Source organism: Sminthopsis crassicaudata, chromosome 5 (genome assembly GCF_048593235.1).
Source record: "Sminthopsis crassicaudata isolate SCR6 chromosome 5, ASM4859323v1, whole genome shotgun sequence".
Taxonomy (NCBI): Eukaryota; Metazoa; Chordata; class Mammalia; order Dasyuromorphia; family Dasyuridae; genus Sminthopsis; species Sminthopsis crassicaudata.
Genome location: NC_133621.1, coordinates 28,294,765 through 28,366,853, shown reverse-complemented (window position 1 = coordinate 28,366,853; position 72,089 = coordinate 28,294,765).

Genomic DNA, 72,089 nt, shown 5'->3' with positions numbered 1-72,089 from the left:
GTACTTTATTAGTTTGCCCAACTCTAATCACTATTTTCTATACCCCAAGCTGCCAAAACTTTCAGGTCAAAGATTATTCCCTTCTGAATTCTCAGCACCAAATGAATGCAAATCCAATAGGTCCTTGGAGATGAAAGGCTGTGATTAAAGCTGGCCACTCCTAGGAGCCATATGGAAGCACCTCGGCATTAAAGCCATCTGTCTGCAATACCATGTACATGCTTGCTCTTTGCCATTGCAACATAGTTGTGTTTTTATTATTATTAAAAATGTATCAGTCTGAGGTGCAATTACAACCACAGAGTAACATAATAAAAGGGAAGGAGAAACAGAAATCCCAATGCAATATAAACACAGTGCTGCTGTTTAAATGTACACACTGAATAATACATAATAAAAGGTTTGGGTTTTCTAAGTAAGGGCTTCAATCTTTTGTATTTTATATGATGGGTAGGGAAAAGAAAAACAAAGGTAGCAAAAAACTGCACATATTATACCACAGGGAAAAAGAATAAGAAAACCAACACCAAAACCCAGAATTTCATATGATGAAAATTGAAATAAATGAAGGAACAAATAAAAATGAATGGCAAACTAGATGAATGGATAGATAAATAATGGGTGGATAGCTAGATGAATGAATAAATAAATGTATGGATAGAAAGATGTGAGATAAATAAAATAAAACAAAACCCTAAGTGCTTGCACATATCAAGTAAGTATTTAAATGCTTGCTGGTTTGGATTTGAGGTTGATAGATACCATAACATCTATAGCCCATAATTCCTAGAGATCAAAAGACTATTCATTAAAACAAAATACATACATAAACATGACTCTTTTGCTTATAAATACTACAAAGATCTTTAATGAATTCAATTGAAAGCAATAAAAATTGATGGTGATTTCTCATAATAGCTCAATTTCATAGTTACACATTTTAGATACTGATTAAGTGATAAAATATGTTAGGAATAATTAGTCATTCTAGGATCCCCTGTTATTAGATTACATTAAGAAATGGTGGTTTTTAGGTGGATTTCTCCCCATCTCTTGAGGTTTCTGACACTTCCTTCTCTAGTTCTTCCTTCCCAAGTTCTGGCTTCTCAAAGTTCTATACAAAAAGAGCGTTATTATTGGTGAGTACTTAGTACATGGCTTATATAGGTATCTAGTCAAGAATCACTAGATTCATAAAGACTCATCCTCCAAAAGTTTCCATTCTATCGAAACCAGCTATACCTGGAAATATAGTCCATCTCCATGCCTTTGCTTAGGCTACAACCCATGCTTGGAATGCTCTCCCTCCTCACTTCTACTTCTTAGAATCTATAACTACCTTTAAAGAAAAAAATCTCGTACACCTCCTATATAAGGGGTTTTCCTGACCCCCATTACTTTAAAACTAATTTTTGTTTCCTTTTTCCCTACACTTAGGAGACTACATCATAAAAAATTAATTTTTCAGGGATAGCATAACATGGTGGATAAAGAGCTGGTGTTGAAGCCAAAAATTATACAAATTTCAGTTCTTCTCATTGACATATCCTGGTTGGATTACTAAGCAAGTCATTTACTCTTCTCATACCCTAGGCAGCTCCATAAGACTCCAAATTTTAGCAAATGTATTAACCTTCTTTGGTTGAGGGAATGTCTTTATTCAAAGGATTCCCATCAGCAGTGAAATCACAGGTCCAGTCTCCATCTCTTATGGCCTTTGTATAAGAAAAGTGACAGGTGGATAAAAAGGTACTTATGGTACATAAGAAGAGAAGAAGATAGATAAGGAAAAAATACAGTGGATAAAGAGTACAGAACACCTGAGTTCTAGTCCTCTCACTGACATTATAGTAGTGTGGATAATCTTTTCAATTCTCAGAGTACCACAAAACTCTCTGAATTTAAGATACAGAAGAGTTGCCGGACAACATAGAGAGATGGAGTTTCCAAAGTAAAAATTCCCTATGCTAATAAAATCACAAATCTGGGCTAAAAGAAATTATTTTCTTTATTTACTTACATATATTCATACTACATCTCCTCCTTTCCTATCTCTCCAAATCACGTATAAAGAATTCCAATAAAAATGATCAAAATTGGGAAATGGAGCATTTTGTTCATGACACAGCAAGATCAGTGTTACCAGATGTCAGATTTCCTACGCAGTAGAGTAGGGAAAGAGAAGTGAAGTTGTAAGTTGATAAATTTAAAAGTTCTTTTGAAAATATTTCTCTTTTATCCATTCATTACATTCTCATTTACTCATTCTTGAGTCCAAATAAATAAGACATTTTCTACGCCACCATCTTCTATTTGAAACCTCAATAATACTTCCCTGTATGGTATTTAAGCATGAATTATTTTGTCTTCTTGAGGTGATCTCTCAAAAACGTGCTGGTGGGAAATGGACAAGTCCTGGGTGGTGGAGCAGAGATGAGGTTCAGGGGTCCAATGTCATAGCCATGCAAGAATAAATCAAAACTAAGGTGAAGTTTCTTTGAATTACCAAAATCTAAAGGATAAAATAAATGGAAAGCCAATTGCAAAAATGGAGATTTGGGTCTAGAATAAATAGCTGATGAATAAAATATTTTTATGATTCACCCAATTTCCCCCATGATTTTATTAAAACTACTTGTGCTCCATGCTTTTCTCCAAGTCCTGTGCTTATTGTCCCTCTCTGCTCTCATCCCCCAAGCATCAAAAGGACCCAGCCAGGTAGGTAGTACCCTTTCCTCATTCAGCTTCTAGACCCTGAGCTAAAACAATGAATTCTATTGCAGATTGGCTTAAAAAATTGGTCTTTGCAAAATGCCAAGCCACTTTCACAAAGGATTTGATATGATTGGATGAGTGCCCAAAGCAAACGTTTTGAACTCACTTTCACTAAGTCTTCCCCTTCCCAGTTCCCCTCCTTGTTTTTGTGCCTCCTTCGATTCTTCACTCCTTCTTGTTGACTTCTTACTTTCATAAAACTATGCATCCATACGTATGTGTAAAAGCAGCACTGACACCATAGACATCCTAGCTCTCTCCCCATATATATAAATAAATATATATATGTATATATATATATGTATATATATATATATACATATATATATACATATATATGTATATATATATATATATATGTATATACTAGTCCATAAAAATTAAGCCAACTGTATCAAGCCATCCTGACTAGGAGGAACCAATTATTTACCCAAGAAATCACTAAGGCTTGCAACCATTCAATCTAAGATCCTCTAGCAGCTTCAATAATTTCTCATCAACTGTTTCATAAGCACAGACTGAAACTTGTCACTAAAACTAAGCCAGCTCAGTAATGTCACCCCTCAATCCAGATCAGTGGAAGGAATTAATGGAGCTCTCCGTGTGGGGGCTCTTCCTCTTCAGCAGCTGAGAATGTCAAAGCCCTTTCCAAATGTCAATCACATATTATGGTAGTCAGAAGTAATCTCAACAGGCCTTGACCCAGGAAGTGCCTCTTCCTTTATATTCAAAGATGCTGCCACCGTTGCAATTCAGTGGACTCATAACCTGAGGCTTCAAGCTCGAGTTCTTTAAAATAGTGATGGCCCTTGTACCTATTTATCCATGCTCCATTCCTAGATGGCCCTGGGAGATACAGAATATTGGCAAGCCAATAGCTTCAACTGTTGTAGGGTAACATCTACTTTTAATTTAAAAGGTCATCATCACTTATTTAGTACTTTCCAATTGAGAAAGAAATTGTTGGCTGGGATCATCATATGTTTTTCTTATTTATTGGTGATTGGAGAGTTTGGGGACGTATCCCTATATTACCAACATTACTGGGTGTGAATCCTACCTCTGCCCCTTTTTATTGGGTGATCTAAATAAATCATTTCATCTCTTTGACCTCCATTTCATCCATAAAATTTGAGGTTGGGTCCAGCTAGCTTCAAACATAACTTCTAATTCCAACTTTATAATCCTTGGATTATATCATAAGACCAAAGAAGTAGAAATGCATAAAGGGTAAAATATTATTCATTTATCAATTCCAATATTGTTTCAGCAGAACACATGTAGAGATAAATCTTATAATAGTGGCAGATAGTCAGCCCAAAGAGCCAGCTGCTCCAATGGGAACAATGAAGAAAGTTTTCTGTCACCATCATAATTCTCAACATAAGTTCTAGGCAGGCAAAATATTTAAATAGCCTAGCTCAATAGATGTTGTTCCATTTTATAGCATTGTTTTTATCAAGTATGTATTTGTCTTTAAGATTCAAGAAAATAAATAAATTGAGCAGTCAAGTCACCGTAAGCACTTCAGACCCCCAGAACTACAGCGATATGGTGGAAAGCTTATTAGGCATGGACCCAAGACATGTGGGTTCTAATCACCCTTGAGCCTCAGTTTCCTCATCTATAAGGTGTAAGTAGTAATAACATAAGAGAAAGACAACATGTTCTTGTGTATAATTAGTTGGTCTTGAAGCCAAATAAAGTTGGATTTAAGTTCTGTTCATCCCAGCTTGGTAACCCCAGGCAAATCACGTTAACTTCTGCGTACCACAGACAACTCTCTAGGGAAAGAAACTGCAGAGAAAATGCCCATCTACAATGGTGGAAAGGATTGTTTACTGGAGGTCTCCTGACCAGGGCATCAAACCTGAATGGGCCAACAATGCTTCCAAGTATGGTTTAAAACAGATTAAAACAGAATTGGGGAATATTTAAGAAAATAAATAACAATGCAATAAAATATAAACAATATTATATTTTAAAGCTAAGTCAAGATGTGTCAAATAAGGATCCTTATGTATACAAACTTGTACATGATATGTATAAATGTCCCTTTGAGACAGCTAAATGACCCAGTGGTTAGAATACTGGACCAGAAGTCAGGAGGAACTGAGTTCAAAGCTGGTCTTAAGATATTTAACATTTATTAGCTGTGTGATTCCAGGCTGATCACTTAACCCCAACTACCTCACCAAAAAGAAAAATTAGTGGGCCCCTTTTATTTAAGTTTGACATTAGTGCCCTAGATCAATGACACACAGACCTAATTAAAAAGGGAAAAAAAAAAAACATGAAAAATATTAGGTGTCAACTATATGCAAGGCCTGATATTAGGAAATGTTGTTAGCGGGAAGATATAAAATTAAATGACAGCCCTTAATTATCTTTGTGCAAAGCAAGAAAAATAAGACAGGGTTTCTGACCTTGAAGTGTTTACTTGTCTTATTTAGGCAGTAAGTAATGTGCCATTTTTATTGTCAACATTTAATGAACACAGTTAAAAAATCCCAAATTCTATCTTGTCTGATCCCGTTAGATTGGAAGCTTCTTGACTACAGAAACTGTCTTTTTTGCTCTTTTTGTACCCCCTAGAGCTTCGCACAGTGCCTGGCACAGAGCAAGCTCTTAATAAATGTTGATTGATTGATTGGCTCTGTCACTTAAGCCTAGAATAAGAAGATGTATTTTCTTGAAAATTAGCTTGAAGGACATATTTTGAAATCCCGGCTGCAAATGACCATGAAGAAAATCACAAGAAGTGAGAATCCCCACTTCCTGAGGCAGGATTCTCCAAAAAGCAGTTCATACTGAAATTTTCATTCAAATAGATTTGTTACAGATGTATTATGTAACTGCATGATGAATCTCCATGTTGAACCTCCATGATGCATGTTTGATGCATAAACCACAGCTCATCAGATCTGGCTGAAATTATAAGAACATTACAACTCGAAGACTTTGACAGCCAATTCTGTTGTTGCCCCTAAGTGAAACGGTGCAGCCTTCGACAGCGTTCTCGTACCTGTTCAAACGAGACACTTTTCACCAGCCATCAGAGGGAACGAGAATCCTCTCTGGAAATCTCTGAACATCTACAGAAGTGAGACCTGGTGATGAAACACATTTTAAGCATACCGAAACAAAATCCCGTAAGACAATAAGAGAGAAAATGAGCAAATAAAGTACAGGGAAATGTGTAAAGAATAGATAAAGTTATTTCCAGTGGCAAAGATATTAAATTAACAACCACCAAAATCAGGCTTAGGGGAAAGAGTGCTGTTAGAGAAAGATATAAAATGTAATTTACCACTCAGCTCCAGTAGTGAATAAAACCAAACGCTGGACCATATATGAAACCCCAGGCCTGCCCAAAATGTCTTATGTTGAAGAAATAAAAAGGAACAAAAAAATCACATCCATGCTATCCTGACAAAGAACCATTTAATTGTAATAAATTAAGCCATTTACTGAAGAGGGCAGAAAATACTAAAGAGAAATATGAATTTTAAAAATAAGCAGCAGAAACTTCAGAGAATATATCTATTTAAAAATTCAGGAATATATTAATAACAAAAATTATATTGTACAGCACTTAAGAATTTGAAAAGACTCTGGGGAAAAGCACTTTCTTTGGAGGCAAAAGATCTGAGTTCAAATCCTATCTGTGACACTTCCTATATAACATGAGCCAAATCACTGATCTCCCCCTCTCCGGGTATGAGTTTTTTAACCTGTCATATGAGACAGTTTTCTTAGCTAAACTTTTTGATGTTTTAAAGAATTATGTCTCAATCTCATTTCTTCCTTAAAACATCGGACTAAGGTAAAGAGGACAAGTGTTATTGCAGATGAGGAAACTGAGGCTTGGAGAGCTTTGGATCAGTTATCTAATGGGTTTATGATAGGGCCAGCCTTACCTCTGGAGGAATAGGGTTTTGGGAGCCAAATTTTGAGTCCAGAAGATCTGTATTAAAATTCTATTTCAGGTTGAGTAGTTGGGTGACTAGTAACTTAACTTTTGCAGATCTTTTTTTTTTCCCTCACCTGTCAATTATGTACAATAAGGCTAACCAAGATAATGGAAATAAAATATTTTGCAAAGCTTACAGTGCAGAAGATTGGTTGGCTAATTATCATGATTGAGAGGTGATGGGATATGGCAAATGGAGGGCTAGCTTCAGAACCAAAGACATTTATATGACAGGATTGTCTTGGATGTGTATTATTACAAGCTATAGGAGCTGAAATAAGTTGTGAAATGTTGCCTAGTTCTCAGCAAACTGTAAGTAGTGGAGAAGGTACTGAACCTGATTTAGTGATGGGAATTATCTCACCAAGGAGCATCCTATGCCAGTAAGATCACAGGGTCACTTCTTAAGCCAAATGATAATTATTTACTTTATAGCAAAAAAAAAAATCTATGTATTATTATTATTACTAATTGTTTATTATTCATAGCTATCCTTTATATAGCACTTTAAATTTTGCTAAGTAGGAAGCTAAGTGGATAGAGCACTGGGGCTGAAGTTAAAAAGACCTGAGATCAAATCCAGTCTCAGGCACTTACTAATTTTGTGACCTTGGACAAGTCACTTAACTCAGTTTTCTCATCTGTAAAATGATCGGGAGAAGGAAATGTCAGACCATACCAATTTTTTTGCCAAAAAAACTACAAAGGGGGTCACAAAGAGTTGGACACAACTGAAAAACTACTGAAAAATGAAGTGCTTTTCAAATATGATGTCATCTTACCCTCACAACAACCCAGGGAGATAGATGTTATTATTATTCCAATTTTACAGATGAAGAACTGAGGCCCAGAGAGGTTAAGCAATTTGTCTATGAAATGGGTCATAAATAGAAAAACTAGTAGTGAAATCCAGGTCTTCTGATTCCATGCTTCCTAATACAAAAAAAAAAAAAAATGGTCAAAATGACTGCATTTGAAGCAGTCACTGACATTGATATGCTGAAAAAATCACTTTCTTAGCAGCCCATCCAACGCTGGGCTCCCATTTGTACCTCCTCTAATTACATCATCATCAGCTATGTTGGTGCAATTCCAGTCTAAATAACAGTAATTGCAGACAGAATTGGAGACCAAGAAGAGGGAGCATCAATAGTTCCTAGAGGAAAACAGCAGAAACCAATTGACTAGTAAGCAGTTATTTAGCACTAGCTACATGCCAGGCACTCTGCTAGAGGAAAAAAAGATAATGAACCAGGGCAGCTAGATGGTGCAGTGGACAGAGCATCAGCCATGAAGCCAGGAAGCTCTGAGTTCAAATCCAGCCTCAGACACTTAACATTTGCTAGCTGTGTGACTCTAGGCAAGTCACTTAACCCCAATTGCCTTAAAAAAAAAATGAAAGAATTCCAAACTTCAGCAAACTTACATCTTAGAGGAGAGGCAATAGACATATAAATAGAATATATACCAAATAAATATATGTTGTGTGTATATATATATACATATATATATATATGTGTGTGTGTGTGTGTATATATATAATACAGAAAATGGAATTTGTGTATATGTTTATCTATATGAGGTAACTGTATGCATATGTATATTTAATATGTGTAAATATCTATATATAGGTATATATCCATACCTACACCTATATGTGTATATTAATATACATGCATGCATGTGTGTGTATATATATATGTATATCTGTCTCTATCTCTTTATATATATGTATATATACATATATATGTATATATACATATATATGTATATATACATATATATGTATACACACACACATGTACATACAAAGTAATCTTGGAGGGGAGGAAGGGAATTAGATTAGAAATGAGGAGGAATTGTTTTTAAATAATAAAATAATTAGAAATGAGCCATTCTAAACTGATAGAAGGAATTCCTTACAAGAGAGTTCCCTGTACCCATCTCATGGGCATTTCCTATCCCTGCCACATATTCAGGCTCACAGCTAAATTCAATTTTTTTTTCTTTTCTTTTTCTTTGATACAAATCCCTAAAGTTTTCCTTCTATGTCATTCCCTTATTTTTCTCTTATGCCTCCTCTATTTTTTGCAAGCCTGTGATGTGTTTGTTTTGCTCATCTCCATTAAAGTCACACACTCATCTCCAATTTCTGAGCCCAGGAGTCATTATTCTGTGAAATTTCCTCACTGAGGGATATGGGCCATGCTCACAACTTGACGGGCATCCTGCTGTGTCAATAAACAAGCCACGGACAAACAGACCTTCAACATGACTGAGCTTTATTGCAACGAATCTTCACTAGAAATAACTGCAGCATAAAAGACTGAGGACTAAAGACAAGTTTGGTCCTCTCTTCTCTCATAATCATTTTTGTTTCCATTAACAAACCAATCTGTTAGATTTTGGAGGTCCATGACTTGAAAGGTTAAAGAGGTTGGTAGCTGCCTGTGATTTACAAATAGTCTCAGTCTTTAAAATTGTCAAAAGGAAGGTCTTGATGCCGGTAGTCCACTATTTAGCAGGATGGTATGAAATAAAGCCCAACCTTAATATATAGATATACACTATGGAATAGAGGGAGAAGGGAACATGGATAAAGAATAAGTACACGCTTTTGAATGATTGAGTTGCTCCAGAAAATATTGGGGTAGAGAAAGAAGAATAAGAGAAGTTTGGGGAGTGAATAGGAATATGTAAGAGTTCTCTTTTCTCCCGTTTTGTTGTTGTTTTAGTTTGGGGTTTGTTTCTTTTATTTTTTTAACATCTAATTGGCGACCAAGTCCCAGTCATGTACTTGCCATCAGAACGCCATAACAGCCTCCTTTCAACCATGCAACCAAAAGTGTCATGGAAGAACAAAAGCCATTCAGCATTGGAACTCGGCCTTGGAGCAATGTTATCTGGATTGTTGGGAGCCTATGGTAACTTGTTCATCACGTCCAACTCCATGTGATCCCATGGACATTGTCCGTTGGGCTTTTCTTGGCAAATATAATGGAGTGGCTTGCCATTTCCTTTTCCACTGTGTCCCATTGGGTTTAAGTGATATGCCTAGGGTCACACAGATAAAGCTAGTAAGTGTCTAAAGGTAGATTTGAACTCAGTTGTTTTTGACCTCACGGCAAGTGCACTATCCACTACACTCCCCAGTGTTCTATAATAGCTAACCACCTTTAGACACAACCCCCATTAGCTATCTTCTTCTTCTTTCCATGATCTGCAAATAGTAATAACATCTACCTTCCTATTGCTTCCTTCACTATCGCTATGACTTCCCAGAAGCAAACAGCCGTCCCTTCATGTATACCACTCTCCTACAGATGTTGTCTCCCACTGTTTGCAGATAAATTTCCTTTAAGGCAAGGACTGTCTTTGCTTTTTTATTCACATCCAAACTCTTTGCACAGTGTCAGATATGTTATAAATATTTGGCAAAACACTCTTTCATTCACTCATTCATTCATCCAAACTGATTCTTTCAACCTCCTGATAAAAGCATTTTTATCTGATATCTAGTTCTTGCTCTTATCCATTACCACCTCAGTTTTCCAACTTATCTGACACTGCTTCCCCTTCTCACACTCTATATTCTAACCACAACAGAGTGTCCCTTTGTTATGTGACCAGTTTAGCTGATGAATCTGGAAGGGAAGCCAGGGCAGTTTTGAGATAAACACCGATAAGACAACTATATATAACTGGCCTGAGGACTTGGAACGTAATGGCTGGAAAACTCACTCCAAGAATTCTTTGGTGATCAAAGGACAAGTATATATTATCTAGCTATGGTACTGATGATGAAAGTGTAAATTTGAGTTGATATTCATGAAATTGAGAGGTCACACCTTTGAAGAGACCCTGCTTTTGATCACTAAGGTAAAGCTGAGCTAAGCTAGGTTTAGAACAAATAGAATTGGTCAGACCTGAAAGCTCATCTCAAAATACAAGTGTCTGAGTCTGGGAAGAGACCACACTATCATCTGCTGGTAAGGAAATGAAAAATGCTTTCCTTTTCTACTGAAATGGAAACCTCCCAGAGCCCAGATTTAGCATTTCTGCTTTTGACAAAAGATGGCTAAAAAGGCCCCAGAGGAAAAGGTCAAGTAGAGTAGGAAAAAGAGAAGTGACTCCTCTTAACCAAAGAGCAGAAAGGCCTCAGAGAGAGGTTCAGGTGGCAGAGCCAGAAGCAGCTTCATAAACCAGGAAATTGTATGATTTGTTCCTCAGACCGATGAAGAATAAAAGGTGGGCAGTCCATAGGCATGAGTTCCCCCATGAATATGTGGTCACTACACATTTGCTCCTTTCTGTTATGGTTCATTCTCTAAGTTTGGGTGTGTATGTATTTTTATATGTTTATATATATATACATATATATATATGTAACATACATATGTATACACACATAGCTATATATGTGTGTGCTTCATATATGTGTGTCTAAGCATGTATCTTGTTTATTGTATTTATGCTTTCTCACTCAGAATTTCCACAGAAATTCCCCTTCAGAACCTAGCTCAGGGACTGGTACATAGTAGGTACTTAATAAATGCTTTTCGAATAATGAGACATATCCCATTATTCAACCAAAAGCCATGAAAGAAGCAATCAAGACTTAGTTAAATTGTGTCCCAACCAGAAACTATTACAGTGTTCTGTATCCAGTAGGTATTTAATAAATCTATATTGTTTTAAATAAAATGGAAGACCTCTCGGAGAAAAGGAGAGCTTTTTAGAATTGGGCCAATTATTTTTCTTCAGAAAACTCCAAAACAACATGGCTGCCTCAAATTTCTAGTAAATATCCCAGCTGACACTACCAAGTATGGAACACTTGCTTACAGTGGCCCCCCTTATGTGTCAATCTGTCTATCTGCCTGTCTTTCTCTCCATATCTCTCTCCCATAAATAACTACTTACACACACAAAAGTGCTTTCATCTACAGTCTCATTTGATCCTGATAATTTTTCTATAATTTTAAGTAAGTATTTTGCCTCCTTTATATAAATAAGGAAACAGAGAGCTTAAAATACTTACCCAAAGACATCCAATGAGACAATATCAGTCTTACTGGGACAAGTAAGGACACAAGTTCAGAGTGGAATAGAGGAATATTCATGTGCTGCATTCAACTCTGGGATAGCACCCAGAACCCACAGAATTCACTGGGACCAAACCCAGGCTAATAACTTTCTGGTGAACTGAGTAGAAACTTCTTCCTTTCCTAATTCAGGAATGAGTGTATGTGTGTGTGTGAGATTTTACGAGTTTGTTAATAAAACTGGAGAAATCATCCAAAGTAATTTAAATGAAAAGCCACAGTTGATAGGACTATAAAGTTAGGTTTAGCCTTTCTCCCCTAAATAATGACTGATATCAAGCTCCTTCCTGACACACAGGACAATGTGCTATTTTCTTATAAGGTTTACAGCCCAGTAAAAACTCCTGTGGCTGGCTCTTTTTTTAAAGGGGTCATTTATCTTTTAATTACTATCAGTTCTGAGTTAATTAACCTCTCCAGGTATCTAGCTTTGGTTAGAATGCTTCAGAGGCCCTACAAGCCATGATTCTTTTGTAAAAATAGAAATACAAAGTTCTCAGAGCCTTTACAAAATCACTGCTCTACAGAAAATGAGGAAGGGGAAATGTTTTCTTTTATCCACAACTGATGAATGTCATTTCCCGGGATTCAAGGAGAAATTTTCCTGCCCATCTTCCTAGGTAGATAGGTAGTACAAAAGAAATTGCACTGGATTTGAGGTCAGGAAGACCTAAATTCAAATTCTGTTTCAGATACTTACTAAATATATGATCCTTGGAAAGTCAATAAATCTCTGTTTCCCTAAGTTCTTTCAAATGCAAAATGGGAATAATGAGTGCACCAATCTCCTAGGATCATTGTCAGGATAAAATAATATTTGTAAAGATTTTGTGAACCTTAGAGTGCTACATAAATTCTATTATTATTATATCCATTAATGGAGTATAAAAGTAGACTGAGTTGTTTATGGAAATAGTGAATTGCTTCTTGTAAGGCAATGTTAAAGTTAAATGTTAAATGATGACTTATTTAGTATATTCTAGGGGAAATTTTGACCAAGTATGGATTAGACTGATCTTGGTTAATAAAGTCTCTTCAAACTTGTGAATTTTGATAAAAGACAATTAAATATCTCACTTAAAAAGAGAGAGAGAGAGAGAGAGAGAAAGCAAACTTGACTTGACACATCAGTCAGTCCATCAACAAGCATTTATTAAGAACTCACTAGGACACTGTTCTAATCTATGACTTCCATCCCAGTCAAGCCTATTTATATTAAACTCAACAATATTAATTGTTGAGCAGAATATTAATCTAGGATTGTGGGACAGACATAAAAAGTCAACCTGTTTTCTGTTGAACAGACAAATTTTACACACATAAAATGATTATCTTAGAATGAAATTTTCTCATCAAATTAAAAAAATGTATATAACAAGGGCTGTAAAAGATCTAAGAATGTCCTTAATTATGAAAAGTTTGATGGATAAAGTGAACTATTTAATCTAATATTTTATTATAGGGATAAAAATTTTATTGGTGTCGAGAATAGTTAGGTGGCACTGAGCATACAATGCCAGGCCTAATGTCAGGAAGACCTGAGTTCAAATCCAGATTCAGTCATTTATTAATTATGTGACTCTGGGCCAGTCAGTTATTCCTGTTTTACTTCAGTGTCCTCATCTGTAAAATGAGCTGGAGACTAGTCCTATATCACCATCAAGAAAATCCCAAATGAGGTCATAAGGAGTTTCATGCAATTAAAATGACTAACAAAGGATTTTACAACCATAGAGATCTTCTTAAGAAAAGAACTCTCTCCACCAAATGTAGGTCAGAACCATCTCTAAAACTCCTAGTCCTAGAGCATTGCCTAGAACACTGGGTTGTGAGATGCTTTCCCCATCATCACTTGTGAATTAGTTTTTCCATTGAAGGAAAAAAAAAAAAATATATATATATATATATATATGTATATGTATATATATATATATGTATATATATATAGATATATAGATATAGATATAGATATATATAGATGACTACAACAGATAGTAGAATTAGATATGGAAGGGACCTTAGATATCATTTAGCCCAAACCCTTCATTTTATAGATAAGGAAATCTTCCCAGAGAAGAAATGTCATTTGTTCAAGAACACACACCTCAGAGAAACCAAGTGGCTTGATCAAGATAAAAGAAGTGGTTAGAATTCCAGTCCATATATGGGCTTTGACTCCAAATGCGACTGTTTTTTCACCTTAAATGTTCAGCTGAATAGAAAAAAAAGTGTCAGATTCTGCATAAACTCTTTATTAAAAGAGCTTGCCTTTGTATCAAATCAGTAGCCTCCAAATGAATTCCTTTCCCAATCTGAAAATAGCTGCTTTTAATTCACCATACCTCATTAAACTTCATTCCCCACAAATGTTCTGTTGGCTCCAGGATGAAGCACCTTTTCTATTTGCCATGATGTCTTTCCTATAAAATAATCAGTGGAAGATATTCTTTTGGTGAGTTCCTTGAGAGCAAGGACTATCCAGAATACCTAGTATAGTTCCTGACAAATAGTAGGTGCTTAATAAATGTTTAATTATTGAATTTTGCCTTTCTTTGTATCTCCAATGCTTAGCACAGTGCCTAATGCATAAAAGGTGCTTTTTAAAAAGTTTTTTGACTGACTGACTGACTGCAGTGAGTTATCCTAACATCCATGTAATGTTATAGAGATTGGGCAGAAATGATTAGCCCAAAAATATAAGTGAATAATCAGATTAATACCATTTTCTAATGTAAAAGCAATGAACATTGAAATCATTATTTCTATTCATCATTTCACTGGGGAGGCATTAGAATAAAATGGAAAAAAAAATAGAGTAGAATTAGAGGGAAAGGGAAGGCAATACACCCCTGGGTTTTAATCCTGAATACCATTTACTAACTTCTTCACCTTGATAAAAATCATTTTAACCTCCTTGCACTTCTATCTCCTGACACAAAGAATTACTTTAAAAATAACTGCAGTTTCTTATATATTTCTCTGTGTGTATGTGTATGTATGAAAGAGAGAAAAAAAGAGAGATAAGAGAGAAAGGGAGAAACAGAAAGATAAAGAGATACACAGAAAAAGACAGAGACAGAGAGACAGAGATAGAAGAAATTGCTTTCTAAAGTTTAACCTACTATATAGTTTGAGTTATTGAAACATGGAATCAAATCCCATATCTAACTTTGACTACCTATGTGACCTAGAACAAGTCATGTAACTTTCCCAGGCCCAGTTTCCTCATTTGTGAAATCAAGGCGTTAGACTACATGGCCTCTGAGGTCTCTTTTAGCTCTGATTCTATGATCTACTATTTGTAAGTTGATTAAACATTGTCTGCTCCCACTGCCAAGCAAGATCCTTCCCTTTGGATCTACAGCTTTTTTGGATTTCAATCACAGTAAGTGGGGACAACCATTTCCCACAATGTTTTTGAAAAAGCCACAAACATGTTCTACCACCATATTTTCATTTAAGTTTGTGGCTACACAAATAAACCGAGCTGGAGCTTTGTAGGATTTTTTTCTCACTATTCTGTCACTTGTATTGGCACCTTCCATGTGAACAGATTTTGTCACTCAATAAAAAGGAATTAATTATTGGGGCATGAGCTATTCCTTTTGGCAGATTACTTCTGTACTTCTCTTGTGTTCTCTGAACTAAAAGAATTTTATAGCTTTTTCCATGAACCAAAAAAAAAAAAAAGCAAAAACGAAAATGAAAACAAAAAAAAATTGTCATTTTCCCCTATTCCTCTGTTCATCTCTATATCCCTGATTTCTTTTTGTTTATGTTAATTGCTACTGAATTTTGATCGATCACAAATTGTATACCAATAGCATATCTCTGTTACAGAAACCATGTCATTTCAGAGGTAAAGAGAACCTAGTGGTAAACCCATATATAATACAGGATTCTCTTCTGAAACGTATCCAAGAATTGGTCCTTCAGCATTTGCTCAAAGAAGAAATATCACCCCCTCTCTAGTTTTCCATCCAACATTTGGACAGCTCTAATTGCTGTAAGTTTTTGTTTGTTGGTTTGTTTTGATCTTTTTAACTTTATCAAAAGAATTTTTTTGTAAAAAAATACATAAATAAAAATAAAAACAAATAAAAACATTTAATATAATGCTTGGCACAAAGTAGGCACTATAAATTTGTCCTTTTTGTACCGTCCACCCAACTGCTCCTAATTCTGCCCTCCTGGGTAATCAGAACATAACTAAGTCCTCTTGTGTCTTCAGATTTGAAGATAAAGCATTAACCCTAATGCTTCTCTTCCATTTCTTTCATCCTCTTCTTGTGTATCATAAATAGAAGGTCATTCACCATCGAAGTTGCCTTCCTCTTCCAACCCTTTATCAATACCCCTTCTAAAATGTGATACTCAGAAATGGCCCCAATAACTTAATGTTTGACATGACCATGGCAGAGTACAGTTGGACCATCATCTCTTTAATCCCAGAAATTTTGACTTTCTTACTGCTGCCCAAAATGGCTTTTTTGGCTCCATTCTTACAAATTGTGGGAAAGAGGATTGAGCCAACCTTTAAAATGATTCAAATTGATCTTATGCTTTTATAAACTATGAGCACCACCTTTTTCAAAAGGATTGCTATCTACAGCCTGAATTTGTAAAGCTGATTTTTTTCTCAAGTTTGAGATATTACTTTCACCTCTATTAAATTTCATCTTATTTGATATGGCTTAATTTTCTAGCTTCTCAAGGATCTTTTTGGATCCTTGGCTCAGTGTTGGCTATTGCATTATTTAGCTCTGTCATCTGCAAATTTGATAAGGAAGCCATTTATAACTTTATCCAAGTCATTGAATTGAATATTAAATGGTTATAAGGTACTACTGATGCAACATTTATAGTAAAGCAATTTTAATCTGTAGGTACAATGTGGTGGGGAAAATTAACTTCTGATCACTGTTCTTTCAAATAATTAAAAAAATAGAGGTTTATAATATCAGGAAATGCTTTTCAAGGATATAGATAGTATAAAAGAACCTCATAATTTACTCTCAGATTATTGGCAGCCTCACTGCTCTGGAACGGTTGAAATGAAGGAAGGGCATCTGAGCATGAGTAATGATAAAGATAGCCTAAGGGATATGAAGAATCTAGAAACACTATGGGACTGGTCAGCTCACCAATCAGAAGAAAGGAGCCAATAATAAGCACAATAACCAATCTTGCTGATGTCAAAGATAAGATGTATAAGGAAATCAACAACAACAACAAAAAGAATAAAGAAGATAAAAGGGAACAAAAGGTAGGGGATAGTTGGGGAAAGAGAGAGAACTAACAGAATAAACAAGGTACAATGGCAGAAATTCAAAACAGCAGCAAAAATGATGAGAAACATAAAATATAGAGGGTCATTAGAAAACCAAAGAAAACATAAACCAGAGCATATGATTGATGAATTTGTCTCATCTATTTTCAGAGTCTGCAAAATGCAATCACATTCTAATTATAGGGCAAGAGGAAAAGCTTTGATTGTATAAGATATCTTGTTCCTTTTGGCGGAGGAAGAAATTTATTGAATCAGGGAAGTGATGAAGTAGCAATGTACACAGAAGACCCAAAGCTGACCAGCAACCAGAACACTTTGTGATTGACAGAGTGAAAGTAGCTGAAGAATGTTAAAATGAGGTTGATTAGGTGTTTTCAGTAGGAAAGCTAACAATGGCATGGGGGCATTGTGGGGGAGAAATGTCATTCCTTTCTGGGATCAGGGGCAACCAGATATTCCTAAATTTTAAAAATAAGTCGCTAAACCCAGGAAACTTTCCTTAAAGATCAGGGTATAAAGTGTGGGTACCATCCAACTTGTGTTTTGATGTTTTGTTTTGTTTTTTTTGTTCACCTACCCTCTCTGAATACATTTTTCCCTTAACAAATCAACAGTGGGAAAATCACCCTTTGGTGTGGAGTACATAGAAGCAAGATTTAAAAAAAAATAGCAAATGGCATCCAGTTACAGCATCTTAAGGAGGAAAAGCCATTAGGGATCAGATATGCCAAATCTCCAAATCTAGGAAACTGAGCAGGCATGGGGAGCAAAATAATCCAGAACAATGGCCTGCATAATTGTTTGATTATGCTCTTCTATCATTAAAAAGAAATTAGGAATATATCCTCAAAATGGGTATGTTGACTTATTTCTGAATTATATTCATGTAATATGCTAATAATTATCTGTATAAATTGTTAAATATAAGCTATAGTCCAGCTTATTTGTGCTTCATTGATTAAAGTTTCGAAATCAGTGAAAGGAGAAATCTTTAAGGATGATAAAATAAGATCACTAGAGCAATTCTAAGGAGGAACTTGGTTCCCTTTTATTGTGGCAAGAAAATTCACTTAATGCTTCAATGACAAATGCAAATTAGTACAATTTTATTTTGTATATTAAGCTACAGGGTTGGATAATGAATATATCTTTGGCAAATAAAAAAAATTGTCTCTGGATCAAATGGACTTCTGAAAGAGCCATTTTCCTCAGGCATCTGTATAGAAAAAAACAATCATTCTGAATTCCTACAAAGTCTGTCACTGACCATAGGGGCACTTTGTTGTTTTTCAGAGGAAAGGAGATAGGCACCTTTTAATCTGCTATTTTGTTACTGACCCAGAGTCAGTCTGTCAAAACAGTAGATTCTGTCTTTTGGTTGGTTTTATATAAGAATTAAAATTTTAAAATGCAAACCATGGAGTTTGGATGTGACCATTCTTCTGAACACTAAAATGAAGACTGTGCAAAAATTATAAAACACTCTATCCTACAGAACCACAAAAGCTTAGCCTGTTGAATTATAGAATTCTAGACCTTAAAATGGAGTTTCTCATTTTAAAGGTGAAACAATTAACTTGTCAAGATCAAACAGCTATTAAGTAAAGTCATTTGATGCTGGATTCAAATCCTACTTGGGCTGCTCAATATACCAGTATTACCTTGGTTAAGAATTGGTCCTTTAGTCTTTTCATAATCTCTGCAAGTCAGTTTCCTCATCTGGAAAATGAGGGATTAGAAAGAGATCAATTCTGAGATACATTCTAGCTTCAACACTTAAAGTTAAGATAAGAATCTGTCTGACCATTTCACAGCTCATGGCCTATGATCCTATATCTGGACACTGATGAAAATCTATGTCTCTCTGAAGAGGATAGTGTCAGAGAAGCTTGGAAAAACTTAGAATTGCTGTAAAATAAAGTGAACAGAAGCAAAAACATAATTTACATTATAACAATAATGTTATAAAGGAGAACCACTTGGAAAGTTGTAAGAACTCTGATGAAAAATTCCAGAAAACTCATAAAGAATGCTAACCAGCTCCTGACTAAGAGTGACTAAGAGTGCCCAACTCAAAATGGGCAACAAGACATCCATTTTTTGTTATAGCCAATGGGGAATCTATTTTGCTTGACAACCTCTACTTGTCACAAGAACTTTTTAATTTATGTGGGAAATGAGTGAAGGAAAAGACAAAGAAAAAGAAGAGAAGATGAAAGGAGACAGAAAATGTATTAGTTGGGAGAAAAATTAAAGATGAACTTCTCAGAGATGGAGGAAAGATGTTTTGATTGTTTATAGACCAATGTGAATCTTTTAAGTTTGGGGAATTTTCTGAAGGATAAAATAAAAATCATACTATGTGGTATTGAAAAATAGATGTTACAATATTATGATGCTTTGAACAATATTGTGCTACTTCTCTGATACCCTGCTGCCTGTGAGTGTAAAAGCTAATGAGTCTGATAATCACCCCTAATAACCAAAAAAAAAATTCAACTATGCCCTGTGGATCTTCTTACTAAAGAATGTTCGTTGTTATACACTTCAGAAATATTTTCAGCAAGAAGAAAAAAATCCTAATTTGGAAAAGTCATAGCTAAAGAATTATTTATTAGCTGTGTAGAAGATTCATTATTTAGAAAAACCTAGACATTTTGAAAAATGTCTAAACATTTCCCAGACATTTTGAAAAAATCAGAAAGTTGAAGATTTTTAAGTCTTTAAGATAGACAAATTTACTCTTCTTTAGTTTTTGTTTTGTTTTGTTTTGTTATTTCTATGCCTCTCCTACTCTTCCCTGAAACACATCACTAACTGCATAGGGAAATGTCAACTTCTCAGGTCATCGCTTTCAATTTCCTTTGTCACTCTTTGATTGAGTCAATGATTTGGAAAGCCCCAGACTTGAGCAAGCAGTATTAAGTACCTTGGGTTTTGCTGACATCATCCCATTTTATGGCCAGTCTAGGAGAGGATGTTTTCCATGGGAACATTATCAAAGGAAAGAGAAGATGGGATGCATTTTAAAGTTGTTGACCTATGCTCCATTCCTAATGTACTGCTGATGGCACCTTTCCATGAACCTATGCTATCAATAGTGAGATTGATCAAGTCGCAATTTACATTTCCCAAACTTCAGAGTTCTTCAAGGCCTTTCCTCATTCCTTCAAAAGTAATAGAAATTAGACAAGACCCTGGATATCTAGAAATTGACCCTGGATATCTAGAAATAAGCAGCACTGATCTCCCTTTGGAATCAATCAATGTTCTTTAATTAGCTCAAGGAATCAGTTCTGTGTGACTTTAATTTTTAAACTTAGAGATTTGGTTCTAATTTTCTTCATGGTATTCACTTGCCTATTTCATCCCAAAGAAACAATACTACTTTAAAATGTTTTAATTTATTTCTATTCTCTTGGCCTTCTAAATGCTTTCTATCAGAGAATAATTTAATATTTGGAGGGTCTTATTTAGTAGAGAAGAGAGACACAGCGATAGATACAGAGAGAGACAGGCAAAAGGGTAAAGAGAGAGACAGAGACAGAAACAAAGACAGAGACAAAGAGAGACAGAGAGAGGAGATTTTAATTTCACTTGCTTCACCAAGCATCTGAGCTCACATTGTCATTCTCAATGTGGACATTGCTGCCTGCTTGTACTGCTCTACTGAATTAAGTAATAATGACAGTTGCTATTTTGAGTACTGTGTGATTACAGTAACAAAGGGAATGTGGAAGAGGAATATAATATTTCCAGTGTAATTCAAAAAATATGCAAAATAAAAAAAAATCTAATTTGTGCAAGAAATGATGACTTAAATGATTACTTTTGCCCTAAGACTGGAAGGGTTGCTAACCTAGCTTGAAAGAATAGTTTATAAAGCTTTTTACTAGGTCTCTGACTTGAAGAATAAAAGTTCCTGCCTCCTAGCTGCCTTGACATAAATTATTTCTGTGTATGGCATGCAAATCCACATTATTCTGGAAATAAACAATAAAAATCCTAGCAGACAAATGTATTTTTCTTTGTAGTTATATAAAATAGCTATATAATTAGGCAAAGCAACACATAATAACACTTTTCAATGTAAGGAGGCAAGATAGCCCATTTAATCTGGGTAATATGGCATATTTTTCAAGTGGCTAGCTCTACTTTGTATAATGAGGTATGTACCCACTTAAGTCAGTCAGAAGTCATGAGAAATCAAGGGGTGCTGTAAGATGCTGTCTCAATAATCCAGTTTATCTGTGACACATTCAACATGGGTTTTCCTTCTAAGCCCATCTTCTCATCCATGTTTTCATGAGCCTAAATGACTCTTACCCATCTTCCCCCTTTTTTAGTCTCTCAGTAGAGTCTGAATAATCTATATTGGAATTTTTACAGCAGATATTCCTTTCATGGATACATTGGAATAGATAACTACCCGGGTGTCTTTCAACTCTAGAAAATTATGTGATTCCACGCATAAATACATCACAAGGAGATCATCCACTATTTTAATGTCTTCTTGGAATTCTTTGACATCATTTGGATACTTAGGTGCATGGATTAAGTATTTTCATATGCCAAAAAAATTGGTTATGAAGCTTGATTTGAGGAAAAATAACAGTATTCAAAGGTTAAATAGTTAATGTTAGTCCAGTCCATTGCTTAGTATTCCCTTCCCCTGAAATGTGCTTATTTTGTGATTTAAAAATTTTAAAAGAACAAGATACTAATGGCTAATTGTATAATCACTGGCAACTTCCTACTTCATCTTCCAAGTGGTCTTGGAGGTGGTCTATTTCCTTTTCTTCAACATAATATTAGCTCCTTAAAGGAGCCCTATCTGCTGTACCATTTGTCATGAAACCTTCAAGCTGAACTGAATTTTGTAAAATTATTTAGTATCTTCCTTTTTAAAGGAATAGAATGCCTTACCCTAGATTAAACTGATAATTCTAGTAGAAAATGATTGACATTCTCCATAGTCACTTAAAGTACAATGCATACTCCACACAAATGTGTTCTCTCCCTATAAAAAACCAGTGACTTTATCTTTAATAAGTAAAAAAAATAAATAAATAATGATTATCAAAGGAAAAGTGAAAAGAAAAAAAAAAAGAAAAAAGAAAAGTAATGGTCTTGTCTAAACCCATATCAGTGTGGGTTTAGAAATAAACATGAAACATAGACCAGAGACAATCATTGGATTGTATTGATAATTTGATTGTCAAATAACAAAATCAGATCATTGACCCAGTTGATCCATTTTGGTCAGGAAGATAAATGAAGTCAACACACAAATGGTTAACCAACTTTCTTTAGTATTGATTGATATTTAGATTGATTAGTGGTGATGTTAAGAATAAGGGAATAAAAATGGTGTGAGACCAATATTATAATCAATCTACAAGTTATGAAACTATGAGCCAGGCACTGCATCAAGTGTGGGGAGCAAAAGTAGAAAGAATAAAACAAATCCTACTTGCAAAGATCTTATGTCACTTTATGTCAGCTTTTTTTTTTCTTCTTTAGCACTCCTAAATGGCCCTGTGGAGATGCTGATGGCATCCACAAAGTAATATAATGGGAAAATCATTTGTCTTAGTGTCTGGAGAATCTGAATTCAAATTCAACCTCAGTTATTTAATACCCATATATTATATTTATGTACGGCAAATCCCCTAGATTCCGGCTCCATTTCCTCATCTGTAAAATAGGGATATAATAGCACTTATCAACTCAGAGTGTTTCTGTACATCAGGTGAGATAATCTATGTAAAGCACTTTGCTCATCTTAAAGCCCAAATTCTGGCTATTATTACCATTGTTATTATTATTGTTAACCCACAGCTCATTTAATTTTTGACTAACTTTAATTTTTAGTAAATTCATCTTGAAATAAAATTTGAATTTGTTTCTCTTTACTTTCTACCCTTCAGTGAATGGTTCTGGCCTCTGGGGCCTAATAGAACATGTCTAATCCCTCTTCTGTATGACAGCCCTTCAAATTCTTGAAGACAGCCATCATTTCCCCCCTGAGTTTACGGTCACTGGAAATGTTCATGCAGAGTCTGGTTGACCATCTGTCAGGAATTTAGTCAAAGAGATTCCTGCATGAGGTAAGAGACTGGATGATAGGGCATCTGAAGTCCCACCCAGTTCATTTTCCTCCTTCCTTCCCTTTCCCCCTTTCTCCCTCTCATTAGCCACAATTCCCTGACACTGCACTAAAAATAGAAATGTGGGCACTATAAATGTGTAGGTATCTTATTCAAGATCTGTTTAGAGAATAATAGTCATACTTGACTTTAGTCTCTCAGGCTAAATATTGATTCTCTTTGTTTACTGATTTTTCACAATTCAAGAGAGTAACTGTTTCTTAGGCAGTATACTTTCTAAAGTAGCAGGATCTGAGACCCAGATAACCTTCTTTGCTGGAGCATCAGCTGGAAAGTTGAACAAAAAAAAAAAAAAAATCACAAAATGCAAGACTTAAAAAGCATCTCCATTAATGCTCTAATTCAAGGATTCTTAATCTGAGGTCCACACACTCTTTAAAGGTCTGTGATTTTAGTGGGAAAAAATTTGACTATTCTTTAAATTATGATTTTTTAAAATCATTATTTTAAGAAAGTTTAGTCATAGGTTTCACTAGGCTACCAAAGGAACCCGAATATTTTAAAAAGGCTAACAACTCCTGCTCTACTCCAGACACATAGGAAAGGATCCCTGCTGTTAACATCTGCAACATGTCTATGGAATTAAATGAACTATTCTACATATATTCTCCCAGAAGAGAAAGTCAGTTAACAAAGTGGTAATTTATGCATTCATTACAACATATCTCATCCCTAGATTTTTGCATGATGCAAACAATAACTAAAATTGTTTTGTCCTCCTCCTTAGGCCCTAAATAAAGATTTTGACCTCAGGTGTTTGCTTATTCAACTTAATATAGTTGCAAGTTTTTTAATCAAACAATGACTGCATTAATGTATTAATGTATTCTAGTCAGAGCATGTCCATTGATCAAGTTTAAATATTTAAAATATTTTTCCCATTAATACAATTTCTCCTTTACAAAATCTGTAGCTAATTACATTTTCAGATGGCCAAATTTTCAAATGTTATAGTGATTAAATTCTCATCCATACGAAATTTGTTGAAGAGCAAATCAAAATCTCATTGACAGCTAAAGAATGACAGCTAGCAGAGAATCAAGCATGTCCTGCTCAAACTACTAGAGATCATGACTTCTAATAAATATAAGAAAATTCTTTCCCTCATGTGAAAGTGAGGGAGACTCCTTATTTATGGGCCTCAGAATTCATATTATTCTTTAAGTTGGATACCATTCATTAAATTACCAAATCTTGAATTACCAGACCTACTCTCTATAGAACACTGTATGAGACAAGAAATAGACCAAAGTACATCTCTAATTCTGGTATAGAAAAGTCATGTGAAATCCAATAATCCCTGATATTACTAAGCATTATTATGAGTTATCAATTGATACTTAAATGTCTTCTAGAGTTTTATTTTATTTGGGGTTTTTTTTTAGAATGAAAGGAAATAATATTTTGCTTTTCCTCAAATTGGTTTCAGCAAAATTTAGATTTTCTCAATAATACATCCTATTTACCAGCTTGAGGGAACGGCTTTCTTTATGTTAACAAGGTAGGACAGCTTTTAAAAGAAAATTGTGGCTTGGAAAAGGTTGGGGTAAAAGGGTAAGGGTACCCTTCACTGGCAGATCTGGAAAAGCTCAAAAAGCAGAAGTAATGATTATCTATCTAATTTTCAGGAGGATAGAGTTGAGAAGTTTTGAATCCTAGCATATAATCTGGCCATTTTAGAAGTTAGCTTTGAAGACAAAGGTTCGATCTCTTTTCTCTTCCTCCTCCTTTTCTTTTCCTTCTCCTTCTCGATATTCTTCTCCTCGCCTCTGTTTCCCCATATCATGATACTTCGATTCAATTTGAAGAGAAGCTTTTTTGTTCACCTATGCAACAGTTCATGGAACATTAAATATAAATGACTAATAAGGATAGTGGCTTGGCACAGAACCATTTCTATCTCAAAATTTCAAAAATGGGAGAAAATAAGATCTGAGCTTTATAAAAGATTTTAAAACTTGCAAATTGTTTACATAAATTATCTCACTTGAGTCTCATGAAAATCTTGTAAGGAAAGATACTATTATCCTCATTTTACAAATGAGGAAAGAGGATGAAAAAGGTTAAGTGATTTGCCTACCAAAAAGAAAAAACAAACAAACAAAACAAAAAGAAAAACACAATATATGACATTGGAATAAATTCAGATTTAACTTACTCCAAATGCAGCATTCTCTTTATTTTACAAATTTGATTACCTCAACAAATCTATTTTGTAACCTTCCAGGGTAGAGATTATTTAAAGGAGAATATATAAATCATATGGACTAATTCAGATAGTTTTTCAAGAACAAGGATTTTAGGGGGAAATGGTGAGGAGGATGGTAAGAATTTTTAGTTAAAATTATTCTCTGAGTAAAATAAATTCTTCGAGTAATCCTGAAATGAATGATGCTATTCAAAGCTGCCAGTGAGTTGTGTGATGAGTTATATCATTCTAATATTACTGAATATTATCATTCTATATTGGCAAGGAAATAAGAAGTTTTCCTAGCCACAATGACTTTAGGAAAAAGATAGGGAAGAAAGGAGTTATTCAGGATATGTGGAAACTGGAAAAACCTAGTGTCTCTATCCTGAATATGATAGAATAGATTATCTTTTAAATCTTCCATCATTTTTAAGGGGAAATGGGATATTTTAAAATCTGGTACATTTGTTTACTTTAGTTAAGTCATATCACAGTATGATGTGTGATATCCTATAAATGGCTGGAGGTGATATATCAGTTCTCAGAGAAAAAGCTCTGGCAGCTTGGTAGAAAGAAGTTAGTTGAGTTCTCGTGTGGGCCTGCTCTAGATGTCCCCAGAGGGTTTTCATGAGAGGGTTGGGCATGTGACAAAGTGTGTTTTGGGTCATAATACCTTTTTAAATCATTTATCCAAATAGAAAGGATTTGTAAACTACACCAGAGGAAAAATACTACTACTACTACTACTACTACTACTACTACTACTACTACTACTATTACTATTTACTACCACTAATATTAATAATATGCCAATCACCATGATAAGAGCTTTACAAATATTATTTTATTTGATGTCCATAACAATTCTGGGAGGTAGATGCTAAATAGTATTTTCATTTGACAGTTAAGGAAACTGAAGCATAAAGAGGTTAAGTGATTTTTCCACATCATAATCTAATAAATATCTAAGGCCAGATTTGAATTCAGGTTTTCCTGATTTCAGGCACAGAACTCTGATTGCTTAACTTTCCAAGTAGCTACATAGATAAAATTATAGATCTTTGAAGTATGTTATTCTGTGATAATCAGCATGCTCCATAGGATCAAATAGCAGAAATAGAACAACAGACTCCACAGAGATGTCACACTCAGGGGGAAGCTGGCCCACGTTAAAAAGTGTAATGAAATCAACAGAAGATATCAGTGGTCTTTAAGAAAAATCAATCAGAAGTATGAATTGTTTTTCTACAAATCTTCTTTCCCAATCTCCTTAGGTATACACTTATCGTGAATGATTCTGTACCCACTCTCCCCTCAAATCACATGTGTATTCATTAAAGAGCATGAGTCAGGTTTTGGGATGAATATTTGATTGCATTTTTTTCTTATTGTGATATTTCATTAAATATATTTTCTTTAAACTAAACATATTCTCTAGTTAGAGTAAAAATAAACACACCAATGGGGGCTAACGAGTTATGTTGGGTTTTCTGTTGTTGTTCTTTTATTTTGTTTCAATCCCATATAGAACCAGCAACTTGAATCTAGAGGATGTTGTCTGGATGTGTCTTGGGTGCTACAATTGTGTCCTCTGTGTTGGTGAATTAGAGAAAATAATCAATTAGCAACCATTTATTATTGCCTCAGGCACCTAAGAAACCCCTTAATTTTAAAGACCAGCATCTTCCACTGCATCCAGGGCCATTTCCAGTCATCCTGAGTTATATCTTGCCACCAAATCAGATGGTTCCAGAGGACAGAGTGAGGTTGCTGAATCTGCACTCGCTAAACTCCAATTCACTTAAAAGTCACGGCATCCTCTCCCTGATGTCATGAATGAAGGACAAACAGCAACAACTTCTCAGGCACTGTGCAAAGCATGAGGGATCTGAATACAAAGAACGAAGTAAACTTTACTCTCCAGAAACTTACATTCTACCTACCTAATGGATTCAATTCCTTCCCACACAGCCACCTCAACCACTGTATGACAACAACTATTTTGTACAAGGTTCGGTGTTAGACACTGGGGGTGGGGAGGTACATTTCTTAAAATGCCTTCAAGGAATTTGCATTTTAGAGGAGAATTAGGAGTAATAGTAAAGTGGTAATGGAAGCAGTAATAAGCCCTGGTCCTCTCTTCTAAAAGAAAAATGAGAAAAAGAGGTGGTGTCTGTGGCACAGAACCATTTTCTTTCATTTTTTAAATTGTTTTAGAGGTTAAGATAGAAATAACATTTTTATTTGTTTTGTTTCACGGTGTTGTTGGCTCACTTGTCCCTGGAGATACTTTATTTATTTCTTTATTTTTTTGCAGCTTCTCACTGGGCTTGGACACTTGACAATCATAATAATGACTATAGCCATCAGAATTCTAAAGTAATAAACTTTTCAAAATCCAGCCCTTCCTCCTAATCTATGTTGAATGGATAACAGCACACCAGCAACCAGGGCTATGAAATCCATAACTCTATTTATAGCTCATTATAGAGATTTCAATTATTAAAATTAAAATGATTGGTAAACCATGAAAGGTGTTTAGGGAGCACCCAAAAGGCTGCCCAGTAATTATCCCAATAATTGGAGCCCTGTACCTTTCAAGGCTTAGCCAAAACCTTACTAACTAAACACTTCATGTTTCTTGTTTCTAAGTAGGAATGTTTGTTGTTCTTTACTGATCCTTCTGTCATTTATTTATAATATACACAAATTTACATTCCATCCTTACATAGTCAAACGATAATAATATTTTCCTGAATAATAGAAAATAATAAGCCAATTTTACAATTACCTCTCATGAAATGTATCTCCTTAAATTCCCTTTCCTGTTTTCTGTGTTTGAATTTTAGTTTGCTGTTTCAAATGTGATAACTGGTTTTTATTTGTTTCTTTACTCTATTTATAAATCCATAATCAATCTGGCATCTTCTGCCAAAAATGGCTTCCTTGGGTCTTCATGACCTGCCAAGTTAATAAGAGGGAAAGACTTTAAATGTCAGTATTCAGATATGTTTAGCGTCTTCCAGGCCTGAAGCCCCCGTTCATCACCAGCTGATTCCTGAAGTGATCCAAAAAGGCTTTGGCACCTCCTTCCGGGTGCCATAAACCAAGAAAGCCAACAGGACTGCTCACCTGGGGGCCGTGCTTTTGTGGATCCCACACAAGTAGCATAAACCATTTTAATTCCAAATATTATAGATCAAAACCTCAGGTTGTCACACAGACTTAACCTTACTATGAATATAGGACCTACCTGGTCACGGAACCCTGTCTCAGTTTGCTATGGATATGGTTTGCCCCCATGATATTCCTACTAGATTTCCTAAAATGGAGGCAAACTGAAGATTGAAAATCTCACCGAGAGCTATAATTCTCTGTTTAAAAACTACTGCTATGCCTTTATATAATCCTTGTAAATCTATAAGATTCTCAAAATGCTTTGTATTATCTCATTGGATCCAAATAGTGAGTTAAGTGTTATTTTATCCCCATTTAAAGGATGAAGAAACTAAAGCTAAATAAGGTCACAAAATTGGCAAGTTTGAGGCAAGATTTAAATCCAGTTCTTTTTCACTGAAACTTCAGTGTCCTAGTGGCCATAGTATCTTGTTGTTGTTGAGTCATTTCAGTTGTGTCTGACTCTTCATGACTCCATTTTCGTGTTTTCTTAGAAAAGATACTGGAGTATCTTTGCCATTTCCTTCTCTGGCTCATTTTACAGATGAGGAAACTGAGGCAAACAAGGTTAAGTGACTTGCCCAAGAACACAACTAGTCTGAATCTGAGGCTAGATTTGAACTCAGGAAGATGACTGACTTTTGGCTTAGCACTCTATCCACTATGGAACCACCTAGCTGCCCACTGCATTATCTACCTGCCATCTTGGTAGATGGCTTTTTTGGGGGGAGTATTAGAAAACTTTAGGTCGGTGGAAGTGGCTGAATAATTATAACGACTGTATCTGACTTTGGTGGTTCCATATCCTAGTCTGTGTCAGAGTAAACGCATGAGTTTCTTTCTACTGTTAACAAATTCATATCAATTTTAAAATCCAATCCATCTTGCTTCCTACAGTTCCTGTAGCTTCCTATGGTTGTGGAAGAGAAGTGACTGTAAAGATCAGCTTACAGGACAGAAAGACTTCATGGAAGTCTTATTATAAATATCAAACATGGTGACTCCTTTGTTCCCTGGCTGCATCAGGAAACACTTGTAAGACAACTTGAACTCAAGTCTCTTCCTCTCTCTTACCTGACTTTTTACATCTCAAAAATGAAGGGTTTGTACACAGAACCATAAGTAAGAGGGGGTTATTGGGCATTTTCACCAGGGTACCATTATTGGGAGATTTCTTTTTCAGCCTTCTATCACCTCCTTCTTGAGCCTCTTGTCTTGTCTCCCTAAAAGTTCCTGACTCTCACCAGCTCTATTAAAATTCTCTTCTCTTTTTCACTGATTTCAGGAGTCGTCTATAATAACAGCATCCAAAGAGTACAGACTCTCCTTTGTGCCATCTCCCCCAACTTAATTTGCTCCAGTCGCTACAGTTCCCACATGACTCAGGTGAGATCAAACCAAACGATCTCTAAAGATCATTCCAGCTCAAAATCAAAAGTGATCCCACTGGGAAAAAGAGCAAGCCCAATGTTTATTTTAACCATTATTCAATTTAAGTCCTGACTATTAGTTATACCTTAGCACCACTCAGCTGCCCCCTCTGAGATATATACTCTTTATATTAGCTGGAAATGCTCACCCAGAGGGACCAAAAGAAATACCAAGAGTGTTCATTAGGACAGGTAGACAGTTTAGACAAAGCTGAAGTCCCAAAACAGGGAGTAGAAGGTAATAAAACAGACCCTGAGCACTCCCCAGCCTCATACTCTCAACCCAAAAAAAAACCAAAAGCAAAGTAAACTTAAAAAAATAAAAATAAAAAAAGTCTTTAAAAAGTAGCAGACTCTAGTTTACACAACTTTAGCACTTATTTCCAGAAAAATAAAAATCTATATCTATAATAGATAGCCTGACTTAGTGGAGCAATTGTTAAACTTGGATTCAGAAAAACATGAGTTAAAATCTCAGCTTTGGCATTAGCAGATATAATCAGTCTGAGAGGGCAATACAAATTTTGAAGCAGTCAGAGTTTCGCATGCCTCAGTTTCCTCATCTTGAAAGTGGAGATAAAAACACTTATAGACCTTCCCTCAGAGGACTACAAAGAGGTTTAAATGAAATAATTGTTTATAAACTTTAAAACATTCTCTAAATTCCACCAGAATAAAATAGTTTAGAATAAGAAGTTTCATTTTTTTACTTTATATCCCTCATAGCTAGCGAATTGTTTGACATGCAAGAGGTGCTTAATAAATGCTTATTGAATTAAATTAAATATGAATCATTGTTATTATGTAATATATTTCTTAGGGAAGCTAGTTGGAACTTGGTGCTATATACAAGGAAGAAAGGAGGGAAGGATGAACAACAGAAGCATCAGGTATAATACCAATTTTTAGACCAATGCCAATATCATCCACTTTCTTTAATTTTTATTCTTTTCCTTTCTTTGTATCAGCAGTATTTAATATAGTACCTCCTATGTGGCAGATATTTCACAAATACTTGCAGACTTGACCTTCTTAGAAATAGTACATGTTTTGCTTTCTTTGAGAACTGCCTGCATAGTGGAGGAAGTCCTGGAAGATTTTCACCAGCCAGCCATCCATTGTGTTCATCATCATTTCCAATTCTGTTCCAAGTTCTGCTCCAAGTAATGGCAATACTTCTGCCAACTGTTGAATCAGTTCCCAATTATCCTGATTGATGTCTCCAGAATCATCCTCATGCTTGTTGTTTTTCTCAAAAGCAGAACCAAGAATATTCTTACAACAGTTAATTTTCCAGAATTGCTCTCTATTCAATGATCAGAAATCCTGATCTTGATTTGTTTGTTATTCCCTTTTCCAGATCCTTTTTTACTATGGGAAGGAAGATTTCTACGTAGAAAGATAATTTTTGTAACATCTTATGCTTCTATGGAAATTCTAAACATTGCCTTAGAATCTCTGAATTTGAAAAGTTCCTAAAGATTTCATGGTCCAGCTTCCCATACGTAGAATAGTGAAATCAAAATGAAATTCTTATCAATCACCACCAGTGTTTGGAACTCCTGTTTTATCTTTGTAGACATGGAGGGCTTGTGTTGCTTTCTTCAAGCTAATTAATCCTAAATCAGAACACATTAGACTAGGATCTTTGTGACCTCACGCAGCAAGATTTCTCCTCTCCTCAGGAATTTCATTTACAGCTTGGACTATAAGTGAGTTCTTGTCAATGACTCTAGACGTAAAGCAATAGAAACATAGAACATATTACCCAAGAGTGTATGGAAGCTGGAGCAAGGAGTGTAGATCAGAAATCAAAGTAGCTCTTTGAGTGTAAGTGTTATTCCATCTTTGTCTTTGTGTGCCCAGTACATAGCATTATTTTTTCCTGTAGTAGTTACTTAATAGCTGTTTATTGAATTGATGTATACAAGTACTTATTTGGACTGGGAATTCTCAAGTGAAAAGGAAAGGAGATACAGGATAACACTGGAGGATGGCAGATAATCAGACTTTGATAGTTTAAGTTATTTAGGCCTGGACTCACAGGATCTGTTCTCCTGTGTCTCTGACAACTCCTTAGGCTTCCTTGTGGAATCATCACTTTACATACTCTTAAGTCTATCTATCTATTAGAGCTATCCCTATCAAAGATGTTCTCTTTTCTTTATCTTGAAAAACTCATCAGCGTCCATCGATTAAATGATAACATTTATACAGATGAGACCTAAATCTACAGATCTAATCAAAATCTCTTTCCTGAGCTCCACTTCTATGTTATCAAATGGTGAGGTTGATTGACTTTTACTCAATCATGTCACCCTACTTCTTTTAAAATGAATGAGAAAATGCATAATCAATTATTGGCTTTAGAATAAATGAGAAAGTCCTACAAATTACAATGGTGTTACACAAGAAACTTAATAACACCATGGCATTGTCTGTTAATTATCAAGCAGGTAAAAACTGGTTCATCAGAGAGGTTGGAGCAAGCTTTCTAATGAAATCACTGAGGTGGAACCATTTGGAAATGGGGCAAGGGGAGGGGAGAGACCTACACTTGCCAAGTCTTTTTCTCCTTCCTCAACTCTGCTCCCCAAAAAAGGATCTTCCAAGCATCAGAGAGTCTGGAGGATTTGGAACTTCCCATCTTCTCATCAGCATCATAATGTTGTCCTCTATCCTTACCCTCCAAGACATCATTTACTGCCATTATTATCTGGATTGGAAGTGAAGAAGAGAAATTCACCATGCACAAGGGGAACTTCTTAAGCACCTCATGAATGGGGAGATCGAAGCAAAATCTAGCATCTCTAACATAAGTGTCCTCGACATGATGAAGTTAAGAAAATCCCAGCTACATGTAGGGAGCCAAGAGAGCTGGAATATGAAAGTTTTTTTTTTTTTTTTTTAAGCAGTGAAGGTCCCACAAAATCATTCAAAGCAATTCGTGTCTCTAGTTATCTGTCAAGAGTTGCTGTCTCACCTCAAGAAAACATGTCTTTCCACAAGGGGCTAAACAACATGTCCAGAGCTTCACTGTATGGGAGATGTTCCACTAATTCAACAGACAATGAGATTCTTCTGATTACTCTTATTACATCATCAAATGAGGTTATATTTCTGCTTTAAATTGGGTTCTGCTTTCATTTCTCTTGGATGTCGCCAGTGGATAAAGTTTAGAGTTCAAGATTTCTGTGACCCAACTAAGAATATAAGCCATTCAAAAAGCCAATAGACATTCAAAGTGCAATTCAAGACCATTCAGCCTATTCACAGAGTAAATGAAGAACTTTTGGAACAAACATTAACTCTTTAAAGTCACTGGCATACTCAATATCTCATCTACTGGCATCCTAACTTAATTGAAGAAAGTCATTTTATTACTAAATTTATCATTGTCATTTAGCTCCTGGGCCTTTCTTTGTAAATATACACATTTTACTATTTAATAGCTTTCATAACAGTCAGGATATTCAAATGTATTCAAATGAGTGAGACCAAAAAAAGAAAAGGAAGGGGGGGATTTTGTTGAATCATCCAATTTGCCATTACAGAGCAAATATCAACAGAGACCACATAGAGCAAAATATTTTTATTAGTTATTTTTTGAAATAGTGCCTTTCTTTAAGGTACAGTACTCACTTTAGAGTTCACAGTTCCCTAACCCTAACCCTAACCCTAACCCCATTTCCAAAAATTCTCTTTCTTCTTACCAAATAAATAGCAAGTGAACTGATTTCATTTGAGTGAAATTTTCAATAGCCTTAAGTGGTCAAAACAGCTAGGATGTTATCAGGAAGTCTTTTTCAGATGACTCAGCTATATGTAAAAAAGGCAGAAAGTGAATGAAGTAACAGAGTGTGTATGAGCAAATCATTGAGCAAACCTTCCCACTTCCATTTTCTGCTTCTTTTTATGAGTTATATCCCATTTGACTATAAGTTCCTGGAAGCCAAGAACTGTCCTTGGTCTTTCTTGGTATCCCAGGCATTGGAGTATAGTGCCTCACACGTAACAGATGCTTAATAAATGTTTATTGACTGACTAACTGGCAGCAAATGAGAACACTGCTATTTTGGTTACATTGAAATCCTCCTATGGGACATCCCCAGCAAAATACAAACAAAAAGCCCTCTGACTGTACAATACAGATATCAAGGATTTTAATTGTATTCATAGAGCCCCTACAAGCCAAATGCTAACATGTTAGCTATCACCACCCAACTGTGTTAAACAAAGGAAGCTTTTAAATTCATTGAATGTCAGAGTTAGATTCTGCTTCAGAGCTGGAATGGATATCCAGTCCAACCTATATCCAATTAAGGAACTCTGCTACACCAGTCCTGGACAATGGTCGAGCAGGATCTGCTTGTATACATCTGATGAAGAGGAAGTCATTTCCTCTAAAAGCAGCCCTTTCACTTTGGAGTATACCTCTAATTTTTAGGAAGCTTTAATTCATTTCAAGCTAAAATCTCTATGTCTACAACATGATCATTCTATCCACAAGGATCAAGCAGAAAAAAACTCATCATAATGCATATACAAGGTGTCCCAAAAATCTGAATACAGTTTTAAGCTTTAATGTCCCTGGAATACTATCCCAGCTTATTGAGATACATTTAGATAATGGCAAGAGATAAGCCTAACAATCCAACCAAACAGGTGAAAAATGACACTTATCAGGTATTTGGCTTGCACTTAGACAGGCAGGCAGTCCATCAAAGTCACTGGACCAGCACCTGAGACGATCAGTGGGTCAGGGATCAGAACTTACTAACAGAATGAATATTTCAAAATATACATGCTGTTTTCAGTGATTCCAAAGTTCTCTTGGCAAACCCAAACACAAATAGACACAAAGACACACACAAATTTTATATTAGAAATTAATTTTTGAAATTTAGCATTTCATTCCAATATGTAAAACATGATTAGAAGAAAGAGGTTCATCCATTTTACCAGACCAACACAAAGACTATGAAAGGAAACAATGCTAAGAATTGGTATAAGGGATACCTCCTGGTAAGGAGAAGGAAGAAGGATATAGAGGAGAAATTATGTGATATTAAAAATATATACCAATACAATTATTTTTGGTTTTGAAATATATATACTTTGGTATAATTCACTGAGGTCCTCCTAGGTTACTCACTAGTTACCTAATCTGATTAAGGTGAAATAATATGGTAATGGGGACAGCAAAGGGAGTTAATAGATAGAGTAGCTTGCCTAGAGTCAGAAACATCTGAGTTCAAATATACACTTATTAAGCTACATGACTTAGGGCAAGTCGCTTTAAGTCAGTTTCTTTATCTGTCAAATAAACTGGAGAAGGAAATAACAAACCACTCTAGTATTTTTGCCAAAAACAAAACAAACAGACAAAAAAAAAACCAAAACACCTAAATGAGGGTGATGAAGAATCGAATGCTACTAAAAACCATCAAATTGCAATGTGGTAATGATTAAGGATGTTTTATTGTGCTCCTCCCCCAAAAAATAAAGGCACTATTTTCATTTGGATGAAAGTTTTCAATGTTTTGACCTCAAAGAATAAATAATATGTCATGTCACCAAAAAAAGAATAAATCATATTTATGTCAAAAAAGCAAATCTATATCTCAGAATAAGAGAAACCTTTGGAATATCTCATATCATATCACAAAAGTAGTTCTGCCTGATCCTCTATGGGCAAAATCATCCCTAAAGCTGGAAATCACTGGAGTGGATAGACTTTTCTATTAACAGATCAAAGGTTGAAAAAATTCTAGAGTAGTCAAGCTAGAAAATGACCCACTTGATTTTATCATTGTGACAAAAATACACGATAAAAGCAAATGATAAATTCATTGTCAAATATTTGAAAAAAAAAAAAGTCAGTCTATCAAACATGAATCCAATCTGTGTCCAAATTGTCATCTGCTTGCCAAAAAGCAAGCCATGGAGGTCAAGCAAAGTCTAGCCTTTAGCCCTTCCCTTCAGCCAGCGGCTACTCTCCCTCAACTTTTCATTTGCTTCATACCTTGTCATAGGGCCAAAATTCCCTTTCATTCTCACCATGCCTTGTTCTCATCCTCCCCAAACACACTGGTTCTGCCACATTTTCAGACACTTATCTCTTCCACACAGCTGTTTGTTGCATGTTCAGTGTCTGACCCTGACTTATCCAGCTTGAATTTCTCTGGAATAAATTCCTCAGGCAAGGGCCACATCGTCATACACGTTACCAATGGTTGTGTGCCTCACTGGCAATCCATAAACAGCAGGTGAAGAAAGGAAATAAAATAGCAGAGGCTCAGAAATATCCAAGTTTTGTAGCTATATCATTGTTTGGTACTTGGTTCACTCTTTGTGAACCCATTTGGGGTTTTCTTGACAAAGATACTGGAGTGGTTTGCCATTTCTTTCTATTCATTTTACAGATGTAGAAACTGAGGCAAACAAGGTTAAATGCCTTAACTGGTACATGTCTGAGAGTACATTTGAAGTCAGGAAGACCTGATTGCACTCTCTCCTGCATCACCTGACTGACCCATATAACTGTAGCACTGATGCACAATTACAGAGACTGACATTTGGACATCCCATAAGAGACATATGTCAGCTCCCAACTTCATCTTTCTTCAGAGAAGGGAGAATAATACTAAAAGACACCAAGATTCCACCACAACGTGACTTTAATATCCAGCATGGCCAGGCGCTGTGGGGTAATACCTCCTCTCTCCTTTCATGTACTCCTCCAACCTCAAAAAGCTCCAAGACTACAGGAGAGAAAGAGCATCGCAAAGTCCCTCCCTGCCACCAACCTATGTGAAGGACAGGAGGAAGAAGTTTGGCATCCTTTTCCAACTTTTCCAACTTTTTTCCTGGTTTCATGGAAGTTTCTTTACTGAAAAATAGACAATGAGGGCAATGGCTGTCCTGTGGCCAGTTTGTGCTCTGTCACCCAAACTCTTCAGTAATATAGCCCCTGCTGGTATAGATAGAATCACTGATCAATAAGTGGGGATAATAAGTAAATCTATAATATACCACTTTCTTATTTATTCAACCAAGATCCTAAAAAGGTTAAATGCCATAGGCAGATATTAAATTTAACTCTACAATTGTTTATTAATCATTTATCAGACATAGAGCACTGAGCTTGGTCCTGGGGGAGATATAAAGTTAAGGTAAGACATGACCTCTTAAGTCATGATATCTAGATATTCTATCCCATTATGGGTATTTTTCTTCTGATGTGGCTATGATATTTTTCAAGGAAGAGAGAATTACACTCAGTTGACATTAATTATGATTCTTATTTAATAGGAAATAACTTTTTCCTAGTAGACGGAGAATATTAAGGAAACTCATTGACACTTAGGGCTGAAAACTGGTTGTAGTTCAGAAAGATGAACCCAATAAACAGTCCCAGGAAAGCAACCCTGCCCCAAACTTGGCAGGCTGATTTAACACAGCCTGGAGGAGTTAGGCTTCATGAAGTTTTATAGTAAAGTAGGGAACAAAAAAGGCTGGGGGGTAGAGATTGAAGGGGAAAGTAAAGAGAAGCAGAATAAGAATATACAAAATGATTATAGCAATGTAAATGGAAAGAACAAAAGAAAGATGATGAAAACTATAATTATAATAATCAAACACTGCCTGGAAAAGAAAAAGGAGAGAATAGGGAGGGAGGGAAGGAAAAAAGAAAAGGAAGAAGAGACCAAGAAAAGAAGATTTATTAAGTACTTACTATATAGAAAGGTCTATATTAAAAATGAGGGATACAAATATAAAATCTAAATAATCCCCCGTCTCAAAGACCTTACATTCTTATAGGAACAGAAAACACAGACAATGGTGTCCAAGGAGAAGTGTTTTGGTTTGGGAAGTTCCAGGGCTAATGGTAGTCATTGCAGGGTTGGCTTGATTATTGTTAAAGAGCTAGAAAGTGGCTGGGAGCTGGGGGAAGGGTGGTTTTTCATGTGGTAACAAGGAAGATGGCAAATAGATTGGGTGAAAGGTGAAGCATTGGCTGATTTCAATCTGATGTTCTTGGTCAAAGGACACACAGATACCATCATGGAAGCTCCAGAGCTGAAGGAATTACTTTAAGACTTCAAAGATTAGAAACTGTTCTGAAAGTGGCTGATTAATGCCAAAGAACCTTCTCACCATCTCTCACCTTCATCAAACCCTTATATCATTGAACTTCTCTAATTGTATCATTTCTATGACTCTGAATTAAAGGAGTCAACCCCTCCAGTGATGTGGTTAAAAGGCCATGGATATCCTCTCTCCTTATTGTGATTATCTTCCAGTCCCACCCTCAGATGTCTCTAAATTTCATTCTTTGATTGAAGAATCTCATTCACTGACTCATTCATTCATTCCCCTAAGAGTTAAATGTACCCCCAATAGAACCCTGTTACTTTAAGCACTTATTGCCCTGTTTTAAAACTTCCTTTTGTAATGCCTGTAATGCTGGAGAAACTGAGCAAAATAGAGATTAGAGAGTATTTAATAATTTATTAAATGGGAGAAATTTACTGGGACCAAATGGATCCATGGTTTGGTCCCAGGGATGAATGAGACTATGGTCTCAAAGAACTCAGCAGTGAATGTCAGATACAAGATTTTTTTATAGCGTAATAAAAACAATGACATAATGGGGGAGAGGTACCTGGATGGGGATGACCTAATGGGAGGAGGCTCCTAGGATGACATAATGGGAGGTACTGGAGAGGCTCCTGATATCCTAATGATGTCTAAAATGGATAAAGACCTTTATCACATCAAACATTAAGAGGGAATGATCATAGCCTGAGGCAGAATAACTGAATAGGACAATCTGGGAAACTGGGTCAGGGCATTAAAAGGGAATTGTGGCATAACACAAAGTGACTTGAATTCAGTCAGGCACCCTCTCATTTTACTTTAGAGAAAATTAAAGACAAAAAAGAAATGACTGAGGACAACAAATCTAGACTTGAAAGGGACACCAGTGTCCGTCTGGCCCAACTCTCCCATTTTACAGATTCAGAAAATGAGATACAGAGATACTAAAGGATTTATCCAAAGTTATTGGTTGTAAGTATCTAAGGTGGAATTGAAGTCATATGCCCTGAGTCCAGACCAAGTATTCTTTCCACTGTAATCACACTGTCTAGATGGCAGATTTGGCTGGGATGCAAACTCAGTTCTTTGCCTCCAAATCCCTGATTCATACTGTTATACCATACTGCCTCTTGCCAGGCTTGAAAGAAAAGAGAATGCTTTCCTTTTCTAAATAAGATTTTCAAGGTTTATTCCCTATTTTGAAACTTGAAAAGAATAAAGATTCAAATTCTCTCTTAGAGAGCCAAAGTATATGATTGCTTAGCTAAGGAGTAATTGTGTAAGTAAGCCTATTGTTTAACTGATTGAGATCAGAGAGAGCTGAAGGTGTATTTCAGGAGGTACAAAAATCACAAGGGCAGCAACACAACAGGACACAAGTAGAATGAGAGTTTTGAAAACCAGAGAGAACACTAGTCCAGACCAGGTTAAAAATCAGGCCCCCTGAGTTTCTGAAAGCGTTTGTCCAGAGGCAGATGGCCAAATGGATTACCAGCAAGAATGTACAGAGAGAAGCTTCCAAAGTCCAGCTGGCCAAGAAGTCCTATTGGTATTCACTTCAGAGACAACTGCGTACCTGCCAATCCAGGAAAAACCAAGAGAATTAAACTGAATTGTTGAGCAAACTGTTTTTCCATTCCTTCTGGACCTGTCATTATCCCTCAGGCTGGAGCGAGCTTTGCCAGCAGACAATGTTAAATTGGATTACTCTGTTGACTGAGGTTCTTACAACATCCGTGCCTCAGGTGTCATTACCTTCTGGCTGGCAGATGAAAATCTAAGCAGGCAAAGTAGGAATATTAAATGCCTCTTTTTTTTAACTTAAAGCTAAAAAGGAGGTGGGGAAGAAAGAAAGGAAAGGTAGCATGTCAGTGTTCTAAAAACCAGAAATCCTCTTCTATCTATAGTGGCTGACCCTACTTTAAAGCAGGTGTTTTTAACTTGGAGTTTATAAACTTCATTTTGAAAATATTTGGATAACAACTATATAATAATTGATTATAATATCACTGGTTTTCCTTGTAATTCTACATATTTGATTGTATGCATTTAAAAACACTATTCTGATCTTCCTGCTGCAGGAGTCAATGACACAAAAAGGTTGAAGAGCTCTAGCATTAAGAAATTGTACTCAGCCTATAGGGGTGGGGAGGGAGCATGGCATAATAGACAGCAGCTGCTGGACACAATAACAAGGGTGTTCAAGTCCTACCTCTGTGATCTTGGGCAAGTCCTTTAATGTCTCAGTTCTCTAGGCAAAACTTTCTAACTAAACAACTTCTTTTCTCCCTCCCTTCCTTCTTCCTTTTTATTCCTTTCTCCCTTCTTTCTTCCTCCTTCCCTTCCTTTCTTCTTTCCTTTTTTCCTTTCTTGCCTTCCTTCCTTTCTTCTTTCTTTCCATCCTCCTTCTCTTCCCTCTTTCTTTCCTTCCTTCTCTTTTCTCACTTTCTTCCCCTCAGAACCATACTTCCCTAGGAAAAAAACATAACAATTGCTCTCAAGAAGCTCACATTCTAATGAGAAACATGTAGGTAATTATATACCTGTATGATCTTTAACATAATGCAAATGGATGGTAATCTAAGAGAGAAGGCCCTAGTAACTGAGGAAATAGGGAAATCATGTAGAAGATGGATTTTGAGTTGAATCTTTGAGAAAATTAAGGAAGCTAGCAGAGGAAGGAGAGAATTCCAAATCCAGGGAACATGTTAAAAATGGTGACAGGAGATATAAAGGAATGGCCAGTGTAGCCAGATCATAGAGTTCAAGGAGGGGAGTAATGTTTAAGAAGACTAGGAAGTGGGGAAGAGATCAGGTTGTGAAGGGTTTTACAAGCCATGCACAGGATTCCAGATTTGTTGCTGGTATCAATCACAGAGTCAGGATTCTGAAGGGAGGAAAGTGAAATGAGACTAGAGGAAAATTGATGTGTTATGGAAGGACTAGGAGTCACAATGAGAAGGAAGACTAATTTCAGGAAGAGTAAGATGGTGGGAAGTATGAAATGATAGAAATGACATGCGCTCTTGAAATGCTGATGTACCATACATACTTATATATGGTCTCTGTAAAATCCTCGAAGGCAAGGACTATTCCACTTCTTCTTTGGATCCTTGGATTCTTTGGATCCCCAGCATCTAGAACACTGCTTGACATGCAGAAAGTACTCAGTAAATGTTGGATTGATTAACCGATTGATTTAATGAATTAATGAATAAATGAACACAAAAACATGCAACTTTTATGCTGTGCCAAGCCTGGAAATACAAATATAATAGAGAAGCAAACCAGTCTCTGTTCTTCAAAGGCCCATATTCTATTAATGTGAAATATTGAATATAAACAAATTTAGCGGTGGGTTGTTAAGGCTTAGTGGTCCTCAGGGGGCAGCAGGATAGTGAAAGCTAATACATTTCATGTTCTTTCCATTTCCTGGGAGTTCTGGGAGAAGAGAGAAGGTAAAGACCCTGGAGATAGTTTGACCTTCTTGACAAATGTCATTTTCTGTTTCTATCTCAGGCGGCTTAGGCTACTCTGGATGGATGATTGTAGCCGCAGAAAACCAGTGATTAATGTTGTTTTGGGGGGATGATATCCCTTGAATGATAGTTCAGGGCCAGAATAGATGTAATAGTTTATGTGACAACATTTTGGCCCACCTGATACACGTCCCCTCCTATCTCATCTTCAAAGTACCTTTCTACTTTGACTAGATTGCCTCATAGGGATGGCACAGTTGTGAGTAATGGTGCAATCCAAGCTGTGATCATCCTGAAGAGTACATGAGGTAGAAGAAGGTCACAACAGTAGAACTAAAGGGCCAAGTTTTTTAAGAGTTATTGTCATATATATTTTATTTCCCTGAAGATAAAACCAGGTTGGGGAAGGTTCTGAGACAGACACATAACTCCTTGAGAAAGGAGGGACTTGTCTTTGACAAGTGTTTGTAACTAATGATATAAACAGAAAAAGTGAATTTCAAAGAAGGCTATCTCATAGGAGCTATTGCTTAGAAGTGGTTGAGAGGGGCCAGCTCCTCCTATTAGCCTGAGGGAGTTACTGATATTGGGTCATCTGAAAGAAGCCAGAGCTCTGTAAGCACAAGGACAGAAGATCATGAAGTGAAGAGATCTGAGGAGAAGGATAATTTATTAACAATAGCAAGGAAGTTCCAGGAGACAGAATAAAAGGTTAAAGGTGGTTATGGACTATGAATACTTACTCCCTGTGTGACCTTGGGCAAGTCATTTAACCCTGTTTGTCTCAGTTTCCTCCTCTGTAAAATGAACTGGAGAAGGAAATGGCCAACCACATCAGTTTCTCTGCTAAGAAAACTTCAAATGGGGTCATGAAAAGAGAATCTGATGCTGAAAACAGCCAAACAACAACAAAATAGGCTGTGGAGGGCCAAGATCAAATGTAGTAGACATGACCAAGACAAAAGATTTTTTACCTCACTAGATGATGACTGAATGCCCAGGATAATGACAATGGGAGGTAGGAGTTTGCCACCCATAGAGTAGAAGAAAAATTAACCACTCTATGTTGATATTTACATATTAATAAGTATAGACATTTAGCCAATTCAACTACTTGTACTAGGATCTTTAATCAGAGTGCACTGGAACCATCTTGAAACTGGCTCCAAAGAACCAATTATTACAATTTCAATGTGAGCATTTACATCTTGGAAATCATTGTAAATCAAGGTTTGATTTATAATATGATGAAGAATGTTTAAAAAAGAAAATCAGCAAAACTAATCAAAACATTAAAACCAATCAGATAACATATGCAATATTCCATATTCCTTGAGTATTTCTGCAGAGGAGTGAAAGGAAGAATCTTCTTAACCAAATCTCTTCTCAAATCTTCCTTTCTCTTCTAAAGCCTCTACCACTATTTGGCAGAAGTGATGAAAAGATCTGTACTTTCATGATCTAAAATTTCTTCCTCAAGTTATTATTGTTCCCAGCAATTCTTTCTAGGTTCCATCTGTCCTTAAGTATCATTTCAAAGGTACATGTTGGCCCTCTGATTTAACATATTTTGGGCAGTTCTCCATCATGTTCCAGACAATGCAACAGAAAAATAGCAGACTATCTGACTGTTTACAACTCATCTAAATATTGCCGTGTAGGTGCCTCTTACTAGCTACTACTGCTGGACTCATCTTCCTTAGACCAGTCAACCAAAGAACCATGTGAATGGTCCCTCAATGGGTGGCCCCCATGGGGGCTCATCATTACTCTCTATGGCAGGGGTTCTCAAATTATGGCCCGTGGGCCAGATGTAGCCCGCTGAAGACATTTATGTGGCCCACTAGGTTATGGCAAATGGGCTGAGGGGCGGAGACAGAGTGTGAGCTTTTGTTTTTACTATAGTCTGGCCTCCCACAGTCTGAGGGACAGAGAACTGGCCCCTTATTTAACAAGTTTGAGGACCACTACTCTATGGCATAAAAAGTTGCTTATTCATTGACTCTGCTAGCCATAGCTTCTAGAGGAAGAGCTGCATCTTTATTCCAGAGTCCCCCTGCTGGTTCTGTAGCCATTCTTCCCTTCCTTCTCTGTGGAACTATCCAAGTTTTTAACACTAGATGTAATTCCCCATTTATTTCCCTTCTTAATTTTCTCTCCAAAGCATTTCCTTCTGTCTTAGAGTATGTCTTTTTTCCCTATTCTGGAATGTACAGATGCTTTCTTGCAGTCATTTCACTTTCTCTTCTTTAGAAGATGCAACCTTGAATTTTGTGCATATCTAGGTTTTCCATGGCACTGGAAGAAACACAACATAACACTTTCTCCCTCAGGTGACTGTGAACATTCACAGATCATATTTCCTGAAATTCTCACATCTCTGAAACTCTTGTTATTAGCTCTTATGGATGACTTGTGGCTAACTCACACCAACCTGCCTGTTTGTTAAAAGCACTTTAGTCCCCCGGCAGCTCAGTCACTGGAAGATCCCAAGTAAGGGTTGATCTGTATGGAACATTCTCATTCTTTTCTTGGGGATCCCCCACATTTTCTCATGAAGGGGTCCTCTATCCTCTTTGCTAAGATACATTGAAATTATAACAATGGATTCCATTCAAGTTCCTAAAACTCTAAGGTTTTACCTATAAAATCATATGTAGAAATAGTTTTCCACCAGCATCTTAACTTTGTTTTTTCTTCTCCTCTTCCCACTGATCAGACCACAGATATTTCCCTTCTCTTTCCTTTCTTACACTGATGAGGGGCAATGTAGCAAATGGATAGATGTTAATGGAACCTATGATATCTCACTGGGTTCTCACAAAAGTCTTGGAAAGTGTTATTATCATTCCCATTTTACCGAGAAGGAAAATGCATTGGAAAATAGTTAAAGGATTTGCCCAGAGTTAACACAGCTAGTCAATGACTGAAGCAAGATTTTCTAATTCCAAGCCCAATGTTCTCCATTATCCACATATCTTTAGAACATTAAAGTTAGGGGCAGCTAGGGGGCGCAGTGGATAGAGCACCAGCCCTGAATTCAGGAGGACCCGAGTTCAAGTCTGGTCTCAGACACTTAACACTTCCTAGCTGTGTGACCCTGGACAAGTCACTTAATCCCAGCCTCAAAAAAAAAAAAAAAAAGAACATTAAAGTTAGCAGTCAGTAAGACAAGAGTTCAAATCTTTCCCCCACTTTAACAAGCTGTGTGATTCTGAGAAAGTCCTAGTTATTCTGTGCCTTAGTTATCCAATCTGTAAAGTATGAGTGTCTGAGTGCCAACTTTAAGCTTTAAATCTATGATTCTATGAACTTTTCTGGATGACACAGCTACCAAGAGTCATAATCAAGACTCAGTCAAAGCCTTCTAACTTCAAATCTGATGTGTAGTTAAATAAAACCAATCAATATATCAACTGAGTCGAACAGTATATAGTGTTCCATACTCACAGACCCTCGATCTCTACAAAGGAGAAAGAGAAATACATTAATACCAAGGCTTCTTTGAGTCCAAATTCAAATCATTTTCAAAACTCTTAATACCCTCAACCTGGTCCCACTTCCCCAGAATAATGGGCAAAGAGTTAGAGGGTAAATGCTAGCCCAAGGCCAAGGAATTCATGCATAGTAACTCTAAGGTTCAGTATCACTATTTCTATTTTCCCAATAATCCACTGCTTTTTCTACTAGAAAATTTAATATGGTTTACTTTACATTTTAATCCAGGTTTAAATAAAAGTCAAGAAAATTCAGAATGATAGTCATGCTTTTTACTTCTTAGGGATATCTTAGCACCATTTTTTGAGTCACAGGGATTTTTTTCCAATATGCTAAACGGAAAAGGTCTTTCAAGTCAGTAAGAATGAGATTAGTAGGTCTAAAAGGGTTGGGTGACTCAGGAAGCATTATTTCATAAGTAGATTGTGCATTCTAGTCCTGTCCTCCAGAGCCAGTCAGGCTGTATCACTCTTCAAGGGGATAATCCTGAGGTGTTCTTTAATACTATCAGAGCAAACTCTCACCGACTGGGTTTGCTATCTTGTTAGGTGTCAGTGACTATCATCCCAATTCCATTGAACCATTTAATATTAATTAATTTTTGAAAAAGAACCTCTTTTTGTTCTCAGTTTGTTTTTAAGATATAGCAAGAACAAAATGCACACATTTGACCATCAGAGAACATATTGTACCTTATGCCCCTCAATCTCTTGAGGAGAGAAGGCTCAATTTAGCTCAGTTCCCACAAAGTACTGGTATAAAGGGCTAGAACTGAGCAAATGCACTTGGATAATGAAGCACGTGAGACTAATTGCCAATTGGACAGTTCCCTATTAACTGGTTTGAAGGTCGACCCTCCCCAGCTGTTCTGTGCTGACTTGAGTGGTGGGACAAAGAGGGGGAAATGACGTGTGTGGGGAGAGTAGGAGGAGGAAATTGAAGCTTTCTCTCATGGTGGTTGAGAGAGGAAGGTGGTGTGGACATTACTAGATCTAATCCCCTGAAGGCGACCTCAAGAGACCAAGAATAAAGACTTTTGGTGATCCTGACTCCGGCTGATTTCTGGGAAGACAGAGTTCCAGCACACTGGTCCTACCAGTCTCATGTTCCAATATGGCATGCCAGTTAGATTTACTCTTATTTCATCTTCCTCTGCACTGAGGACACTCCCACAATCCACTCCCAAGGATCACTCTCAAAGATCTCTCTTTGCTTCTTTTGATGCGTTGATACTATATCTACTGTTCAGCCAGAATTTGATAGGTACCTCTGATGTGAAGGCTGCTTTCTACCACCTTTGGTGTGCACCTGATCCATGTAACTCTCACCTGTGGCTCCAAGAAGCTGTAGCATGTCCTAGCAAACTCTTTAGGCAGATGGGCTGATTCAGGATGAGGGCAACTAAAAGGTCTCAAACTTTCAGTGAGTTGGTACAGGGGGACATGCTCTACTCCAAGCATGTGAAGACTTCTCCTGGTGGAATGGACAGTTGAGAACAGTTTTGTCCAAGGGTCATCAAGGCAGCTGAAGCAGGTGTTGTGGAGAGCTTAGAGCTTGGTTAGACATCCAAGATATCAGGATCATCCACAATATCTTGAGCCATCACCAATTATCTTGACTCAGTTCTGCCAATGGACAATGATGGCTCTGAAAGAGAAAGTGAGGTCAAAGACTTCATGCAACTCTGACTCTCTTAAATCCAATTACACATGAATAAAAATCCATGACCCATATTATTTCACTACTTTTACTTATCTCAAGGTTCTGTTGTGACAGGCAAGCAGATGGCAAAGCAGCAGGTGCAGATATACTGGAAGCTGTAGTCACGACCCTAGATATGTTGTGTCTGGACTAGCTCTCTGGAGGGCTTTGGTACCAGCCCAAGTCCTTGGTCTTAGAAGAAGAATGATGAGGCAGGACTCACGTGGATAGTCAAACATAGAGTCCTTTTATTCCAAATTCTCTCAGCCTTATATACCCCAATATCCTTATATAACTATAGCAACACTGTGCATGCACTAACTATATACTGTGCATGTGGAACCACATAAACAACTTGCTATTGTATGTAGATATCTCTTTGCCACTTAGTATAACTCTGCTTTAATTACAACATAGGTTGTCTCTGTCCCTTGACTTCTCAGGAAGGCTGAGAACCCTTAGGGAAGATGTCAGACATTGTCAGCAGGTTCCCTCTGGGCTGAAGGGTCTTATAGCTTACCCAGAGTTCCCCCACTATCTGCGGCCCTCTACATAGATACAAATGATCCAGGTCATCAAGTCATCTCACTGGAAGCAGCAGTGGGATTCAGCAGCTCCCTGAATGTCTAAACAGTCTTTTAAGGATCACACTGCTTACCTCCAGGTATGAGGAAGGGGTCAGAAAAAGTTACTCTAAAAATTGTTTGCCCAACCCCAGCCTGATTACTTCAGCAGGCAGTGATGCTATTCTTCAATCAATCCCCCGCCCCCTAAAAAATGTACAAAGACGGTTCTGCAAAGATGATACCAATCACCATTGGTACATGGAACACATAGAACACACTTAGAGGCGACACAAAACCCAGTAGACCTGAAAGACAAACAACTCTCACTGCAAGAAAACACAGCAGGTATTGCATACAAATAGCAGTCCTGAGTGAAACAAGGCTGGCAAAGGAAGGCCAGGTACTGAAGTGAGTGCTGGATACACATTTTTTCCTCAAGTGGCTATAATGAAGAGGAACACCCATGAAGCTTGTGTAGGTTTTGCAATCAAAACTAATCTAGTCAAAAAGCTTGTAGAGCTACCAAAAGGAGTGAACATCAGTTTTATGATAATGCAATTGCCAGTTGCAGAAAAATGTCTTGCCACTATCTTTAGTGCCTATGCTCCCATCACGATAAATCCTGATGAGGTTAAAGAAAATATTTGTGAAGATCTAAAGCCCCTTACCATTAATGCACCAAAAAAAAAAAAAAAAAAGAATTTTAATGCTAGGATAGGTTCACACTACAAGACATGGCAGGGAATCCTGGGGAGAAATGAAGTTAGAAACAGCAACAGCAATGGTCATTCACTACTGTACTATTCTTGTATATTGCATGACCTCATCACCAATACTGTCTTCCATTTACCTAAACATAATAAAATTACACTTGCACCTCCATAGTAAACATTGGCATTAAATACATTGTGTGACTGTAAGGAAAAGAAACAGACTGGATGTGAAAATGATGAAGGCAATATGGGGTGCAGAGTGCTGAACTGATCACGGACTTATCCTCTTCAAGCAAAATATTCACATTCAACAAATATGGTGGCCCCAAGGCAAAATGACTAATAAAAGGCAATGTCAACAGACTAAAGTGCTTCTCTGAACAAAAAGAGTTTGTTGCTAACTTGGAGGGAAAGCTGAGTCCACACAGTTGGCCACAGTGGAATAGAAAATAAGCAAGCAGCTTTCATAGATAGGGTGTATGTACAGCACGGAATTTGCTCTGGGTCAGAACATTCTCAAACATCAAAACAGATTTGATGAAAATGATGGGAATATCCAGAAGCATCTAAATAAAAAAGAGAACTCGGGATTTAACAGCAGGATAGTTCATCTCCAAGAAGGCAACATTCAACTGCATCAAAAATAAATTACAAGCTTAGAGACATTCAGGATTCTTGGCTCAGTAAGAAGGTTGACGAAATTCAGTGTTATGCTGATAGTAACAATACAAAGCATTTTTATAATGCCCTGAAGGCTATTTATGGGCTAACGACAGATGAAGAATCTCAAACAATCAATTCTGATGGAACCATATTGATTGGTAATTAGGACGTGACTCTGAAAAGATGGACTGAACAATTCCATAATATTCTCAACAGACCAACATCAATCAATGCTGAAGTCATTGACCATTCACCACAGGTTGAAGTCAATTCCTCCCTAGATGAAATTCCAACCAGAAAAAGAGGTTTTGAATGTCATCAAGTTCCTATCCTGTGACAAAGAATTGCTGCTGATTCTGTTTCAGCTGAGATTTATAAGATGGGGCATAATTTCCTCTTGCACATAAAAAAAAATAATAACTAAAATTTTCTGGGTTATAAAGCAAGAGGAAATTATGCCCCAGCAGTTCAAAGACACCTCTATTGTCCATATCCATAAAGGTGAAGGGAACAGGTTGTCTTGTGAAAAATCACATAGGGTTCTCTCTTTTAATCATTGCTGGCAAGGTTTTTGCCAGAATCCTCCTTAACACACTGTTCCCCCACCAAGGAATGGTTAATATGGTGTTTGCTACCCAAGAACTCCAAGAGAAATGCCAGGAGTAGACGGGACATTTGTAGATCAGACCAAAGCCTTTGATATTGTCAGTCATGTCAAAATTTGGTTGCCTGGAGAAGTCCATCAATATTGTACATCAATTTTACGATGGCACTTTTGCTCAGGTTCTGGATAATGAATGATGTTCTCGTACTTTCCCAGTCACCAACAAAGTGAAACAATGCTGTATGCTTATTCCTATGCTTTTTAGCATGGTGTTTTCATCCGTGTTGTCAAATGCTTTCAATAAGAATGAACCCAGCATCAACATCAGCTACCAAATTGATGGTAACTTCTTTAACTTGAAAAAGCTATAAACCAAGACTAAAGTAGTGGGAATGTTGGTGAATTATTTATTGTTTTCAGATGATTGTTCACTCAAGTAGCCTCCAAAGCTGGGATGGAATAAAGTATGGATTGATTCTCTGCTGCTTCTGCTAATTTTGACCTAACAATTAACACCAAGAAAACACGGTTGCTCTATCAGCCAGCACCACACCATCCATATGTGGAACTATCAGTTGTAGCAAAAGGGGAAGTTTTGAATACTGTGGATAAGTTCACTTATGTTAGCAGTATACTTTCCAGAGATGTACACATTGATAATATGATTAATGTACTCATTGCCAGAGTTAGTTCAGCATTTGGGAGGCTCTAAAGGAAAGTGTGAGAGCAAGAAGGTATGAGACTGACTACCAAGCTGGAGATCTACTAAGCCGTCGAACTACATTGTTGTTATATTCCTATGAAATGTGGACAGTGTACCAGTGCCAAGCCAATAAACTGAATCATTATTTGAATTGTCTTGGAAAGATTCTGAAGATCACCTGGCAAGACAAGATATCAGATACTGAGGTTCTTTCTTAAACTAAACTTTCAAGTATTTAAACTCATCTGCAAGGAGTGAAACTTCGATGGCCTGGCCTTATTGTTCTAATGCCAAATGTACACTCGACAAAAAGACTATTTTATGGACAATTCACATAGAGAAAACATTTACATGATGGCCAAAAAAAGCAACCTCAGGGTCTCTCAGTGTCTCTTGTAAGAACTCTGGAATTGATTGCTTGACATGGAAGACACTGGCACAGGACCACTGAGCTTGACATGTCCTCATCACAAATAATGCTGTGCTTTGTGAGCAAAACAGAATTGAAAGAGTTCAAAGGAAATGTGAGAGGTACAAATTTAAAGACTCTGCCCAAATGTTCACATAGACTATTTGTGCCCAATCTGTGGCAGAGCATTCTGAGTTTGCATTGGTATCAGCAACAGTTGGAGACACTGTAACTTGACTCTAATATACTGATGTCATTTTGGTCCTTTTCCAGAGCAAAGGACAACCACCTATCAAGTACATAACCTGAACAATATTGCATCTCCCTCTTGCTGTAGCTCATTTTGCAAGTCTTTGAAACTCCAAAGATTGAAGACATCATTGCCTGGACCAAGGACAGAAAAAATTATCCTTTTGGTTCAGGACCATAGACAGTTTCTCAAGGGCCATGTGCTTCCCTTTCCTGGCCTTTTAAAGACATCACAAGTGAAGGGGATACCAATTGAAACCAAGAAAGAAAGAGGGTTAGAGGCAATACATAATATTTAATTGTCTTAACAGCCAAACTTATCAACTGATTATTCAACTAGCATTAGTTTCCCTTATATGGAATCCTGGTTCTATTAGAAGCAAACTTCTAAGGTTCTTCACAAGGACAGAAGCCATCCAAGGCAGTCTATTCATGGGCAAGAACCCCATTATCAATAGGAGCAAGTGATGGATTTGAATTCAAGTCTTAGGCTCTAATCTTAATTCTTCTTTAGCTATGTGACTACTCTCTGACTCAATGTTCTTATTAGCAAATCAAAAAGAACAATACTTATACTACCAACTTCACAGTTGTTAAGAAAGTGCTTTATATATAGCAAAGTGCCATGGAAATAGAAGAAAGTGTATTGAAATCTCTCTTGTTCCCAACACAAGCTGTTTTGTATCATATTTATCTTGAATGTGTACTACGTCCTAAAAAGAAATAGTGACTACTTAAGTTAAAAAAAAATTTCCTTTTTAAAGCTTTCTATTCTCATTCAAATTTCTTATTCTATTCACTCATATCTAGATATCTCTTCATGATGCCATTTGGGGTTTTCTTGTCAGATGATGAACTGAGGCAAATAGTATTAAGTGACTCATTCATGGCCAGCCAGCTAGCTGACTTCAGGTCCAGCACTCTATCCATTGTGCCACATAACTGCCCAGTTTCTTATACTGGATATTTAATAATGGTGTTGCCAAACTAGGTCTGGCAGGTAGAAATGTAAGGAAAATGAAAGCTGCATGAAAACTTCTTTTTTCTTCAATTTTTTTTTTATTTTTACAAAAATTTTATGCATAGGTAATTTTCCAGCACTGACAATTGCAAAACCTTTTGTTTTGACTTTTTTCCTCCTTCCCTCCTTCCCCTCCCCCAGATGGCAGGTGACCAATACACATTAAATATGTGAAAGTATAAGTTAAATACAATATATGTATACATATCCAAACAGTTATTTTGCTGTACAAAAAGAATCAGACTTTAAAATAGTGTACAATTAGCCTGTGAAGGAAATCAAAAATGCAGGTAGACAAAAATAGAGGGACTGGGAATTCTATGTAGTGGTTCATAGTCATCTCCCAGAGTTCTTTCTCTGGGTGTAGCTGGTTCAGTTCATTACTGCTCTATTGGAACTGATTTGGTTCATCTCATTGTTGAAGAGGGCCTCGTCCGTCAGAATTGATCATTATACGGTATTGTTGTTGAAGTGTATAATGATCTCCTGGTCTTGCTCATTTCACTCAGCATCAGTTCATGTGAGTCTCTCCAGGCCTTTCTGAAATCATCCTGTTGGTCATTTCTTACAGAACAATAATATTCTCCCTCTCTCCCTCCCTTCTCTCCCTCTCTCCCTCCCTTCTCTCCCTTCTCTCCCTTCTCTCCCTTCTCTCCCTTCTCTCCCTTCTCTCTCTCTCTCTCTCTCTCTCTCTCTCTCTCTCTCTCTCTCTCTCTCTCTCTCTCTCTCTCTCTCTCTGTATCTTTCTATCTCATCCTCTGCCATCCTCTTCTACTTTGTCTTCAATTTCTCCCAATATTATGATCTTTTCCAATGAGTCCTATCTCCTTGCTGTCTGAGGGAATCTCAAAAGTCTTCCCCAACACCACAATTCAAAAGCATTAATTCTATGGCACTCAGCTTTCCTTATAGCTCAACTCTCACAGCTATATCTACTGAAAGAAAAAACCCAACAGTGCAGCTTTGACTATACTTTATGGGTAAGCTGCTGGCTCTGTTTTTCAGTGTGCTATTCAGATTTGTCATAGCTTTCCTTCCAAGGAGCAAGCATCTTTTCATATTGTGGCTACAATTGCCTTATGCGATGACTTTTGAGCCCAAAAATATAAAATTGGACATTACTTCCATTTCTGCTCTATTTCTCAGAAAGTAATAGGATTAGTTGTTATCTTTTTTTTCTTTTCTTTTCTTTTTTTTTTAATGTTAAGCTTTTACCCTCATCAAGAGATTTTAATTCTTTACTTTTGACATCAGAGAACTATTATCTGCATCTTTGAAATTATTGATATTTCTCCAAGCAACTTTAATTCTGTCTGTTGATGTCAAGCCTGGCATTTCACACAGTGTACTCTGCATATAAGTTAAATAAATAAGGTGAAAATATATAACCATGTTGTACTCCTTTTTCAATCTTAAATCAATCAGTTGTTCCGTGTTTAGTTGTAACTATTGCTTTTTTTGCTCACTGTTAGAAGGCAACTGCTACATGGGAACTCCTGGATGAAGTCTCTTTACCAATCTAGGTAATAGCCTTCCCTGCAGCTTTTAATTGGAAAGAACCACCTAGTGCAGAGGGGGATTAAGTGACTTGAATGGAGTCATATAGCCAGTATGTGTCAGAAGCAGAATTTAAAGCTGGGTCTTCCTGGCTTCCAGGATAGCTCTTTGACCTTTATGCCATACCATTTTTTCATCTTTTCTAAATACCACAATCAAATGAAATGTTCCATCATTCACACCTTGAACTTTGGGTTGGACACCCATGACCAGCTGAGTCTCAGGTTCTCATTCCCTAGAAATTTTTGGGCTTTAGGTCAATGGCCAATGGTGATGATATTGTAGAAGAATGATAGGATCCGAGTTTTAATACTGAAAGTGACCTCAGAGACCACATAGTCCATCCCTCTTATTTCACAAATTGTAATGTCTGGGATAGCTTTCTCTGGAGTCTGGAGTCTGAGCTTGAGCTCAAGCAGACACACACTGGAGTCTCTCTCCAGTTTGCTTATTACAAGTCCTCCCAGCCCTTATATATCTTAGTACAATTACATCACTGCAGCATCCTGAGCATGTGCCAACTGTTGAACCATTACATCACCGTGCTAAGTACTAAGTATATGTGAACTAGAGAACCATCATCAACAGTTACAACTAAAAATGGAACAATTGATTGATTTAAGATTGAAAAAGGAGTACAACATGGTTATATATTTTCACTTTACTTATTTAACTTATATGCAGAGTACACTGTGTGAAATGCCAGGCTAGACATCAACAGACAGAATTAAAGTTGCCTGGAGAAATATCAATAATTTCAAAGATGCAGATAATAGTTCTCTGATGCCAAGAAGTAAAGAATTAAAATCTCTTGATGAGGGTAAAAGCTTAACATAAAAAAAGATAACAACTAATCCCATTACTTTCTGAGAAATAGAGCAGAAATGGAAGTAATGTCCAATTTTATATTTTTGGGCTCAAAAGTCATCGCATAAGGCAATTGTAGCCACAATATGAAAAGATGCTTGCTCCTTGGAAGGAAAGCTATGACAAATCTGAACAGCACACTGAAAAGCAGAGCCAGCAGCTTACCCACAAAGTATAGTCAGAGCTGCGCTGTTGGGTTTTTTCTTTCAGTAGATATAGCTGTGAGAGTTGAGTGCCATAGAATTAATGTTTTTGAATTGTGGTGCTGGGGAAGACTTTTGAGATTCCCTCGGACAGCAAGGAGATAGGACTCATTGGAAAAGATCATAATATTGGGAGAAATTGAAGACAAAGTAGAAGAGGATGGCAGAGGATGAGATAGATAGATAGATAGAGAGAGAGAGAGAGAGAGAGAGAGAGAGAGAGAGAGAGAGAGAGAGAGAGAGAGAGAGAGAGAGAGAGAGAGAGGGAGGGAGGGAGGGAGAGAGAGAGAGAGAGAGAGAGAGAGAGACAGAGAGAGAGAGAGAGACAGAGAGAGACAGAGAGAGGAGGAGAGAGAGAGAGAGAGAGAGAGAGAGAGAGAGAGAGAGAGAGAGAGAGAGAGAGAGAGAGAGAGAGATCATAGAAGCAAGGGACATGAGCTTTGACAGACTTTTAGAGAGAGTGGAGGGTAGAAGTGGTATGCTGTAGTCCATCCATGGTCACAAAGACATAATTGAATGACTGGAAAATAATTCTTATTAAAAATATCAACACAGACACATACAGTGATAATTAAATCTAGAACAACAAAAACATAAACATATTTTATTACTCTTGTTGCCAGGCTCAATGCTTAACCTTTGGAGATTTTAAAAATCCTTTACAAAAGCAGACAGATGGCATTACTATTATAAAGCTAGTTGTTTGTAGACTATATATTTATATATTCTAGGAGCCAGAAGACCTGGCTCTTAGGAATGGTTCTACCATTAATTATATGATTGTGGACAAATTTCTTCACCTTTTGATCCTCATTTTCCTCTAAGGTCCATTTGATCCCTTAAGCACTAAGATTCTATGATTCTAAGATCAGGGAATGATTAAAGTGCTAATGATAGAAAAAATCAAATTTTAGTTTTGATAAATGAAAAATGAAAAAGTTAATCCAAAGATGGGGAAAAGAGTATTAACAACAATAGAAAAGTACTTCTGGGCACTTGTGAATGATGTATTACACTCTTGTTCCCTAGGCATTAGCTATCCTTACTGAGTTTATTTATGAGCCATAAACCTGTAATCCACCAATGAAGAATGAAACTCTTAGTCTGAAGCTCCACATAGTATTTAAACTTTAAAATCAAGCTTCCTTTTGTCATCAAAAACGAGGCAAATCAGAAATCCTAGGAACAAAAAAAACTGAAGACTTGTGTTCAAAACCATTCAGATGGGACTCCGGTTCTGCCAAACTCTCCTAATTGCTAAAGATCTTCCAAAACTTTGCATATTGAAAAAAACAAGGAAAGTGATCTTTACAACTTTTGATCTCTTAAAATGTCAACAATAATGAAGAAAAAGGAGAATGGTTTGTTCTGAAGAGTGGCTGATCTGAAATGGCAGCAATTCCTCCAACTCTGGATGCCCGCAGGTGTAGAGTTGCCCAAATTCTAGATTGACATCATAGTACAGAGGATCTGGCTGCAGATTTTGACTCTGTGCAAAATGCAATAATAATATCATTTCTCCAGACTTTGACTTCCTCTTCAGTAAAATAAGGTGACTGGAGGAGGTGATGCTTGAGATCATTCACCACACTAGTTTCCCTGTTCCTACCTCATTGTTACCAGGATTGTTGACATAACCTATGCTAATCATATGTTAAAGAAAAAATACAAACTCTGCATAGATGAGACTAAAATAGTCTGGGGGAAAATAACAGATAAGCTTTAAATTTAGTTCCATGGCATTATGTCCCTCCTCTTTCAATTTCAATATAATTAGCTGCTTCCCTAAAGGATAACATGGAAAACTCAAGCTCACTTCCTCATTAGTCACTAAAGATCTCATAAGGCCATAGCCCTTCTCAGAATTGTACGAGAAAATGGATGTGGGGGTAGCTAGGTACATAGTCAATAGAACACGGGCTCTGAAGTAGAAGACCTGAATTCAAGTCTAGCCTCAGATGTTTATTAGTTGTGTGACTCTGGACATGTCACTTAACCCCATAACCTCATCAACAAGAACAAAAACAACAATAAAAAGATGGGTGCAAAACACTGAAAGACAAAAAGGAAAATCATCCCTTTCAACAAGTCAATTCTGATTTCAGGACCAGGAAAAAATGACTTGAAACTCTCTGTCTTTTTTCTCTTCTAATTTCCAACAAAAATAGGGGTGAGAATAATATATGAAAAAAAAAACAAAATTCTAACTTGTCCTTTCTTTGGAAATGGACCCACTCATTTTCAGTGTTTGGATTAGTTTAGGAAGACAAAGAAACAGCTTCCTTGAGATGGCTCTTACATAGAGTTCTGTTAAGATTTGCAAATCACCTTACATACAGTATTACACCTGAGACCCACAGAGGCCGATCCTATTATTCCCATTTTTTTTCAGGTGCAAAAACTGAGAGTCAGTGGTCACACAATCTTGAAGTGTCAAAAGAGATATTCTATCCCAGATCTCTCCTAGTTCCAGTCAATACTCTCTCTATGCTGATTTTTATATCAATAAAAGTCCATAAATGCAGATAGACTAGAAGTACCTCCACCACTGCATGCTTGTTATTCCCTGAATGAGGAGTTCTTAATTGGAAGATGGCAGATGTCTAAAATTATTTTGATAACCTATTTTAAATGATCTAATATATTTTTATGTATTTAAAATATTGTTTTAATAAGGGATCCCTTGGCTGTGCCAGACTGCTGAAAGATGTTTAACAACTGACTCTCTGGAGGGAGAGAGAGAAGAAATACTCATCACACACTTTTCAATTTAATCTGCATTTCTGACATTTTTTCCCATCATTTAAGTCCAGATGATCAACAATGTCATAAATAAAGCCTTGATTTATAGCAGTTGCCTATTCCCAAGATACAAATCTTCACACTGAAAATTTAACAGTCAACTTTAATGAGCCAATATGAGTTGACACCAGTATACCCTAGGTCCAAGATACAAAAAAGGTTAAAATCTCTGCCTAGAACATTTCCATACACAACATGTATATATATATATATATATATATATATATATATGTGTGTGTGTGTGTGTGTGTGTGTGTGTATATATGTGTGTATATATATATATATATATATATATATATATATATATATATATATATATATATATATACTTATATATATATATATATATAAAGTCATTTTCTCCAATGTGTCATTTTTCTTAGATCACATATATTCCCTAAGATAAAAGTGAGAACTTTAGGATTTTAGCCCTCAAGCAAGAAGACTTATGGGGAATAAGTGATTTGTCCAAGGTCACATATGTCATAAGCAATATTTGAACCCAGATCCTTATCTTCCAGAGTCAATTCCATGCTAAAAAATAAATCTACTTTGGATATAATTGCTTCTTAAAGAATATACCCTTGAGTAAAGATGCACCAACAGTGATCAGACCTTTGATTAAAACTAAGTCAACAGAAGGATTATTTATTGTAAGAGAAGAAACAATAATTAGACCAAAAACAGGGAAATTGAAGCAGAACATCTTGAGTTTAGAAATGAAAACTAAAAGGCAAGAGACCATAGTAACTGGGCTTGATCTTAAGAAGTGAACAGAAAATTCTCCAAGTCCCAGAGGAAAGCAGGGAAAAGTCATACCAGTGAAATCATGAAAGGAGTATCTTCAAGGATTCACAGAGTAATCCACCATGGCAAGGGGATTATAGCTAGATTCAGGATACTTTCCCCAAGATAATCAAGGACAGACTCATTGGAAGGCAGCGTTAGAGAGGAAAGTCTGCTGTGGCTGAAGTGAGAGAATCTACTTTTAAATCCCTATTTGCCACTTAATACCCTTGTGACTTTGAACAAATTGCATTGAGTCAAGTCAACAAGTCAGGCACTAGGCCAGGTATTGAAGATACAAAAAAATGAAGCAAAACAACAGTTCTTATTCTCCAGGAGCTCGCAGTCTTAGTGAAGCAAAACATAGAACCTTTCTGGGCCTCATATATAAAATTATGGGGTTGGACTAGAAGACTTCTAAAGTTTCTTCCAACTGTAAATCTATGTTCCTAAGTAAAAGAATGCTTCGAATTGAGCTGTGCTTTAGGAATATTAATCTATCATCAATGTACAGAATGGATCAGACGGGATTAAGATACTGGAGACAGGAAGATGAATTGAAATGCTTCTGCAATCACCTGAGAATTAGTAATAAGCTTGACCCAGGGTGGTGTAAGTATCTCTACTGTAATATCACCTTGACATTTCTTTTTTTTTTTTTTTTTTTTTTTTAAATTTTCAACATTAGATCTTTGATTTCATTGCCCTGTTGAGTGAGCAAATTGGCACCTTCTCTGGAATTTACAGTTTGAGAGGGTTCCTGGGGGCAATGAGAAGTTGTGTCTTGTCAAATATCACCAGGGTAATATTTGCTGGAGGTGATCCTCAAACTCACTGGTTTCTATCCACTTAGTTGTATCTCTCATTCATGTCATTATTGCTGCTACCACTGCTGCCACCATAAATAATCCAGATCCCTTATACTCATGGGGATTCCATTATCGAACCATAACCCTCCTTTGCAGTTTTAATTCCCACCATTGCTTTCATACATGCAATTCTCTAGCCAATGGGATGATTCCCCATTCCATTATTATGTTATATATCTTCCTATCTCTGTATTTTTATTCTTGTATACCCTATCCTGTATGATAGATAAACCCCAGGGCTCTAGCCTAGATCTTCTCCTCTTCCTCTATGTATTTTCACTTGATAGTTTATTCTTATGACATTGGCTAATTTTTTTGGGGGGGCAGGGGAACAAATTCATATCTTTACTATGAGTCTATCGTGATAGTCTAATAAATATTTCTAACTATCCATTATCCCCATCTTGATGGCATTCTGATATCTCCATATCAAAGTGTCTGAAGGTAGCTTCATCATTTCTTCCCTAAATCTTCCTTTCCCCATTTTCTCTATTTTGATTCACAGAACTGTCTTCCTTCCCATTACCCCCAGGACCATAACCTTGGAACCCTTTAACTCTTTCTTTTCCCTCATCCTTTATGTTTTTCCACTTCTTGAAAAAGGGGTAGGACTAAAAAGGATAGATATGGGGAGGGAGGGCATTCTAGGCAAGTGAAATCGTATCAGTGAAGATAAAGAAAATGAGGACTTCAACCACTTCTACAATTAAGAGTAAGAATAATAGCTATTGTAAGAATACTTTTATACTTCCATTTATATAATGTTTTCTATAATCATTCAAAAAGAAACAGAGACAACATTTAGAAAGGTGACAAAAAGAACCAGAAGAGCATATAATCACTGAAGCAAGAGAGTATACAAAAGGATAGGGTGAGTCACAGTATCTAATGTCCCAGAAAAATTGAGGGGGATGGAAATGGAGAAAAATAACTTAATTTAACAATTAAGTCATTCGTGACCTTCTAGATAGTTTATCAAACAAAGTACTGGAGATATAAATTAAACCAAAGAGATCTCATTTCATATTGTAGACAACAACTACATGCATGCAAGACATAAATCAAATAAATGAATAGTAATTCCATGGAGAAGGCAAGAACAATGAGAGAAGAGCAGGAAAGATTTCTTGCAGAAAGTGGGATATGTGAGTAATCTAAAAGAAGAAAAGATAATTTCTGCTTGCAGGGGACTTAGGAAAGTCTTCTTGGAGGTGTGATGACTGAACTGTACTTTGAAAATTGGGTTGGATTTCAGTAGATTGAGTTGTTGCACCGAGAGGGAGTTGAGCTCTTTCTGATGTTGATAACAATGTGAGCAGATGTTTTGAAGGTGAGAAAACATGGCACATGTGAAATTTGTGCTCTGTGCACCATGGCTCCATCTAGCTACCCCATGCATATATTGCTTTCCTCAATAAAATATAAGCTCTTCAAGGCAGAGATTGTCTTACTTTTGTCTTTATATCCCAGGTACTTAGCACCATGGCTATCACATAATAGGCACTTAACAAATGCTTATTGTTTTATCATTGAAATATTGAAATATGCAGCAGACGATTAAGACTAAAACTTGGCTTCAATGTATTGATAAAATTGAAAATACTGTACCTTGTTTACAAGAAGTGATTGGCTCTGGACTTGGTCTGTGGTAGACCTACAAAAACCTGCCTATCCCAGAGCTCAGAGGTTTGTTACCTATCCAAGAGCTAATAGCAAAGCCTAGTTAAGGCCAAGAATAGTAGACTTCACGGGATTCTTGGGGTCGGGAGAACCCTGGTACCAGGTCTTCAGAGGTATACAAATGGAAGTCATTCAATAAATCCTCGTTAAAAGAATGAATCTGTGAAAGAATTAATGAAATGGAAGAGCTGAAATCCCAGCCCCTCCCTCTAATCAGCCTTCTTCCTTTGAGTAGGCTGGATTGGTTTTCATGATCTATTTAGGGAAATGGGGCACAAAAACAGTCTGTTGTCTCAAATGCCACTTAAGTTTGATATGGAGCAAGCATGCTGCCTACCTGTAGCCCCAAGCTCATTTCCTTATTAAGAAACTAGAGTTTTAATGAGGTCACTGATCCTCCCCCTTCCCCATCTTGTTCTACTATCTTTTCATCTAAGCGATAACAAATACAATAAACAAGCACTAAATTCTCCTTGCAAAGGACTGCATAAGATCCAGGGAGAGCACTGTCACATCTTCCAGAGATTCTTTTTTTCAGGTTCTCATCTTTGTATTTACAAATGTACTATTTTATATTATTCATATATTTATTTGTTTAAACAAGGGTTCTTCATCCAGGACATTTGGACATTTAAAAATATATATTTAATGACTATATTTCAATATAATATATATGTAATAATAAACTTTTAAAAGCATTTACCATGAGGCAACCAGATGGTGCAATGGAAAGGTGGGACGCAAGCATGGAAACTAAAAAGAGACCCCCTGATCCAAGTAATTTCTATTCTAATAGAATGTAGAAGCATCCGGGTGGTACAGCAATAGGGCATAGGGCCTAGAGTCAGGAGCATTTCAATGCAAATTGGGCCTCAGATATATACTAGCTATGTGACCCTGGGCAAGTCATTAACTTCTGCAGCCTTACTATTTTTCATCTGTTAAATGGGAGTGATAATCATTCCTAGTTCCCAGGATTTCTGTGAAGATAAAATGAGATATGTATAAAACTCTCACAGAATTAAAGTATTATGTCATTTATAGCTATGATAATGATGGTGATAATGATGATGATGATAGTGGTGATGGTGGTACTGGTGGTGGTGAAAATGATTATGTTAAGAGGTCCATAGAGTTCATTAGTCCTCCAAAGGTGTCCATGACACAAAGAGCTTAAGAATCCCTGATTTACACTATTTGTGCTCATTAATATTATCCAGTGACTCCTCATTGTGATGTACATTGACTCTGATTTTGTGCAAATTTTCCCATCTGAGCATATTAAATAATAAATGAAGTTCCCTTCAAGTTTAAGGCACAAGTCCAAGTGCTGAGCTCTAACTCTGTTATCTATAGAAGTTCTGGGGAATTTATCATCAGGTTTCCTGAAGAATGAGGGATTTTTTTCAACTACAGCAATTCATGAGAAGGGACTATAATGTGCAAGCATGGAGGGAACAGGCACACTGATAAAGTTGCAGATCTTTCAAATACCAAAGCAATGAAATCCAAATTGGTTAATTTTCACCTTACTTTAATATTCTTCAGTCTTTTATATATCTAACTGAACTTGGTTTGGAAGAGAAGAAGGAGAGCTATTTAAAGAGAGAAGATCACTCATATGTATCTTTGACTAAATTTCTTCTTTTGATAGAGTTCAGCTCAGATAATCACCCAAATGAAATCTCTCTCCCCATAGTCTTTCCAAATTTCTGGTCATCCAACTTATGCTAATGATTGAATTATAGACCCACAGATTTTTGAAGCCATAAAGATTAACCCCCTTCTTTTTCTGAAAGAGAGAATTTTAAGATCATAGCCCTAAAGTTATAAAAATAATAATAATAATAATAGACATCATCTAAACCAGGGGTTCTCAAACTATGGCCCGCGGGCCAGATGTGGCCCACCAGGTTATGGCAAATGGGCTGAGGAGCAGAGACAGAGCGTGAGCTTTTGTTTTTACTGTAGTCCAGCCCTCCAACAGTCTGAAGGACAATGAACTGGCCCCTATTTAAAAAGTTTGAGGACCATTGATCTAAATCAACCTTTTTGCTTTTACTAAAGTATTTTCTCAGTATTAAATTATTTCCATAATCTGTATTTCTATCCCTCCACTGATGTAGAGTGAAACCCCTACCCCAATTGATGGTCTTTAAGAAGTCCTAAGGATTAAAAAATTCATGACAGTTTAATAACTCAACTCACTGATATTCTACACATCCTTCAAAAATGCTACTTTCCTCATAAAGACTTTCTAGATTCCACCCTCTCCATTCTCATTGCCAACAGAAGTCACCTTTTTATCAGATTGTGCCAGATCATCACTCTTAATGATGCTTTCTGAATTTAGCTAAATTTGTCAGCCTCTTACAGACATACAGTTCTTCTGTGTAGAAAACCACAACCAAAGCCTGTCATTCTTCCCCTGGCTTTTTTTTTTTTTCTGGGAACACAGCAACACAACAAATTAGTAAATATGACAAAAAAGAGAAATGGTAAAGAATGGAGAACTGAGGCAAGAATGAGAATACTAATACAATCTTGGTGACTAATCTGGAAACTAATATGGAGTCAAGTGAGAAGAGGGAATTAAATGTTCATATTATTAAACCCAGGAATGCTACTCCTAAGCATATAACCCAGTGAGCAAAGGTCACTTAGACATCATTTTAGGGTCATCATTTTTAGTAGTAGCAAAGAAGTAGAAACAAAGTAAGAAACAAAAAATAAATGACAAAAATAAAAAGACAAAAGAGACAATGAATAAATAAAAATAAAAGTCATGCATTATTAAAGGATAAACATTAGAATTTTAGAGACATATAGGAAAACATATCAACTGATGCAGACTGGAGTAAATAAAACCAAGAAGACAGTACACTAATAACTACAATAATATAAATATAAAAGAATACAAAAAAAGGTTAAAATCTAATTGTATTAATAAATCTCAGTGCGAAAGAAGAGATCAGGAAACACCTCCCTGCTGTCAACAAAGAATTAGAAGATACAGAATATATATTATCAGACCAAAAAATTATTGCATTGGTGGGTTTCAGTTAATTATTTTTCTTTGTCAATGGGAATGGTTTAATGTTGTTTTGGGGAGAAGAGAAATATTCAGAAATGATTGTGGATATAAAAACAAAAGGCATGGTTTTAAAGAATACAGGGTCACCCTGACAACAAAATGAAGCATTAGAGCAAGATTGTAATTGTCCTTGTCTTTATAATGGACTTATTGTTCAGTGGAGGCAAAGTCTACCAGTTCTTGGTGAACAGCTATAAAAACCATCCCTGGACACATTTAGAGCCAAAAAAATTATGCAAATATAGGCTTCATGAAGAAAAGTATTGTGTCCCAAACTAAAATACAAGTCCCACTATATTCTGTCCTAGTCAAACCAAATCTTGAATACTGTGTTCAGTTCTGGGTATCACCTTCTAGGAAAGACACTGAAAAATGAGAATGTCCAGAAAATAAAAACTGAGGTTTGTGGAATAAGAGGATTATTTGTAAGAATTAACCAGACAATCAACATTTATTAAGTACCTACTGTGTTCCCAGGCACTGTGCTAAGTCCTGGGGATACAAAAAGAGACAAAAAACAGGCCCTATGCTCAAATAGTTTATAATCTAATGTTGAAGACAACATGCAAACAAAACCTATAAAACATAATAGGAACAGTTAGGAAACATATAGAAAATAGGAAATATATAATAAAGATATATAAATAAGTAAAATAAATAAAAGAAGGAAGGCCCTAGTATTACAAAGGATTTCTTCAGGCTTCCCGCAGAAACCAGAACTTTTAGGAAAATAGGATGATCAGTAGTTGCAGCAAAGAAAGGATAGTGCTCCAGGAATGGGGGTGAGCAAGAGAAAAGACCCAGAGATGGAGTATGCTGTTCATGGAAGAACCAGGAATCTAGTGTCACTGGACTAAAAATCTGTCAGGGAGTATGGTGTCAGAAACCTTGGAAAGGTTATGAAGGCCTTGAAAATCAAACAGCATTTGGGATTTGCTCCTGGAAGCAACAAGAAGGTACTAGAATATACTCATTTGGGAGGGAAGGACTCGTGCTTTAGGAAAATTGCTTTCATAGCCAAAAGGTGGGTAGATTAGGGATGCTGAGCTTGGAAAAGAAAAGAATTGGGGTAATTTGATAGCTATCTTTAAGCTCTTAAATACCTAAGCAATAGAAGGAGGAAAGGTCAAGGGATTGTTTTTTTATTTGATTTTCAGTTTGAGTCCCAGAAATTAGGACTAGGGAGAATGGATGGGTTACAAGGAGGAAATTATAGTTTGATATAAGAAAAAAAAATCTTTCTAAATATTAGAACTCATCGAAAGTGGAACAGCTGTCCTGGAAGTTAGATTCCTTCTACTCAGCAAAGTCTGGAGGGCAACTTTTCAGATAGATCCTAGGGGGACTCTTGGATACTAGATTCTCCTTCTGGATATCCTTTGCCTCAAAAAGAATATGTTCTTATTCTCCTTTTCTATCTCATCCAAGGCTATGTTGACTAAATGGCCTCCCACATCCCATTCCCAGATTCCATGATTCATTTCCTACTCAGTGTGACCCCTGCCCCTTCAATGCCTACATGGGGGAAGAGTCGGTGTAGGTTGGCAAGCTTTTGTGTCAGCCAAGCCTCCAGCTGCTTAGCTGCCCAACTACCCCACCCTCATCTTCCTGACTGCCTATTAAGATAAAGTGGGCAATAAAAGGAATGGCAGCCTGGGCTCCAAGTGAGAGGGAAGCTGACTTAAAAGAGTTCAGTAACCACCCACAGGTTTATGAATGACTGTCACCGTGAACCTATCTCAATGTAACCAATACTTGATGAGAGGAAAAACCCCATATCTCCATCTCTGCTGCAGCCTCATCCATAATCCCGATTTAGAGCACACCATGCAGAGATCTATTTTAATATATCTGTTGACCTACTTTACTATTCCAGCATTAAAAAAGTTAAACTGCTAACTTACAAAGCATTGGTTTGCAATTTTCCAATAAAACACTTTTTTTTTCTTTCTTTTTTTAACAAGGGGCTTTCTGTTCCAGCTTCCTTTTTTTTTTATGAGCTAGTTTCCATTGTACACAGGTGCTGATGGATTTTCAGAAAGAGTGAAATGGAAAAAAAAAAAAAAAAAAGTCTTTAATGTATCCCAGCCCAGAGGTGATCTGTAACTTCTGACAGCTTGGAAATCACTTACACCCACAAATTCTGCTTTGTTCTCTCATCTTTGCTCCTTCTCCTTTGTGAGAATAATATTACGTGGATCATAAAAACAAACACAAATGCTACGTGCAATGACTAACGTCGCTGGTCAGGAAAAAGTGAGCACATTAATTTTAGCTCTTTGCCATAGGAATTCTTTCCTTCCTGCCCATCCAAACCATTATTCATTCCCCTTTAGAGTCTGTCACCAGGATGTCCTTTAGGTATGGAGTTGTCTTACTTCCAGAAAACGAAAGTTGTTTTGTTGTTGTTGTTGTTGTTGTTGTTGTGTTTTTTGGTTGCCTGGAAGGTGTACAATTCTTAATGAACTTCTGGAGAAAAATTGAACCGAGGTGGCAGACTTGTGAGTAGTTTATCCAACTGCAGCAGTACCACCTCTGATTCTCTACTGTGGGTTTCTCTGACCTTCTTGCTACAAAGGTTAGAATGAGTTGAAAAGACTAGTTTGATTTTTATGCTTTTCATATTCTTTTTCTAACCCAATTGCCATATTAAAAAAAAAAAAAAAGAATTTAACCCACATTCAATTTTGTAATCATATCTTTTATGAGAAGACATTGGTCTAGTTTGTGATACACAATAAAAAGTGTCCATCGTTATATAGAGAAAATGTGACTAACTACATAAGCAAGAGGCAGATAAATCAGTTGAGCCTTCAGCTTTCTCTATAGGTCAAAATAAAAGCAGAACAAGGGAGAATGAGTACAAAAGTCAGGACCTCCAGAAGGTAGATGAATCCAGGATCCCTTCCTGACCCTGCTATTTGCCATCTATGTGAGCATGAACAATTGGCTCTGCCTTTTGGTGCTTCAGTTTCCTCACCTTCTAAATCAATAAATTAAGCTAGATGTTTCTCTGAGACCTTTTCCCTCTGAGCTTAGGAGACATTTTTTTTTTTTTATTTGAAAGTGTTACCGTTGACTTGATTAGTGATGGTGAGCTATCAAAAAAAAGGTATAATTATAGTTATAGATCCATCTATCCATCTAGATCTATCTATGTTTCTGCATGTGTCTGTGTGTGTATACAAGTATCACCCTGACTTACTCCAAAAAAATTAATCTAATTAATGTGATCATCACTACCTTCCACGTCTTTTGTTCTGGTTACTTTCCCAAAACAAATTAAAATAATCTGTACTTATTTAAATATAATTGCATTTTATTTTATTTTGTACTGTATCCTTACATTTTATTACATATGTATACATATATTATTTATATATGCATACACACACATCCCTTTTAATTTCTCTTTGCAAAATGGAGCTACATACAAAGATGGAAAACAGCAGGTTGTGCCTGCCCTCAATAAGCATTACAAATCCATTACAATTGCAAACCAGTGCTTATTGAGGGCAGACAGAACCTGCTATTTTTTATCTTTGCTTATATCTCCAGGATCTAGCACAAGGCTTGATGACTTGGTACAAACCTAATGTCTGTCAGTTGACATCAGGAAATCCTATATTTACAAGGATTCCCTTCTAATGCCAAGGAATATCAATGATCATTAGAAAGCCCATAACAATTAAAAAGAGTTTTAAAGGATTGGGGGAAGGAGGGAGAGACAGGAAAGAGAAGTATGAGGATTTAGGAGGAAGTTTATTTAAGGAAGTGAGTTTAGTTTTCCAAGGGTTGTAACTGACAAACACATATTGGTTCTTATTCAACAGTTCCTTGAGCAAAACATATACAGCATGAATTAGAAAGGAAACAGAATTTAATCCACAGGACTAGTTTACAAAAGCATCAACAGGGTGATGTGACAGCTGATTAATCATAAAGCACTTTCTAAGCACTTAATATGTGGTTCTGAAGTACAAATATAATAAATAAAATAATACTTATTTACAAGAAACTTTCATTCCAGGAGGAAAAAGAGGGGGACAACAATAATAATCTAACGATATGCAAACTACCACATACAATCCTTATAAAAAGGAGAGCTAGAACACTTGCATTTGGGGGGGGGGGAGAAAAGATTAGATCAGTCTTGGGTGCCATTAATGCAGAATGGAGTGAGAATATTGTTGGTCAGACCACATCTGAAATATTGCACTCCGTCCTGGGGACCACATTTTAGGAAGCATAATGACAAAATGGATTCAGAGGTAGGAAGGAAAGTAATCAGAATGGTAGAGGGTCTTGGAAGCTCTCCCATACAAGAACTGTTTGAAGGAAATGGGAATGTTGAGTTTGGAGAAGAAAAACTTAGGGATGACATCATAGCTGTTTGCAAGTATGTAAAGGATTAGGATGTAGAAGAGTTGTTTCATTTGGCCACAGAGAATAGACCTCCTAGGAACAATGACTGGAAACTGCAAAAACAAAGACAGAGCTTGAAGTAAATGGGAAGGGAATGCAAATAATTTTAAAAGTCCAAAAGTAAAATGGATTATCTCAGGAATTGATAAAGTTGATAAGGATCACTGAAGGCCTTCCAATAAAAATCAGATGACCATTTTTAGCCAACTTGTTTAAAGGTCTCTAAAGTTAACAAAACTCCAACTGGATGGTCTCTGAGACCTTCCCCTCCAACGCTAATATTCTGCCATTCTGTAAAAATCATTCCTCTTAACTGGTAGCCAATCTGGTGTTATGGGAGAAACAGTCAACTCAGCATTTTCTGTGTTTTCATTTTCTGGGGGATGGGGGAGAGTGTGTTCTGAATTGCTTAAGGATTTTAAGATCTGGTTACCTAGCTCCCAAAATGAAAATAAAAGATGGGGAAAAGTAAAAGAGCAGGGGGAAAAAAAAAACCTAAACGTATCTGTTTCCTCTTATTGAGGAAAGTTGAAAGTTATTATCATAAAATAGCCCTCTGCTCTCCTTGATCATTTCTCCAACCCATTAAATTTTCTGGTTTTATTTCCTCCTTAAATTATTTATAGGTCAGTGAAGCCCTTTCTTATGATGTGCGCCTGTCTGTTGGCGCTCATATTTGACACCAGATCTGATATTTTTTGCCTCCTCTGTATTCCCAAGAGAACTTTGTATACTTTAATAACAGCTGTGCTTTTATCGCCACTGTTCCACTTACCTCCCTTAGGGGCTCTGTTGACCATATTACTCAGTCAGCATTTGGCTGTACAAAAACTCATGCCCAACTAGAAACTTTTAGGATGCAAGAGAATGGGGCTCAGATTTGCTCCACTCTAGAAAGAAAGCAGAAACTTTGTCCTTCAAAGAGTATGTTTGAGTAAGTTATAGATAGAGTTGCCAGATTTCCCTAGGGTTCATTCTCTCTACTAGTAATATTTAATTTGCCATGTTTAACATAATTATAATAGTTAGCATATATGTGATACTTTATGGTTTATAAAATGCTTTACAAATATCATGCCCATTTTACAGATGAGTAATCTGAGATAAAAACAAGTTAAGTGACTTGCCCAAGGTCATGCAGCCAATAAGTGTCTGAAGCTGCATTTGAACTAAATTCTTCCTGATTCTATCAACTCTTTCCATTGCACTACCTAACTGCCTGGATATATTCTAATAATACTTATTGCCTAGATCATAAATTTGAAATTTAGATGAGTGGTGACAAAGAATTGGAACCTGAAGGGATGCTCACCAACTGGGGATATCTAGATAAAATGTGATATATGATTGTGATGGAATACTACTATGCTAAGGAAATTATAAGCAGAATATTTTCAGAAAAACCTGAGAAGATTTATATGAACTAATGCAAAGTGAAGTGAGCAGAACTAGGACAACACTGTGCACAGTAAAAGCAATATTGTAAGTTGATCAACTGTGAAAGACTTAGCTATTCTGATCAAGACAGTGATTCAAGACAATTTCAAAAGCCCATGATAGAAAAGACTATCTTTCTCCACTGAGGGAACTGATAAACTGAGAGATAAGGAAGAAAGTAGATCTTGTTAAAAGGTACCATAGACAATGAAGTAATATTAACCCAAAACAAATATGCACCAAATGGTATAGCATCCAAATTCTTAGAGAAGTCACTTATAGGAAGAAAAAGACAGAAAAACTATACTAGTGGGACTTCAACCTCCCCCTCTCAGAATTAGATAAATCTAACCACAAAATAAACAAGAAAGAAATTAGGGAAGTTAATACAATCTTAAAACCTTAGATATGATAGATCTCTGGAGAAAATTGAATGGGTATATGACTTTATCTCAGTAGTACATGTCACCAACATAAAAAATGAACACATATTAGGGCATTAAAAACCTCACATGCAAATGCAGAAATGCAGAGATAGTAAATGAATTCTTTTCAGATCACAATGCAATAAATAGTAAATTCAATGATGAGCCAAGGAAAGATAGAATAAAAACCAATGAAAAAAATTAATCTAATCCTAAAGAATGAGTGGGTCAGTAGTGCAATGATAGAGTACTATGAGGAGAACTTGAATTCACATCTGTCTTAATACTTCCTAGCTGTGTGACCCTAGGCAAGTCACTTAAACCCAATTGCCTCAAGAAAAAAAAAAAAATCAAAAGAAAAATTAGTAAAATTGAAAGTTAGAAAACTATTGAACTAATAAATAAAATTATTTTTTATGAAACAGCAAAATAGGTCAAACTTGTGTTAATTCTTTTTTTTTTTTTTTCCCTGAGCCTGGGGTTAAGTGACTTGCCCAGGATCACATAGCTAGGTAGTGCTAAGTGTCTGAGACCAGATTTGAACTCTGGTCCTCCTGAATTCAAAGCTGGTTCTCTATCCACTGCGCCACCTAACTACCCCCAAAATTATGTTAATTCAATTAGAAAAAAGAAAAGAAGAAAATCATATTGTTAGTATCAAAAATGAAAAGGAAATTAAAGCAATAATTAGGAGCTACTTTGCCCAATTTTATACCAACAAATTGACAATATAATTGTTATGGATGACTAGTGACAAAAATATAAATTGCCCAGAATAACAGAAGAAGAAATAAAATACTTAAAGAACCCCATTATGAGGGGGGAAAATTGAACAAGCTATCACTGAACTTTCTAAGAAAAAAAAATCACCAAGGCCAGATGGATTAACAAATGAATTCTACCAAACATTTAAAGAACAATAAATTCAAATACCTATTAACTCTAATACTTATCAGATCTTTGGAGAAGGGAGGAATTCATGACCAAAGAGAATATTATGAAAGGCAAAATGGATAATTTTGTTTACATTAAACTAAAAAGGTTTTGCACAAACAAAACCAAAGATTAGAAGGGAAGCAGAAAGCTGGGAAACAATTTGTATAGCCAATATTTCTGATAAAGTCCTAATTTCTCAAATATATAGAGACTCAAATTTATAAGAATGCAAGTCATTCCCCAATTAATAAATGGCCAAAGGATATGAACAATTTTCAGATGAAGAAATTAAAGCCATCAGAAGTCATATAAAAAAATGCTCTAAATAGCTATTGATTAGAGATATGTAAATTAAAATAACTCTGAGGTATTACCTTTACACTTATCAAATTGGCTAAGATCACAGAAAAAAATAATGATAAATGTTGGAGGGGATGTGGGAAAACTGGGACACTAATGTATCACTGGTGGAGTTGTGAACTGATCCAACCATTCTGTAGTACAATTTGGAACTATGCGCAAAAGATTATAAAACTGTGCATATCCTTTGATCTAGCAGTTTTATTACTGGATCTGCATCCCAAAGAAATCATAAAATAGGGGAAAGGACCCACATGTACAAAAATGTTTGCAGCAGCTTTTTTGTAGTGGCAAAGATTTTTTTTTTTTTTTTTATCACAATACAATAAAAATCACATTCAATGATAGGCCAAGGAAAGATAGATGTGGATACCCATCAGTTGGGGAATGATTAAGTTATGACATATGAAAGTAATGAATATTATTGTTCTATAAAAAACTGATGAACACTCTGATTTTAGAAATACCTGGAAAGATTTACATGAACTGATTCTGAGTGAAGCAAGCAGAAGCAGGAAAAAATTGGATACAACAACAAAACTGTATGATGATCAATTATAGTAAATTTAACCCTTCTCATCAATTCAGTGATCCAAGCCAATTCCAATAAATTTTGGATGGAAAATGCTATTGACATTCAAAGAAAAAACTATGGAGACTCAATGCAGATTAAAGCATACTATTTTCATCTCTTTTTTTCTTATTTTCTTTTCTGATTTTTCCCTTTTTCCTGGTTTTTCATCAATATGACTAATGTGGAAATATGTTCAAAAGTAATATGCATGTATAACCTAAACAGAAAAAAAAAAAAAAACTAAAAAAGAAAAG